Source organism: Amphiura filiformis, chromosome 4 (assembly GCF_039555335.1).
Source record: "Amphiura filiformis chromosome 4, Afil_fr2py, whole genome shotgun sequence".
Taxonomy (NCBI): domain Eukaryota; kingdom Metazoa; phylum Echinodermata; class Ophiuroidea; order Amphilepidida; family Amphiuridae; genus Amphiura; species Amphiura filiformis.
The window spans coordinates 46,960,488-47,022,029 of record NC_092631.1 but is presented as its reverse complement, the minus strand read 5'-3'; the positions used below and the strand labels follow the sequence as shown (position 1 = coordinate 47,022,029).

Here is a 61,542-nt window from a genome sequence, read left to right as displayed (position 1 = left end):
ACAAAGGGTCGTACCACAACATGACCGAAGGAGTAGTGCGTATTGGCGACATATCGTTGGTAGTAAATTCCAATTTTCTTTGCTTTGCCGTAGTTGTTCGGCTCAAAAATAAAAGGGATATATCTGACAGTAAAACCTAACATTTTATGGCAAAGAAATGCTAATCTATTTTGTATGAAAATGTTATAATATGGCTTTAAGAAAAGAACACATTTCCTTTGAAGTTAACAAAGGAAAATTAGAGCAAATGTACAAGAACAAGCAGCAGAATTGAAAGAGTTGTTGAATTATGCAATAAATTTGGCAGATACTACATTCCAGTTGAAATCCACACTCCCCCTGTGGAAGATTTTGAAATATCTTCCACAGGGGGAGTATGTTTTTCAAATGTAATTGGTTACAGTTAATCATTTTGAAACCCATACTCCCCCTGTATTATGGCTTTACCTATATCTTCCACAACTGGAGTGAGTATTTCAAATGGAAGTTACCCAATTGTCTCTTCTATTCAAAACTTATTCTCCCTCTGTGGAAGACTTTAGCTAAATCTTCCACAGGGGTGGTGTGAATTTTAAATGGAATAGCCCAATATACCAAGGCAGATACTCACTCATAATATGATAATGTGACCAAGCTGCTTTTCTGAATCAAAATAAACCAACGTTTTTGCCAGTGATACTGCCCAAACAGGTTTTTCTGTCCACTTTTCTTCACTGCAAATCCATCCTTTAGCACCACTTCTGTCATTGTGACATCTGTAAAATTAATGGAGCAATTGAGACCTGTTCTCACAAAATGAGCGGCAAATCGCTAGGAAAAAAAGGGAGATACGGTTCATAGAACATGCCAGAAAACAATACAAGTATACAATCCAACTCCAACCTCTCTTATCCGGCCATAATGGGACCAAACATTGGCCCAATAAGTGAAAAATCTGGATAAGTGAATTATATGTTATTCTGCATTGAATGTCTGGAGTGCTAACATTGAGACAGCAAAAGGTTACTCAAAATGGGGTAATTTGATGGTATTTGAGTGCTTTATGCCACATAGTTATGGTCTTCAAAATGCTTCAGTGCATGAAAATATGACTCAAGGCATTAAAAACATTCTTTGCTAGGGAGATCACATGTCCGGATCCGTATAAAAGAGGTCTGGATAAGGAAGGTTGAACTGTTAAATGGAAGAATTTTTTTGACTGAAATATTGACTTTTGCCCACCAAACAAGGGAGCAATCCTGGCAATATAATCATTTTAGAGTTTATGATTCACAAATTACAAATCTGGCCATAACTCAAATATCAAGATTTGCAACTTTCCTCTAATTTTGTGGCGGTAATTGCTTTATTCATTGAATGGATCTGTATAGAATCCATGTACTCACAGAGTAATGGGTAAAAGGTGTATAAAACATATGGGCATCGCTAGTGCACTTTGAATGAGGGTGCAGTGTTCCATGTCGATTAATACAAAAAAATTCATGTACATAAAGTGTTGGTACATCTGTTGCTTGAAAAATCTTCAAATTAGCTCACCGATTGCTTCGCATTCGTGGCTAGAGTCCCAAGCTATCAACATCCAGTAGAAATCACTGAAGCATTATGTGTAAAGCAATGGAGGTTTGAAAACAAAATAAAGCTGATCATGACGAGTAATCGCATCAGAAATGTTGCTCAAATTGCATTTGAACTAAATTTTAGACAGTTCAAATATTTGTGACCATCCACCAGTCCACCACAACTGAGCCCGGATGTCGCCAGTGCCACTATTGAGATATGCTCCATTGAACTTAACAATAAACAATAGGAACAAAGGATTTATTGACTGTTTTATTGATTTTTCACTACTTAAATGTCAAGTACTATAGACATGATATACATCATTTTAAAGCTAATTTCAAACAGAATATTTTGGTTGAATATCTCAAAAATGATGATTGGCGACTTCAGGGCTCAGTTGTGCTGGATGGTCACATTTGTCCAAATTAGGTAATCGATGCACAAGCTCAACAATGCTGGGTCCAAGGGCTCACCTGGTGAGGTCCATGAATCTCAGTATCCTGATTTACAGTTACAAGAACTAAGGGTATGTAGGACAAATACAGCCCTTCATTGAACCTACCGGTATATGGAATGGATATACCCTTCTTTGCCATTTAGCTTGAAATGGCATACACTCGATGCTGATCGAGAAATCTATCTACTATCCACGACGACACGGAATCATGTGATAGTTATTGTGTGGATTAATAGAGTGTGGAACTATAACTGCTTCAGTCACTCAATCATTGCCAATTTTCAAACATATTAAACAAGTTCTTTGTGAAGTTTAATGTTACTGAAATTTATTTTGATGACTTATCTGTATCTTCAGAGCAAACTTTGCTAATTTAAAGAGGTTAACCTAGTTCCAATAATTGGAACTCACAGCTCCGACCGTGAGTTCCAAGGAGCTACGTGTATGTGCCGCCACAATTTAGCATGCATTCATCACCATATTCACTTGTATAGTCGTGGAGTAGACTTTTCGCTGCTCATAAAAATCATTTAAAAATCATCTTTTTAAATATTTCTTTGGACAAAAGCTGATGCGTAGAATAAGTTGAGCAATAACAGATGACATACATCAGTGACACAGGTTTCTAAAGTGAGTATTTTACAAGATATACTAATGCAAACTTACCAAAATAAAACCCTGGAGGCACCCTATGGGAGTATCTACAACTTGAGAGAACAAGTACTCAAACGTTCGAAATTTGTAGTTACTACAAATAGAGGTTAACCATGCTATTAAACAATTCGCTGATGTTTCACTTGATCAGTGATCAGCATTGTTTACTTCTGAATTTCCATTGCTTTACATGGTGTCATGCTTCACTGATTCTGATGCATTTTGAGATAGCTCCACGTTTTATCCACATATCCATCGTCGGTTTAACAGTTGCTCGAGAAGTCTAGCCAAGAATTTGCTCACCGAAAGCTTCACATTCTAGGCTAGAGACCATTGCATTCATAATATAGTCAGATTCACTGATGCATGACACTGGAAGTTCAGAAGAAAACACAGCCGATCACGACAGGCGATTGCATCAAAAATGTTGCTAAAATTTATACACTTCAGCAAAACTTTAGACTGTCCAAAATGATAGGCAAATCTTGCTCAAAAGATACAGTTGACTCATCGAAACAACTTTCATCGAAATTTCAACATTAACAGAATAAAAAATGATAGTAACGCACTCTAGCATCGAATGTGTAACTATCGTGTGCAAATTCGAAACTAGACTTCTCAAGTAAGTTATTAGTGGCCTGGATTGAGGATAGACTTTACGATCAAAGTCAAAATAACACTTTAAGTTTTAGAACTACTACAAGATAGAAAGAAAAACAGGCTTTTGTTGATTATTATTTCATGCATGTCTACTTGTACACAGCTTATTCATAAATGCAGTATGTGTGGCTCACGCATGGTGATGAAGTATTGCAGATTTACAGCATGTTTTGGAAGTTTCTGTCAGCGATGCCTAGCTCGAGATACTCTAGCTAAAATACAGGTTTACATTTAAGACGAAGAAGAAACCCGCCTCGAAGCCCGCCCTACTCATTATTTCATTGTACTTATTGCAATTTGCCTCCACATATTACGTAATCAACACAAAGCTTTTGTGAGGATTAGTGAGTGGATAAGAAATTGACAGCGGAGGATACGAAGGACATGCCGATTGTTAGTTGTCAATCATGAATTGCCGCAATGTTTTAGTATTTTACTGCATGGCATTCCGCAAGCACCAAGACAAATTATGCCGTATTTTTCCAAAGATCATCTCATATGAAGTAAGCTGAATGCGATCTGTACTTTTGTTACTTTCCGATCGCTTTTGATCACCTATTATCGGCGAATTTGCATGAAAACACGTGAGTTCATGTTGTGTAAACATAATTAGCATAGACACAAATGAAATTACGATGCAATACAATGCAATTTGAATGCGCAACAGATCTATAGAAATAACGTGGCCCAGTTTTTTGCAGAATTAGACCCTGTCTGGCGATGCCCGGCCTCTGTCGTCTGCAATCTCGTCCAAGCAGGTCCATGAACATAAAGTGTCTCGATTTGAGCCTGGTCCCCGCCCTGGTCCTAGTAAAATGCAAGACCAAGAGTCTTAAAACCTTACATAAAATAAACTAATGCTAACGCTTTCTGTGATCTCTGTCATGTCAGTGCAACTGCCAAATTCGGAAGGCTAAACTTATAAGCTTCCTCATATTATCATGAAACCGATACAATTCATGTACTGAAATAAAAAATAAAATACAAAAAAGACAACAAACCTCCGTTAAAGCCTTTGTGACACAAGACCACTATTTATTTTATGTTTTCTGCCTTTTCTCACAAATATAAAACCGGGGTATAAAACAACCGGCAACCGGACACGGTATAAGTGAAACCGGAAATGGGAAATTCCCCTTTTACAGGAAGGAGGGCGCTCACACTTTTATTTAAGGGTAGGCCTACATGCCATAGACTTTACGTGCAAAATAGGGGTCACGTTTTAGGCTATAAGTCGAGTTACGTCTAAGTTACGTCTTACTTTGAAATAATATATATTTGATATTGATCAGAACAAAATTCTGCATAACATATCTGAAAATGACACCATATTTTAGGTCTACTTTTTGAGAAAAATAGCGCTATATAAAAGGCCCAATTTTCCCGTGTTTACGTCCGACTGCTAAGGCCGTATAAAATTAATGTTTTGGTTCTCGTCCCCTCCCTCCTCAATTTCTGGGATTTGTCAGATTTTTTTAAATAGATTTTTCAATTATTTTAGACTTTGGAATGATTCATGAATTTTTCATACATATAAATAAGTTTATTAGAGAACAAGGACCACTTCCAAGTCTGTCTGTGGTACTCTAGGTGGTTTATCCCTCAGAATCTCACATTTGAAAAAAAAATCACTGTTGGAAAAGACCGAAAACTACAGACAATGCTGATTTTACACTGAAAAAAAAACACCTCCCTCCCTCATCAATTCATGACAATCCTCTGGACGAGAACCAAAATATTAATTTTATACGGCCTAACCGCGTTTTGACCTCGTGTGTTCATGCGCTCATCATCGTAAACATCACTCAAATCTTTTGCGTTTTCTGTTCAAATTAGTAGAGATCACATTCACAAGTCTAGCAAAACACGATTTGGAACACTAAAAGTGTTAATATTTTACCGATTTTGCACAATTTTTATGCAAAGTTGGGACTATAGGCGTGATAAACTTTTGCCGGAAAACGCTTCACAGGCGGATTTAGTGGTATATGAACCCTAAAGCGATATATTTTATAGAGTCATGTTAGTATTGTTACTGGTGTGCTATCTTCTGAAGCTCAAATTAAAATTTCAAATGTTGCTACATTTTGTTTTGGTTTATAATTTTAATTGCATGTGGTTTTTTTTTTTTACTTTCTGAATACTAGTAGGCCCTATAATAGCTGAAATAAAATGCAGGCCTATGTTTTCATTGTGCCCTGCGCGAGATACCGTATATATTTCGAATCGAACTAAGGCCTACTTGTGCTATATCTACTGAGAATCAAATTAAAATGTCAAATGTTGCGACATTTTGTTTTGGTATAATTTGGGACTATAGGCGTTAATTTGGGACTGTAGGCTATGTGATTCTAAATGCTAGGCCTATCTTCAGTAGATATAGCAAAAAAAATCCTAAAATGCGCACGGTTACTCTGTGCGAATAAAAAAACAAATCGGCATTCGGCCTATATGCCGCGCTATTAAAAAAAAAGGGGGGGCAAGAGGTAAAAATAGAGAAACAGGCAGATGCGGAAAGTGATGAGTCTGTAATATCGCTTTAAACTTTCTGATGTATTAGAAAGAAAAAACTCGCCGCTACATGATGAAGTAAAAATTTAGAGAAAATAATGGTAAAACATTACTTCTAGAGTAGAAAGATGACTAGGGATGAGATTCTAAATGCTATCTTCAGTAGATATAGCCTATAGCCAAAAAATCCTAAAACGCGCACGGTTACTCTGCCCGAATTAAAAAATCGGCATTCGGCCTATAGGCCTATGCCGCGCTATTAAAAAAAAAAAAAGGGGGGGGGGGAAGAGGTAAAAATAGAGAAACAGGCAGATATAATCTCCGCTTTATAAGTGCCGTTTTTAATTTTGGTCAGCTTCGTCATTTTACATTTCTTTATAGCTCTGCAGTCGGCCCAATGCCGAATTTTCTCTGAGCGCGCAACCCCGTTCAATGCAGTTTTGCCATTTCGCGCCGTACTGAATCATTATTTACAATGCGTGCTAGGTAATAGGTTTTTTTTCTTTTTTCGTTTTTTTTAATATTATTATTTTTTTATTGCTTGCTATCTTCTGAAGATAGCAATTTTGGTCAGCTTCGTCATGTTAACATTTCTTTATAGCTTTGCATTCGGCCTAGTGCCGATTTTTATACTAAAAGAAAATGTGGCGAGACATGCCGTAATTTGCTCGATTCTGGTGCCGGTGTCTATAGAGCTCCTGCATTGATTTACATGGGTAATATTAAAATTAAAATATCTCAAGAACCGAATACCGTATGACGCTGAAACAAACTTTGAAATAAAGCTTTTACATTTCTCTATCTGTTTAATGCCATTTTGGTGTTTGTCGGATTCGTGTGATTTTGCTATCAACTGCAGATAGCTCAAATTTAAATGCCCGCTGGTTGTCGTATTTGTCTGTGAACGAGATAAAGGGTACATACCACAAAAAAGCATTCCAGATACTTATCGTGCTAAATAGTGGTCGATCGCGTTTTGGCCAAAAGTCGAGTATATTTGATATCATCTTAATCAGAACAAAATTCTGTATAACATAAATGACACCAAATTTTAGGTCTACTTTTTGAGAAAAATAGCGCTATATAAAAAGACCCGATTTTCCCGTGTTTACGTCCGACTGCTCAGTAACCGCGTTTTGACCTCGTGTGTTCATGCGCTCATCATCGTAAACATCACTCAAATCTTTTGCGTTTTCTGTTCAAATTAGTACAGATCACATTCACAAGTTCTAGCAAAACACGATTTGCAACACTAAAATTGTTAATATTTAGTACCGATTTTGCACAATTTTTATGCAAAGTTGGGACTATAGGCGTGATAAACTTTTGCCGGAAAACGCTTCACAGGCGGATTTAGTGGTATATGAACCCTAAAGCGATATATTTTATAGAATCATGTTACTGGTGTGCTATTTTCTGAAGCTCAAATTAAAATTTCAAATGTTGCTACATTTTGTTTTGGTTTATAATTTTAATTGCATGTGTTGTTTTGTTCTACCTACTGAATACTAGTATATAGCTGAAATAAAATGCAGGCCTATGTTTTCATTGTGCCCTGCGCGAGATACCGTATATATTTTCGAATCGAACTAAGGCCTACTTGTGCTATATCTACTGAGAATCAAATTAAAATGTCAAATGTTGCGACATTTTGTTTTGGTATAATTTGGGACTATAGGCGTTAATTTGGGACTGTATGTGATTCTAAATGCTAGGCCTATCTTCAGTAGATATAGCAAAAAAAATTCTAAAACGCGCACGGTTACTCTGTGCGAATAAAAAAACAAATCGGCATTCGGCCTATATGCCGCGCTATTAAAAAAAAAAAAAGGGGGGCAAGAGGTAAAAATAGAGAAACAGGCAGATGCGGAAAGTGATAAGTCTGTAATATCGCTTTAAACTTTCTGATCGGGACTGATGTATTAGAAAGAAAAAACTCGCCGCTACATGATGAAGTAACAATTTAGAGAAAATAATGTAAAACATTACTTCTAGAGTAGAAAGATGCAATGACTAGGGATGAGATTCTAAATGCTATCTTCAGTAGATATAGCCTATAGCCAAAAAAATCCTAAAACGCGCACGGTTACTCTGCCCGAATGAAAAAATCTGCGTTCGGCCTATATGCCGCGCTATTAAAAAAAAAGGGGGGGGGGGAAGAGGTAAAAATAGAGAAACAGACAAATGATAATCTCTGCTTTATAAGTGCCGTTTTTAATTTTGGTCAGCTTCGTCATTTTTACATTTCTTTATAGCTCTGCAGTCGGCCCAATGCCGAATTTTCTCTGAGCGCGCAACCCCGTTCAATGCAGTTTTGCCATTTCGCGCCGTACTGAATCATTATTTACAATGCGTGCTAGGTAATAGGTTTTTTTTCTTTTTTCGTTTTTTTTAATATTATTATTTTTTATTTTTTTGCTTGCTATCTTCTGAAGATAGCAATTTTGAGTCAACTTCGTCATTTTAACATTTCTTTATAGCTTTGCATTCGGCCTAGTGCCGATTTTTATACTAAAAGAAAATGTGGCGAGACATGCCGTAATTTGCTCGATTCTGGTGCCGGTGTCTATAGAGCTCCTGCATTGATTTACATGGGTAATATTAAAATTAAAATATCTCAAGAACCGAATACCGTATGACGCTGAAACAAACTTTGAAATCAAGCTTTTACATTTCTCTATCTGTTTTATGCCATTTTGGTGTTTGTCGGATTCGTGTGATTTTGCTATCAACTGCAGATAGCTCAAATTTAAATGCCCGTTGGTTGTCGTTTTTGTCTGTGAACGAGATAAAGGGTACATACCACAAAAAAGCTTTCCAGATACTTATCGTGCTAAATAGTGGTCGATCGCGTTTTGGCCATAAGTCGAGTTACGTCCAACTTTGAAATATATATTTGATATCATCTTAATCAGAACAAAATTCTGCATAACATATCTGAAAATGACACCAAATTTTAGGTCTACTTTTTGAGAAAAATAGCGCTATATAAAAAGGCCCGATTTTCTCGTGTTTACGTCCGACTGCTAAACGCGTTTTGACCTCGTGTGTTCATGCGCTCATCATCGTAAACATCACTCAAATTTTGCGTTTTCTGTTCAAATTAGTAGAGATCACATTCACAAGTTCTAGCAAAACACGATTTGCAACACTAAAATTGTTAATATTGTACCGATTTTGCACAATTTTTATGCAAAATGGGGACTATAGGCGTGATAAACTTTGAAATAAAGCTTTTACATTTCTCTATCTGTTTTATGTCATTTTGGTGTTTGTCGGATTCGTGTGATTTTGCTATCAACTGCAGATAGCTCAAATTTAAATGCCCGTTGGTTGTCGTTTTTGTCTGCTGAACGAGATAAAGGGTAGCCTACATACCACAAAAAAGCTTTCCAGAGACTTAACGTGCTAAATAGGGGTCGATCGCGTTTTGGCCATAAGTCGAGTTACGTACTAATATAAAGCTGTCCCCTCGCGAAGCAAACCACGCAGACGACGCGGCCGCATCGCTGTTAAACAACGGTGAAACATGATTGAATCCCTAATTGACTATCTACCGAAGATAGCAATCACGGCGGGTTTATATGAGCGTATTGAATCATCATTGTTTTTTGTTTTGTTTTGTTTTGTTTGTTTTTGTTTTGTTTTTGTTTTGCTTTTTTGATTTGTTTCTTATTTTCTTTCCTTCATGTTGCCTAATGCCGATTTTTTTTCTCGGCGCGCGGCAAATTATAGCCGTTTTACCGGCCCCGGGATTTTGCATACTGAATCCTCGCATTTTGCACACTGAATTATCATCATCTAGAACATGTGTTAGGCAATGTTTTTTGGAACATTATTATTTTGCACGTTTTTTGCTTTGCTTGCTATCTTCTGTAGATAGCATTTAGGGCCTTCCATTTTTTTTTATGATTATCATTTTGACTCTCTACCAAAAATAGCAATCACGGCGGGTTTATATGAGCGTACTGAATCATCCTTGTTTTTTGTTTTGTTTTCTTTTTGTTTTCTTTTTGTTTTGCTTTTTTGATTTGTTTCTTATTTCCTTTCCTTCATTATCAGCTTCTTCATTTTAACATTTCTTTATAGCTTTGCATTCGGCCTAATGCCGATTTTGTTTTCTGGCGAGCGGCAAATTATAGGTGTTTTATCGGCCCCAGGATTTTGCGCACTGAATCCTCACATTTTGCGTACTGAATCATCATCATCTAGAACGCGTGTTAGGCAATGTTTTTGCAACATTATTATTTTGCATGTTTTTGCTTTGCTTGCTATCTTCTGTAGATAGCATTTAGGGCCTTCAATTTTTTTCCTTTATGTTTAATGATTTTTTTTAATGATTATCATTTTGACTGTCTACCGAAGATAGCAATCACGGCGGGTTTTTATGAGACAAAAAGTAATATTTTGCATACTGAATCATCATTGTTTTTTGTTTTGTTTTGTTTTGTTTTTGTTTTGTTTTTGTTTTGCTTTTTTTTTTTGTTTCTTATTTTCTTTCCTTCATGTTCCCAATAATCTCGGCTATATAAGTGCCGTTTTAAATTTTGGTCAGCTTCTTCATTTCAACATATCTTTATAGCTTTCCATTCGGCCTAATGCCGATTTTTTTTTCTAGGCGCGCGGCAAATATAGCCGTTTTACCGGCCCCGGGATTTTGCATACTGAATCCTCACATTTTGCGCACTGAATTATCATAATCTAGAACGCGTGTTAGGCAATGTTTTTTGGAACATTATTATTTTGCATGGTTTTTGCTTTGCTTGCTATCTTCTGTAGATAGCATTTAGGGCCTTCCATTTTTGTTTGTTTATTCTTAATGATTTTTTTATGATTATCATTTTGACTCTCTACCGAAAATAGCAATCACGGCGGGTTTATATGAGCGTACTGAATCATCATTGCTTTTTGTTTTGTTTTGCTTATGTTTTCTTTTTGTTTTGCTTTTTTGATTTGTTTCTTATTTCCTTTTCTTCATGTTGCCAATAATCTCGGCTATTTTAGTGCCGTTTTAAATTTTGGTCAGCTTCTTCATTTTAACATTTCTTTATAGCTTTGCATTCGGCCTAGGCTTTCCAATTTTTTTACTTTATGTTTAATGATTTTTTTTAATGATTATCATTTTGACTGTATACCGAAGATAGCAATCACGGCGGGTTTTTATGAGACAGAAAGTAATTTTTTGCATACGGAATCATCATTGTTTTTTGTTTTGTTTTGTTTGTTTTTGTTTTGTTTTTGTTTTGCTTTTTTGTTTTGTTTCTTTTTTTCCTTTCCTTCATGTTGCCAATAATATCGGCTATATAAGTGCCGTTTTAAATTTTGGTCAGCTTCTTCATTTTAACATTTCTTTATAGCTTTGCATTCGGCCTAATGCCGATTTTGTTTTCTGGCGCGCGGCAAATTATAGGTGTTTTACCGGCCCCGGGATTTTCCGCACTGAATCCTCACATTTTGCGTACTGAATCATCATCATCTAGAGCGCGTGTTAGGCAATGTTTTTGCAACATTATTATTTTGCATGTTTTTTGCTTTGCTTGCTATCTTCTGTAGATAGCATTTAGGGCCTTCAATTTTTTTTACTTTATGTTTAATGATTTTTTTAATGATTATCATTTTGACTGTCTACCGAAGATAGCAATCACTGCGGGTTTTTATGAGACAAAAAGTAATTTTTTGCGTACTGAATCATCATAATTTTTTGTTTTGTTTTGTTTGCTTTTTGTTTTGCTTTTTTTTATTTGTTTCTTATTTTCTTTCCTTCATGTTGCCAATAATCTCGGCTATATAAGTGCCGTTTTAAATTTTGGTCAGCTTCTTCATTTTAACATTTCTTTATAGCTTTGAATTCGGCCTAATGCCGATTTTGTTTTCTGGCGCGCGGCAAATTATAAGTGTTTTAATGGCCCCGGGATTTTGCGCACTGAATCCTCACATTTTGCGTACTGAATCATCATCATCTAGAGCGCGTGTTAGGCAATGTTTTTGCAACATTATTATTTTGCATGTTTTTTGCTTTGCTTGCTATCTTTTGTAGATAGCATTTAGGGCCTTCAATTTTTTTACTTTATGTTTTATGATTTTTTGATGATTATCATTTTGACTGTCTACCGAAGATAGCAATCACGGCGGGTTTATATGAGCGTACTGAATCATCATAGTTTTTTGTTTTGTTTTGTTTTTGTTTTGTTTTTTTTTGTTTTGTTTTGTTTTTGTTTTGTTTTTGTTTTGCTTTTTTGATTTGTTTCTTATTTCCTTTCCTTCATGTTGCCAATAATCTCGGCTATATAAGTGCAATTTTAAATTTTGGTCAGCTTCTTCATTTTAACATTTCTTTATAGCTTTGCATTCGGCCTAATGCCGATTTTGTTTTCTGGCGCGCGGCAAATTATAGGTGTTTTACCGGCCCCGGGATTTTACGCACTGAATCCTCACATTTTGCGTACTGAATTATCATCATCTAGAGCGCGTGTTAGGCAATGTTTTTGCAACATTATTATTTTGCATGTTTTTTGGTTTGCTTGCTATCTTCTGTAGATAGCATTTAGGGCCTTCAATTTTTTTACTTTATGTTTAATGATTTTTTGATGATTATCATTTTGACTGTCTACCGAAGATAGCAATCACGGCGGGTTTATATGAGCGTACTGAATCATCATAGTTTTTTGTTTTATTTTGTTTTTGTTTTGTTTTTGTTTTGCTTTTTTGATTTGTTTCTTATTTCCTTTCCTTCATGTTGCCAATAATCTCGGCTATATAAGTGCCATTTTAAATTTTGGTCAGCTTCTTCATTTTAACATTTCTTTATAGCTTTGCATTCGGCCTAATGCCGATTTAGTTTTCTGGCGCGCGGCAAATTATAGGTGTTTTACAGGCCCCGGGATTTTACGCACTGAATCCTCACATTTTGCGTACTGAATTATCATCATCTAGAGCGCGTGTTAGGCAATGTTTTTTGGAATGTTTTTTTAATGATTATCATTTTGACTCTCTACCGAAGATAGCAATCACGGCGGGTTTATATATTAGCGTATTGAATCATCATTGTTTTTTGTTTTGTTTTTGTTTTGTTTGTTTTGTTTTGTTTTGTTTTGTTTTGTTTTGTTTTGTTTTGTTTTGTTTTGTTTTTTTTTGTTTTTGTTTTGTTTTTGTTTTTCTTTTTTGTTTTGTTTCTTTTTTTCCTTTCCTTCATGTTGCCAATAATCTCGGCTATATAAGTGCCGTTTTAAATTTTGGTCAGCTTCTTCATTTTAACATTTCTTTATAGCTTTGCATTCGGCCTAATGCCGATTTTGTTTTCTGGCGCGCGACAAATTATAGGTGTTTTACCGGCCCCGGGATTTTGCGCACTGAATCCTCACATTTATTTATTTATTTATTTATTTATTAACCATATTTAAACAGGGTAACCTACTCAACAAATATTACAATGTTGATTTTCAGTAGGGCCCTGAGACAAACATATAAAAGCATTAAATACACGTAGATTATACATTATTAAAAACCATACAAAATTGAGCTTACATAAATATTACACAACATTAAAATACCTTATATAAATATTATACAGCATGAAAACCAAGTTTTTGTAATTAAAAATAATTCAAAGAGCTACACGAAGTATTTAAAAAACATATGACATGTATGAGCTGCAGAATTAGTTGTGCTACAATTTCAGGTCTTCTTTTAGTTTCTTTTTGAATTGCATTAGTGAGTTGACTTGACGAATATCTTTCGAAATAACATTCCATAATACGCTACCTTTGTATTGGAAAGAGCTTTTACCATAATTTGTATTGCACTTTGGAACATATAGATCGCCATTTACACTACCTCTAGTGTTAACAGAATGAATGATATTAACTGGACGAAACAGATCATTGAGGTAGGAGGGTGCAATTTCATTTTTAACTTTAAACATCATACATCCAGTTAAGAAAATAATACGGTCTCTTATATTCATGAAGCCTAAAGTACGTAACATGTCGTTTATATGAGTTCTGTATGGTACACTTAGTATAATTCGCATTGCCGTGTTTTGGAGTTTTTGAAGCTTATTTAAGTTTATTTCACTGCAGCTACTCCAAATAGTAATTGCATAATCAAAATGTGGTAAAACCATAGTGTTGTATATAGTAATCAGTGAACTTCTCGGGACAAACGGCTTAACTCTTCTCATGACTGCAAGACTTGTACACACTTTACGACAAATATTGTTGATCTGCTCTTTCCATTTCAAGTTAACATCAATTTGAACACCAAGATATTTAAAACATTTGACATTTTCAATCTCAACATTATTCATATACACTTTAACATGATTAATTTTACTAGTTTTAACAGATGTACCAAGTAACATAACTTTTGTTTTCTTCACATTTGCTTTCATAAGATTATTATCAAACCATTTACAGAGTGTATTAAGATCTTCATTTAGGTTATTCTCTATTTCCTTAACATCTTTACTACAAACATAAATCAAGGTATCGTCGGCATACATGTCAACAACTGAATGTTTTAGATCATTTGGCATGTCGTTAATAAATAAAAGAAATAAAAGTGGCCCAAGTATAGAGCCTTGTGGAACTCCTGATGATATAACATGGGGCACAGAAATGGAATTATTAATAGAGACATATTGGGTACGTTTGGTGAGATATGTTTCAAACCATTTTCTTTCATTATCTTTAACACCCAATGCGTGCATCTTTTGAATAAGCAGTTTATGATTTACCATGTCAAAGGCTTTACTTAAATCTACAAAGACTGCTCCAACATAATTACCATTATCTATATCTGTACTCCATTTATCAATCGTTTTAAGGAGAGCTGTACAGGTAGAGTGTTGTTTACGAAAACCAGATTGACCTTTGTACAAAATATTGTTATCGGTGACATAATTATATAACTGACTATGTACAATCTTTTCCAGTAGCTTAGAGCACACGGGTAAGATAGAAATGGGCCTGTAGTTGGAAAACTCATCTTGATTACTACCTTTATAAATGGGAATGACACGAGCTATCTTTAGATCATCTGGGAAGCAACCTTGTTTTCTTTCCTTCATGCTGCCAATAATCTCGGCTATATAAGTGCCGTTTTAAATTTTGGTTAGCTTCTTCATTTTAACATTTCTTTATAGCTTTGCATTCGGCCTAATGCCGATTTTTTTTTAGGCGCGCAGCAAATTAAAGCCGTTTTACCGGCCCCGGGATTTTGCATACTGAATCCTCACATTGTGCGCACTGAATTAACATCATCTAGAACGCGTGTTAGGCAAAGTTTTTTGGAACATTATATTTTGTATGTCTTTGCTAAGCTTGCTATCTTTTTTAGATTGCATTTAGGGCCTTCAAAGAAAATAATTTATACCTCTATTTTTTTTCTTTATGTTTAATGATTTTTTTAATGATTATCATTTTGACTGTCTACCGAAGATAGCAATCACGGCGGGTTTATATGAGACAAGAAGTAATTTTTTGCGTAGCCCTCTCAGGGCAAGTGATCTACGAGGCTACTTAGAAAAGAAATTTAGATAGAAATGGGATCTACTAGGTGAAATGTGAGAAGAAAAGGGGATCAACGAGGTAAATGTGAGAAGAAAAGTAATCTACGAGGCTAATTAGAAAAGAAAGGTGATTGCCGAGGCTTAATGTGAGAAGAAAAGGTGATCTACGAGGCTAATTGGAGACGAAAGATGATCAACAAGGCTAGAAAGGGGATCTACGAGGTTAATTTGAGAAGAAAATGTGATCTACGAGGCTGAATAATGGGAAGAAATGGGATCTACGAGGGCAATTTGAGAAGAAAGGTAATCAACGAGGCTTAATGTGAGAAGAAAAGGACGGTGATCTACGAGGCTTATTAGAGAGGAAAGGTGATCAACGAGGCTAATTAGAAGAAAGGTGACCAACAAGGCTAGAAAGGGGATCTACGAGGTTAATTTGAGAAGAAAAGGTGATCTACGAGGCTTAATAATGAGAAGAAATGGGATCTACGAGGCCAATTTGAGAAGAAAGATGATCAACGAGGCTTAATGTGAGAAGAAAAGGACGGTGATCTACGAGGCTTATTAGATAAGAAAGGTGATCTACGAGGTTGATTTGAGAAGAAAAGGTGATCTACGAGGCTTAATAATGAGAAGAAATGGGACCTACGAGGCCAATTTGATAAGAAAGGTAATCAACGAGGCTTAAGGCTTAATGTGAGAAGAAAAGTTGATCTATATATGAAGCTAATTAGAGAGACAGGTGATCAACAAGGCTGATTAGAGAAGACTAATGAAAATATAACATCTTAACCGGGCTGACATTCCTCGTAAGACTTGGGTCAATATTAATATTTGGGTCCTCTTCATATCTCAAAATGACAAGATGCTATGACCCCCGAGTAGTGTCAAATGGAAGAGAACAAAGTAAAGAATAACAAAAAGATAATGCCCCCACAGGGGGTATAACACTCCTCATAAGACCTGGGTCAATATTCATATTTTGGGTCCTTTTCCATCTCAAAATGCCAAGAAGGTATGAAGCGCCCGAGTGGTGTTAAATGAAAGAAAAAAAAGTAAAGAATGTATTAACGATTATTTCCCCACCGGGGGTGACACTCCTCGTAAGATTCGAGTCATTATTCCTATTTTGGGTGTTTTTCATAATCACTCGAATTTCCAAGAAAAATATGACACAGTGGTATATCTAATGAAAGAGAAAAAAGTAGAGAATTATAATAAATAAATAAAAAATATTTTGACATTCCTCGTAAGACCTGGGTCAATATTCATATTATGGGTCAACAAATGTTTAAAAAACCTTAACATTTTTTATTTACAGTTGCTTAAAAGAGTATTCTGTGATTCCAGCGTCTCTCTTTTTATGTCCACGAAAAGAGCTTATTCCCCAAATTTCAGTGGATTCCGATTTTGCGTTTGCGAGTTATGCATGATTACGGTCAGGCCCGTACGCAGGATTTCATTTGGGGGGGTGCTGATTTTGAAAAAGTGGACCTTTTTTTCCAAATTTTGTGAAAAGTGGACTTTCTTCCTAAAATGTGGACCTTTTTTGTCCAAAAAAAGCATAAAAACCCTGATTTTTTTTGGCTCGCTGCGCTCGCAAATTCTGAAATTTTTGGGCTTTTTGTATACTTTTCCAAATTTGGGGGTGCGTCGCACCCCCGCACCCCCCTGCGTACGGGCCTGATTACGGTATGTGTATTACACTGCTCCATAGACAATGTGTTGTATAATTTCGTTCTGTTGACCAGAACGTAAATAAATTTTGACTATATTTTTGTCAAACGAATTAATCTGCAAGAGATATTTTGTACATAAACATGTAAACATTTCCAGTGGTATAAAAATCCCAACTTTTTTGATAAAAGTGGGGGGTGAGGCTGTGGATCACGAAATGCGGCCTCTTTAAAATCTAGATGAAAAATGGGCCAAAATTAAGATCATGTGACCCTATAAACTCGGGTCAAAGGAAGATGGACGTACAACTTTTGGTCAAATCCCTGATCATGTCGGATGCTTATGCCTCTGCCCATAGGCCAATACCCCATAACTGCATGTATTACCCGACTGCATTGTCATTTTGCGTGGAGTACCGGGATACGGTAAATCGACATTACATCACTGTATTGCAGCAACATGCACATAGCCGTGCCGAACAATTTCAATGACGGGAACTTATAACCAACGAGGTTGAATGGGTCAAACCATTAAATCTCTTTAAGCCTAAGAGCGAATGAAAGTTAAAGATAAAGAGGGTGTGTGTGTGGGGGGGTGGGATGGGATGTGTGTAGAGGGGGTGTTTGTAGATATTTAACAAAGATTAAAATTGTGAGTTTAATGACATGCACCAGTTTTGTTACACAATGATGCAAACACCTTCATTGTGGCACACGGAAAGCAATTTATTTTTTTAAGGTTATCAACTATTTAAAACTGTTGCGCCTTGGTAGTTCACAGCATCTTGCGAATGGTACCTGGCAAAAATTGCATTGATCATTTCATAGCGAGTGTACTACAAGAACTTAAACATCACTATACTTTTGTATGTCATGTGGTTTTTGAGTTATGTTGTAAAGGGGGCTAAAACAACAACACTTTTGTAAGACGTTCATAACTCATTAACAGCAATAAACCAAGCAAGAGTTTAAAGTAAATGATTTGTAGAATGAACTTTTGCAAAACTTTGAAGAGTTATTTTTCAATAATATATTGATTTAGATAATGAAAATTGATTTTTTTTACTGCTTTGACCAATATACCTCATCTACCCTTAACAGCAGCCTATTCCTTTGATCACAAAATGTCCAGATACAATTTTATACATACACTAAGCTACACTAAGCCCCCTTTTGTGTTTAAGTGACAAAATACCCGTAATTAACAATAAAATAAAACATCGTGTAACAAGTATTTGCATTTATTTGCAGCACGTGCCCTGCATAATAAACATTGGCGTCAAACAGCGGTGAGATAGGCATATCATATTAATGCTAATACTATAAAAGTTGCGGGCGGATCAACTATTTTACTGCATTTATAATATTTATATTGTAATACTAGTATATGCATGAGATGAAACGGTGATGAATTTATTAATTATTACACGCATGGGCGAGTGTTAAAGAGTGGTCGTTCATCCATATCCTCTATCTGCGTTGTTATCAAAAGTTGGCTTATCGTTTATTTATGGCGTATGTTGGCGCATGTCATTCGCGTGTCTTAACACTAAAACTTAAGATAATTGGTGAAAATTATTTTAATCAGCGAAAGTGATTATCAATCTGACTGGTGGTCCACATCTTATGGTCAGCGTTCATTCCATCCAGAGTCATTAAGTTAGTCGCGAGTCAGTACTGCTGCATGCTGTTTTCGCAAACTTGTTACACTGAGGAGAAACTTCTTATTTTGAAAAACGTTCACCGGTCGATTTCTGCTTGATTGACTGAATTTTTATACAATGGATGTTGTGAATGCGGAAAGTAAGGCATTTCAAGAAAACTTTACCTGTCTGTCTCAAGGTGGAAGTGATGCATTCCTTACCAGATCCTCATCGGCAGATGATTGTGACGATTCGTTGAGTCCTCATATCGAGTCTTCCTTTGACAACATATACACCAGTAATTACCCACTAAATGGACTAGTATCTTCGCCTTTAGAAGCAAATGAAAACATGACTGAAAAAGGAATGGATTTCAGTTATTGTGAGACTACATCAGATGGAGAAGAGGAAGGTTCCACGCGACGAAAATACAGTCATCGTCGTGCCACGACAGAAAGACGAAATCGAATTAACGAACGGGAAAGGGATCGTATGCATCAACTTTGTGACGGTTTTGAAAAACTGAGAACAGTTCTCCCGTATAAGCGTTCTAAACGCGGTCCGAATCGCCAAAAGATGTCAAAGATCGCTACGCTACTTCTTGCCCAAAATTATATAAGAACACTTGAAGATATGCTAAGAAGACCCACCGATTATACGAATTCGAGTGTGTCGAATGCTTCAGCAGTTGCAGCAGTTCATATGGTGTCAAAAGCCTTCGCAGCCGCTGGAATGCCGACGGAGAGTAATCACTACAGCAGTTGCGCGGTAGCGGCCGGTGGCAGCGGTGGGATGTTCGAGTCATCATCGTACGGTGTTCATGGGATGGCCCAAGAAATGGAACCACAGTATTACACTAATAGTTATCGTGATAATGTAAACGGTAGGATGATTCAAGCTGAATATGCATATCCATATTTATGATCAAACATGATCAACTATGAACATTAAGATTAACCAAGAATACCTCAGACTTGAAACATTTAGGGAGATGGGATAAACATGACACCTTATATCTGTCACTGAGCACACATTTTTTAAATGGAAACTTTATTTCTTCGCAAGTTCATGGTATCAATTGATGAACAATTCTTCTGGTAATTAACTCTTAAAAGAAATGTTGAATGCTGGAGAGTAGAAGTATGATATGTCTACAAAATCGTTTCTTTCAACTGTAGGGCCTAATACGTACACTGTGAATTTGTGTATCGGTAGAATTTTGGTAATACTATATGAAGCGTCTTGAAAATAGACAGGCCATTTGTCATTAATGGCCATGTGTAATTGCTATCGCCATATCGGTGCCCTGAGGTGGGCTAATAACTCTTTCTATACATGCTATCGTAACCTAGACATTTGCATAGGGCTTTCACTTTTTATTTAAATGAATATCGATAACACTATATGCAAATGCTTAATAATTAAAATTGTTTGATACAGTTTATTACATCACCAGGGTGCCTATATAGGAATAGTCATCGGTACCTAATTGGGCACCGATAGTGCTATAGGACCAAATTAGACATGGTACCTAAACTTTAAAAAATAGGAACAGTCTAAACAATCAAGCATGCAAACTGCAGTTCACAACAAGCACTACATGTCAGTGGTGTAGCTATTATGGGGCAAGGGGCATGTGTTCTGGCGCCGTCTTAGGGGCGCCGAATAACCGTCTTACGCCCGGTTTTCGCCCTTGGGTCAACAATTCAAAATTTTGTGTGTACTGATATAATAATATGTTGCCAAAATTTGCGATTTGCTTCTTCCTTTTTGTCTGTTTGCATGAAAATGAACCAAATTTCCATAATTGAAGCCCGGGAATTGAAGGGTTTTTGCTACAAATTGTCGAGCTCCCTGATGGGTAAAAAATATTGGGGTCAATAATTAACAAAGCATGCAATATATATTTGAAAATATATATATGAATATGACTCTTTTTTTTTAAATTTGCGCTCAGATTTGCAGACATCAATAAAGAATTCAACACTTAATCTTTCGACCGTATCTCAAAATCGTTTTTAATAACAACAGATTAGGATTCATGCGACATGCTTGATATTTGCAGACAATGAATTAAATTCGATGTCACTTTTATAAATTTCACAATAAACTTATATAAGAGAAAAACAATGTGTAATAAAAACATGTGCAATCACAGAGATGATGTACTATATTCATGATACTATTATATTGTTGATAACATCTGATCAAGGTTGGTTACTTTATCACCTATTTATTTGCTATTTTATAGTGAAACGTAATTAAAATGTAGATATGATTGTATGATTTAAATGAAATTGTCTTATTTGTGTAGTCCCAATCCTGTGTGTCTGAATTTTCAGTATCAATATTTGTGTATATTACAGTGGCAGGTTTTTGAAATCGGAGCATGTTTCATTTTTGACCCATTATGTGGCAAAAAATGACCACCCCTGCTTTGATCTTCGAGAGGAATTATGCTTTAGAGTGGTTAACCAAATTTGAGCAAGTTTGAAATTTGCTTGACCCTTACTTGACCGTTACGCGGCTTCGAACCACTTTTTAATTTTTGGCACCTGTCAATCTGGTAATAGAGCTTAATAGACCCCTCTCCCAGCAAACACGTAACGGTTTAAAGAAAAAGTTTAAATAATCAGGTTATAATATAAAGGGTATAAAACGCTTCATAGGCCCTATTCATGAAATATTTTTGAAAACGTGATGCAAAACATTCTAACAGAATGTTATTTCATGTCAACTGTTGACAAAATATTTTGCAAAATGTTTTTAAAACGTATTCATGATCTTTACATAACTCGACATTTTTAAATTTTATTCAAAATAACATTTAAAAACGTTATTTTGAATAAATGTTTTAAGAACACTTTTATGTTTGCCGGGACCTTAGCCCTTCAAAATAAATAGGCATCATTAAGGTGGTACTACACCCCTTGATAAATTTGTGACTATTTTTTCATTTTTCTCAAAAAATACTAACACACTGGTAACAAAAGTTATGTATATTATATAGGGGCAAGGGATCCAGTTACTACACTGGAATTTCAGTAACTCAAGACAAGCGGTATACGTTATTTATGATAAGAAAAGAGATACCGCTAGAACGTTACACCTCATTTCTTAACATACCGTAGAAACCCGTCTACAAGGAATAGCAGCGACTGTGATGATAGCATATTTCACGCTAGCGCCCTCCACAATATTATATCATTATGGAATTTGAGCAAATCATTTACCGACACAAGCATGTATACAATGTATTATTTTATCTTTATTTCGCATCTCACGAGCATAGCTCACTTGGCAAGGCATAAGACTTTGGTTCTTTAGATCGGAAGATGGTGAGTTCGAGCCTCATCACGGTCACCACACAAACTTTTATAAACAAAATATTGTTCAAACTTTTCATTTATATTTTCTTGCATTTTCTAAAGACTCCTTTCGTGATCATTTTTTTTTTCATATTTAGTTTAATTTATTCTATTGTTTTTCTTTTATTGTTTCTTTTCTTTGTCTTTTTTTCTTGTTTAATTTTATTTTTCTTTATTTTTCTTTGATTCATATAATATTGGCAGGATAAGGAGAGGAGGGAACTAAAGACCCATTCAGTGATTTGCTCATCCGGACGATCGTAAAAATCATCAAAATTCACCTTTGTCATTGTCATAGATGTGGTAACATAGCCTGCTAGTGGTTCAGCAGAAAACCGTGTGACACATAATATACATTTGGCTACATTTTATTATACGATAAATACGAATTTATTAAACATGGTAACAAATATTCTCTAGCAGATCGGTTATACGATTTAACTGGTAGGCATAGGCCTATTATAAATTCGGGATATTAAATATCTTCCTGACGAGACAGATCTGCGCATGTGGTCAAAGACGATTCCTTACTAGCCACAGACCGTCCGCTGGAATTAGTTGAACATGAACCATTCGCTATGGCTGTTGGTCGGACCTCTCATCTCTCCACATCGATTGTGACCTATAATCCCCGACATTGCCCTTATGAACTCACATCCTCCTGTTTTATTTCAATACGCTGGCGAAGTTACGTAATAATCGGATTAACTACCATAGCAATAGGTGAAAACAATTTTTGAATATACCGCGTTATACACTGATACGTTCAGGCGGTACCTCTTCATTGAACCATATCATGCTGCACCTGTAAGATTAGTATCTTTGAAAAGACCAGTATTGTATTCAATCTATGATTGCAGACATACACAGTACAGGTGATGAGTGTAACCTGCTTGTAGCGCATGCGATATGTTCAAAATTGTTTTCACCTATTGCTATGGTAATTAATCCGATTAATTACGTAACTTCACCAGCGTATAATGGCCGAATAAATTCTGACCATCACTTGGCTTGTTGGATTCGTCTATACTACAATTCGCTGTCGAAGTGACGTAATAATCGCAATAACTACCATCAAGCAGATTGCACTAATCACCCGCGTATGTCACCAAACATAGATTGAATACCACTCTTTTCATAAATACTAATCTTACATGGCGAGTGATTAGCATTTCTTTGACAACTATGGTTCAATGCATAGGTGCCACGTGAACGATGAAGTGCAGGGCTATATATTCGAAATTGTATTCATCAATTGCTATGGTAGTTAATCCGATTAATTACGTCACATCGACAGCGAATAGCCTATGAGTATGGGTTCAAGTGGAACAAAAAATAGTGTATGTCCATTGCTAGCTATGGTAATTAATCATGTTAGTGTTTACATCACTACTTCGGTGAAGACAAGAGAAGTGTGCCTTCTCTACCAACGCCTGTGATATAACGTGATATAACAGGTGCAAGCGAAACAAAATTGAATGACCAGAATAGTTTCCTTTGTCGGATGAATTGATTGAAGTTTTTGAAGACACTCTATTCTTGATGGGACAATAGATTCAAATATGGAATAATTATTATTATTGATCAACGAGGCTAATTAGAAGAAAGGTGACCAACAAGGCTAGAAAGGGGATCTACGAGGTTAATTTGAGAAGAAAATGTGATCAACAAGGCTAGAAACGGGATCCACGAGGTTAATTTGAGAAGAAAAGGTGATCTACGAGGCTGAATAATGAGAAGAAATGGGATCTACGAGGCCAATTTGAGAAGAAAGGTAATCAACGAGGCTTAAGGCTTAATGTGAGAAGAAAAGGTGATCTACGAGGCTAATTAGAGAAGAAAGGTGATCAACGAGGCTAGAAATGTGATCTACGAGGTTAATTTGAGAAGAAAATGTGATCTACGAGGCTGAATAATGAGAAGAAATGGGATCTACGAGGCTAATTTGATAAGAAAGGTGATCAACAAGGCTAGAAAGGGATCTACGAGGTTGATTTGAGAAGAAAAGGTGATCTACGAGGCTTAATAATGAGAAGAAATGGGATCTACGAGGCTAATTTGAGAAGACAGGTGATCAACGAGGCTTAATGTGAGAAGAAAAGGTGATCTACGAGGCTAATTAGAGAAGAAAGGTGATCAACGAGGCTAGAAATGTGATCTACGAGGTTAATTTGAGAAGAAAATGTGATCTACGAGGCTGAATAATGAGAAGAAATGGGATCTACGAGGCTAATTTGATAAGAAAGGTGATCAACAAGGCTAGAAAGGGATCTACGAGGTTGATTTGAGAAGAAAAGGTGATCTACGAGGCTTAATAATGAGAAGAAATGGGATCTACGAGACTATTTTGAAAAGAAAGGTGATCAAAGATGCTTAATGTGAGAAGAACATTTGATCTACGAGGCTAATTAGAGAAGAAAGGTGATCAACAAGGCTAGAAAGGTGTTCTACGAGGTTAATTTGAGAAGAAAATGTGATCTACGAGGCTTAATAATGAGAAGAAATGGGGTCTACGACGAGGCTAATTTGAGAAGAAAGGTGATCAACGAGACTTAATGTGAGAAGAAAAGGTGATCTACGAGGCTTATTAGAGAGGAAAGGTGATCAACAAGGGTAATAATGAGAAGAAACGTGATCAACGAGCTAATTAGAAAAGAAATGGGATCTACGAGGTTAATTTGAGAAGAAAGGTGATCAACGAGGCTAGAAAGGGGATCTACGAGGTTGATTTGAGAAGAAAAGGTGATCTACGAGGCTTAATAATGAGAAGAAATAGGATCTACGAGGCTAATTTGAGAAGACAGGTGATCAACGAGGCTTAATGTGAGAAGAAAAGGTGATCTACGAGGCTAATTAGAGAAGAAAGGTGATCAACGAGGCTAGAAATATGATCTACGAGGTTAATTTGAGAAGAAAATGTGATCTACGAGGCTGAATAATGAGAAGAAATGGGATCTACGAGGCTAATTTGATAAGAAAGGTGATCAACAAGGCTAGAAAGGGATCTACGAGGTTGATTTGAGAAGAAAAGGTGATCTACGAGGCTTAATAATGAGAAGAAATGGGATCTACGAGACTATTTTGAAAAGAAAGGTGATCAAAGATTCTTAATGTGAGAAGAAAATTTGATCTACGAGGCTAATTAGAGAAGAAAGGTGATCAACAAGGCTAGAAAGGTGATCTACGAGGTTAATTTGAGAAGAAAATGTGATCTACGAGGCTTAATAATGAGAAGAAATGGGGTCTACGACGAGGCTAATTTGAGAAGAAAGGTGATCAACGAGACTTAATGTGAGAAGAAAAGGTGATCTACGAGGCTTATTAGAGAGGAAAGGTGATCAACAAGGGTAATAATGAGAAGAAACGTGATCAACGAGCTAATTAGAAAAGAAATGGGATCTACGAGGTTAATTTGAGAAGAAAGGTGATCAACGAGGCTAGAAAGGGGATCTACGAGGTTGATTTGAGAAGAAAAGGTGATCTACGAGGCTTAATAATGAGAAGAAATAGGATCTACGAGGCTAATTTGAGAAGACAGGTGATCAACGAGGCTTAATGTGAGAAGAAAAGGTGATCTACGAGGCTAATTAGAGAAGAAAGGTGATCAACGAGGCTAGAAATGTGATCTACGAGGTTAATTTGAGAAGAAAATGTGATCTACGAGGCTGAATAATGAGAAGAAATGGGATCTACGAGGCTAATTTGATAAGAAAGGTGATCAACAAGTCTAGAAAGGGATCTACGAGGTTGATTTGAGAAGAAAAGGTGATCTACGAGGCTTAATAATGAGAAGAAATGGGATCTACGAGGCTAATTTGAGAAGAAAGGTAATCAACGAGGCTTAAGGCTTAATGTGAGAAGAAAAGGTGATCTACGAGGCTAATTAGAGAAGAAAGGTGATCAACGAGGCTAGAAATGTGATCTACGAGGTTATTTTGAGAAGAAAATGTGATCTACGAGGCTGAATAATGAGAAGTAATGGGATCTACGAGGCCAATTTGATAAGAAAAGTAATCAACGAGGCTTAAGGCTTAATGTGAGAAGAAAAGTTGATCTATGAGGCTAATTAGAGAAGAAAGGTGATCAACAAGGATTAATGTGAGAAGAAAAGTGATCAACAAGGCTAATTAGAGAAGACTAATTGAAATCTACATGAAAATATAACATCTTAACCGGGGTGACATTCCTCTTAAGACTTGGGTCAATATTAATATTTGGGTCCTCTTCATATCTCGAGATGACAAGATGCTATATGACCCCCGAGTAGTGTCAAATGGAAGAGAACAAAGTAAAGAATAACAAAAATATAATGCCCCCACAGGGGGTAACACTCCTCATAAGACCTGGGTCAATATTCATATTTTGGGTCCTTTTCCATCTCAAAATGCCTAGAAGGTATGAAGCGCCCGAGTGGTGTTAAATGAAAGAAAAAAAAGTAAAGAATGTATTAACGATTATTTTCCCCACCGGGGGTGTCACTCCTCATAAAATCCGAGTCATTATTCCTATTTTGGGTGTTTTTCATAATCACTCGAAATTCCAAGAAAAATATGACACAGTGGTATATCAAATGAAAGAGAAAAAAGTAGAGAATATAATATAAAAAAAAAAAATATTTTGACATTCCTCGTAAGACCTGGGTCAATATTCATATTATGGGTCAACAAATGTTTAAAAACCCTAAACATTTTTATTTACTGTTGCTTAAAAGAGTATTCTGTGATTCCAGCGTCCCTCTTTTTATATCCATAAAAAGAGCTTATTCCCCAAATTTCAGTGGATTCCGATTTTGCGTTTGCGAGTTATGCATGATTATGTGTATTACACTGCCCCATAACTGCATGCATTACCCGACTGCATTGTCATTTTGCGTGGAGTACCGGGATACGGTAAATCGACATTACATCACTGTATTGCAGCAACATGCACATAGCCGTGCCGAACAATTTCAATGACGGGAACTTATAACCAACGCGATTGACTGGGTCAAACCATTAAATCTCTTTAAGCCTAACAGAGAGCGAATGAAAGTTCAAGATAAAGAGGGGTGGGTGGGGGGGTGTGCGGGGGTGTAGGGGTACGGGTGTGTTTGTAGATATTTAACAAAGATTAAAATTGGGAGTTTAACGATGACATGTACCAGTTTTGTTGCACAATGATGCAAACACCCTCATTATGGCACACGAAAACAATTTATTTTTTTAAGGTTAGCAACTATTTAAAACTGTTGCGCCTTGGTAGTTCACAGCATCTTATGAATGGTAATTGGCAAAAATTGCATTGATTATTTCATAGCGAGTGTCTATAGAAGAATTCAAACATCACAGATATACTTTTGTAGCCCTGTGGTTTTTGAGTTATGTTGTAAAGAGGGCTGAAACAACAACACTTTTGTAAAACGTTCATAACTCATTAACAGCAATAAATCAAGCAAGATTTCAAAGTAAATGATTTGTAGAATGAACTTTTGCAAAACTTTGAAGTGTTATTTTTCAATAATATATTGATTTAGATAATGAAAATCGATTTTTTTTTACTGCTTTGACCAATACCTCATCTACCCTTAACAGCAGCCTATTCCTTTGATCACAAAATGTCCAGATACAATTTTATACATACACTAAGCTACACTAAGCCCCCTTTTGTGTTTAAGTGACAAAATACCCGTAATTAACAATAAAATAAAACATCGTGTAACAAGTATTTGCATTTATTTGCAGCACGTGCCCTGCATAATAAACATTGGCGTCAAACAGCGGTGAGATAGCATATCTTATTAATGCTATTAAATACTATAAAAGTTGCGGGCGGATCAACTATTTTACTGCATTTATAATATTTATATTATAATACTAGTATATGCATGAGATGAAACGGTGATGAATTTATTAATTATTACACGCATGGGCGCGCGTTAAAGATTGGTCGTTCATCCATATCCTCTATCTGCGTTATTATCAAAAGTTGGCTTATCGTTTATTTATGGCGTATGTTGGCGCATGTCATTCGCGTGTCTTAACACTAAAACTTAAGATAATTGGTGAAAAATTATTTTAATCAGCGAAAGTGATTATCAATCTGACTGGTGGTCCACATCTTATGGTCAGCGCTCATTCTATACCCAGAGTCATTAAGTTAGTTGCGAGTCATACTGCTGCATGCTGTTTTCGCAAACTTGTTACACTGAGGAGAAACTTCTTATTTTGAACAACGTTCACCGGTCGATTTCTGCTTGTTTGACTGAATTTTTATACAATGGATGTTATGAATGCGGAAAGTAAGGCATTTCAAGAAAACTTTACCTGTCTGTCTCAAGGTGGAAGGGATGCATTCCTTACCAGATCCTCATCGGCAGATAATTGTGACGATTCGTTGAGTCCTCATATCGAGTCTTCCTTTGACAACATATACACCAGTAATTACCCACTAAATGGACAAGTATCTTCGCCTTTAGAAGCAAATGAAAACGTGACTGAAAAGGGAATGGACTTCAGTTATTGTGAGACTACATCTGAAGGAGAAGAGGAAGGTTACACGCGACGAAAATACAGTCATCGTCGTGCCACGACAGAAAGACGAAATCGAATTAACGAACGGGAAAGGGATCGTATGCATCAACTTTGTGACGCTTTCGAAAAACTGAGAACAGTTCTCCCGTATAAGCGTTCTAAACGCGGTCCGAATCGTCAAAAGATGTCAAAGATCGCTACGCTACTTCTTGCCCAAAATTATATAAGAACACTTGAAGATATGCTAAGAAGACCCACCGATTATACGAATTCGAGTGTGTCGAATGCTTCAGCAGTTGCAGCAGTTCATATGGTGTCAAAAGCCTTCGCAGCCGCTGGAATGCCGACGGAGAGTAATCACTACAGCAGTTGCGCGGTAGCGGCCGGTGGCAGCGGTGGGATGTTCGAGTCATCATCGTACGGTGTTCATGGGATGGCCCAAGAAATGGAACCACAGTATTACACTAATAGTTATCGTGATAATGTAAACGGTAGGATGATTCAAGCTGAATATGCATATCCATATTTATGATCAAACATGATCAACTATGAACATTAAGATTAACCAAGAATACCTCAGACTTGAAACATTTAGGGAGATGGGATGAACATGACACCTTATATCTGTCACTGAGCGCACATTTTTTTTATATGGAAACTTTATTTCTTCGCAAGTTCATGGTATCAATTGATGAACAATTCTTCTGGTAATTAACTCTTAAAAGAAATGTTGAATGCTGGAGAGTAGAAGTATGATATGTCTACAAAATCGTTTCTTTCAACTGTAGGGCCTAATACGTACACTGTGAATTTGTGTATCGGTAGAATTTTGGTAATACTATATGAAGCGTCTTGAAAATAGACAGGCCATTTGTCATTAATGGCCATGTGTAATTGCTATCGCCATATCGGTGCCCTGAGGTGGGCTAATAACTCTTTCTATACATGCTATCGTAACCTAGACATTTGCATAGGGCTTTCACTTTTTATTTAAATGAATATCGATAACACTATATGCAAATGCTTAATAATTAAAATTGTTTGATACAGTTTATTACATCACCAGGGTGCCTATATAGGAATAGTCATCGGTACCTAATTGGGCACCGATAGTGCTATAGGACCAAATTAGACATGGTACCTAAACTTTAAAAAATAGGAACAGTCTAAACAATCAAGCATGCAAACTGCAGTTCACAACAAGCACTACATGTCAGTGGTGTAGCTATTATGGGGCAAGGGGGCATGTGTTCTGGCGCCGTCTTAGGGGGCGCCGAATAACCGTCTTACGCCCGGTTTTCGCCCTTGGGTCAACAATTCAAAATTTTGTGTGTACTGATATAATAATATGTTGCCAAAATTTGCGATTTGCTTCTTCCTTTTTGTCTGTTTGCATGAAAATGAACCAAATTTCCATAATTGAAGCCCGGAATTGAAGGGTTTTTGCTACAAATTGTCGAGCTCCCTGATGGGTAAAAAATATTGGGGTCAATAATTAACAAAGCATGCAATATATATTTGAAAATATATATATGAATATGACTCTTTTTTTTTAAATTTGCGCTCAGATTTGCAGACATCAATAAAGAATTCAACACTTAATCTTTCGACCGTATCTCAAAATCGTTTTTAATAACAACAGATTAGGATTCATGCGACATGCTTGATATTTGCAGACAATGAATTAAATTCGATGTCACTTTTATAAATTTCACAATAAACTTATATAAGAGAAAAACAATGTGTAATAAAAACATGTGCAATCACAGAGATGATGTACTATATTCATGATACTATTATATTGTTGATAACATCTGATCAAGGTTGGTTACTTTATCACCTATTTATTTGCTATTTTATAGTGAAACGTAATTAAAATGTAGATATGATTGTATGATTTAAATGAAATTGTCTTATTTGTGTAGTCCCAATCCTGTGTGTCTGAATTTTCAGTATCAATATTTGTGTATATTACAGTGGCAGGTTTTTGAAATCGGAGCATGTTTCATTTTTGACCCATTATGTGGCAAAAAAATGACCACCCCCTGCTTTGATCTTCGAGAGGAATTATGCTTTAGAGTGGTTAACCAAATTTGAGCAAGTTTGAAATTTGCTTGACCCTTACTTGACCGTTACGCGGCTTCGAACCACTTTTTAATTTTTGGCACCTGTCAATCTGGTAATAGAGCTTAATAGACCCTCTCCCAGCAAACACGTAACGGTTTAAAGAAAAAGTTTAAATAATCAGGTTATAATATAAAGGGTATAAAACGCTTCATAGGCCCTATTCATGAAATATTTTTGAAAACGTGATGCAAAACATTCTAACAGAATGTTATTTCATGTCAACTGTTGACAAAATATTTTGCAAAATGTTTTTAAAACGTATTCATGATCTTTACATAACTCGACATTTTTAAATTTTTATTCAAAATAACATTTAAAAACGTTATTTTGAATAAATGTTTTAAGAACACTTTTATGTTTGCCGGGACCTTAGCCCTTCAAAATAAATAGGCATCATTAAGGTGGTACTACACCCCTTGATAAATTTGTGACTATTTTTTCATTTTTCTCAAAAAATACTAACACACTGGTAACAAAAGTTATGTATATTATATAGGGGCAAGGAATCCAGTTACTACACTGGAATTTCAGTAACTCAAGACAAGCGGTATACGTTATTTATGATAAGAAAAGAGATACCGCTAGAACGTTACACCTCATTTCTTAACATACCGTAGAAACCCGTCTACAAGGAATAGCAGCGACTGTGATGATAGCATATTTCACGCTAGCGCCCTCCACAATATTATATCATTATGGAATTTGAGCAAATCATTTACCGACACAAGCATGTATACAATGTATTATTTTATCTTTATTTCGCATCTCACGAGCATAGCTCACTTGGCAAGGCATAAGACTTTGGTTCTTTAGATCGGAAGATGGTGAGTTCGAGCCTCATCACGGTCACCACACAAACTTTTATAAACAAAATATTGTTCAAACTTTTCATTTATATTTTCTTGCATTTTCTAAAGACTCCTTTCGTGATCATTTTTTTTTCATATTTAGTTTAATTTATTCTATTGTTTTTCTTTTATTGTTTCTTTTCTTTGTCTTTTTTTCTTGTTTAATTTTATTTTTTCTTTATTTTCTTTGATTCATATAATATTGGCAGGATAAGGAGAGGGGGTAACGAAAGACCCATTCAGTGATTGGCTCATACGGACGATCGTAAAAATCATCAAAATTCACCTTTGTCATTGTCATAGATGTGGTAACATAGCCTGCTAGTGGTTCAGCAGAAAACCGTGTGACACATAATATACATTTGGCTACATTTTATTATACGATAAATACGAATTTATTAAACATGGTAACAAATATTCTCTAGCAGATCGGTTATACGATTTAACTGGTAGGCATAGGCCTATTATAAATTCGGGATATTAAATATCTTCCTGACGAGACAGATCTGCGCATGTGGTCAAAGACGATTCCTTACTAGCCACAGACCGTCCGCTGGAATTAGTTGAACATGAACCATTCGCTATGGCTGTTGGTCGGACCTCTCATCTCTCCACATCGATTGTGACCTATAATCCCCGACATTGCCCTTATGAACTCACATCCTCCTGTTTTATTTCAATACGCTGGCGAAGTTACGTAATAATCGGATTAACTACCATAGCAATAGGTGAAAACAATTTTTGAATATACCGCGTTATACACTGATACGTTCAGGCGGTACCTCTTCATTGAACCATATCATGCTGCACCTGTAAGATTAGTATCTTTGAAAAGACCAGTATTGTATTCAATCTATGATTGCAGACATACACAGTACAGGTGATGAGTGTAACCTGCTTGTAGCGCATGCGATATGTTCAAAATTGTTTTCACCTATTGCTATGGTAATTAATCCGATTAATTACGTAACTTCACCAGCGTATAATGGCCGAATAAATTCTGACCATCACTTGGCTTGTTGGATTCGTCTATACTACAATTCGCTGTCGAAGTGACGTAATAATCGCAATAACTACCATCAAGCAGATTGCACTAATCACCCGCGTATGTCACCAAACATAGATTGAATACCACTCTTTTCATAAATACTAATCTTACATGGCGAGTGATTAGCATTTCTTTGACAACTATGGTTCAATGCATAGGTGCCACGTGAACGATGAAGTGCAGGGCTATATATTCGAAATTGTATTCATCAATTGCTATGGTAGTTAATCCGATTAATTACGTCACATCGACAGCGAATAGCCTATGAGTATGGGTTCAAGTGGAACAAAAATAGTGTATGTCCATTGCTAGCTATGGTAATTAATCATGTTAGTGTTTACATCACTACTTCGGTGAAGACAAGAGAAGTGTGCCTTCTCTACCAACGCCTGTGATATAACGTGATATAACAGGTGCAAGCGAAACAAAATTGAATGACCAGAATAGTTTCCTTTGTCGGATGAATTGATTGAAGTTTTTGAAGACACTCTATTCTTGATGGGACAATAGATTCAAATATGGAATAATTATTATTCCTCATCTATTAAAAAAAAAAAAAACTGCAATTGTGGCAACAGAACAATATTTATTTTGATTTCATTTCAAGTAGAAACAAAATCGTGCTTAAGCCAAAAACGCACCTTACCTACCATTCCTCAAGAATTGGGATGGCTCAAAGGTGCAACATAGGTTTTTATTGCAAAGACGAGGACAGACAAGTAGTTACAACACATCTGTTTAACCGTGGGTTTCGCTATTTTTTAGAATAAATGCTTTTACTAGTTTCTATAAAACCACAAAATTACTAAAAAAAACTATAAAAAAACTAAAAAAAACTAAAAAAAAAAAAAAACACCTAAAATTAAAAGTAGAAAGGTAGATTTGAAGAAAGATAAAAAGAACATGTCAAAAAGTTAAAATTAAACGAGAATGAAAAAACGGAACCGGTGCCCGGACCATGCTCTCTTCAGCATGTCTTCAGTTCCAAAGTCTGACGCTCTATCAATTGAGCTATACGATCCTGATATACGAAACAGTCGTTATTATGTCAATACAATTGATTGGTGTTACAACATACTTAGATGGAATGCATAGCAGCCACCCAGTGCCAGTATATATTTGCTCAAACTCCAAATACAAAAAGCAACCAATTTTATTGAGGGCGTTTCTTAGGTATATCCTTGTAGACGGGGTTTTACGGGTATATAATGAACCACTTGTCTTGAATCACTGAAATTTCAGTTAAGTGATTGGATTCCTTGCCCCTATAATATAGGCCTACATAACTTAAACTTTTGAGTTATTTTTTGAGGAAAATGCAAAATTAGTCACAGAATTTATCAGGGCTGTAGTACCACCTTAAATCCCAGAGTAGGTGCAAACTAGATCCTCTTACATCCCCCAACTATACACATGCGTTTATAATCTCTGTTTCCTATCTCTGTATTGTCTACAGTATTTAGAAGTGCGTTAATCAAAGAGATTCCTAGACGTGGAAAAACTACCTTGCTCCAACAATTTATGACTGACATTTCATTGCAACAATTAGACGCGCTATTTAAGAGTGTTGTATTTTTCTTATAGGGTGTGGAAAGGTTACGGTCTGGGACGGGGGGGTGTTTGTGTTGGGTGTATATAGGGGGTATTTGTGTGTGATCGTTCCAGATGCGTCTATGTTGCATTTGAAAGCAAGGAGCGGTGCAGTGCTTCGTTCTCATTTCTCAATATCAAAAGTAATCTTTACTTAGTAAAGATATATATTGCCTCTCGCTGATTTTATGTGGCTTTTTATGGCAAGAACAGTCATACAATCAAACAATTATCCTAGTTTCTAGAGATTTATTCCTTCATTTTCATCTGTTCAACTAGTTGGATTCTTATAAACGCAGAAACGCTTTTGGTATCCGTGTATGATTATATCATATAATTAACATTAGACACCGACACTTTTTAAATCGTATATCCTACATTACAAAATATACAAAATAATATTACATTATAATACATATGAATTGTTAAAAAATAAACCTACAACAACTCTAATTCTTCAGGAGTTGTTATATAGACCGGATTGGTCCATAGATTTTTGAAAAACAGGGAATCTATTCTATTCATGAAAACTGTTAACCTAGAAATTCAAAGGTTTTAGCTTAAGTGCAATCTTACAAACCTTAATTGCGTCAACTTTAATACGTACACTCCCTTTAAGCTATTTGGTTTTTTTTAACCAGTGATTTATTTTTCTGGTACAACAAAACTATGAAATACAGATTTCAATAACTCCTATATCGTGTCCTTTATGGCTAAAGGCATGCAAGCAGAATCAACACTATTATTTTCACTTTTGTGCGCAGATGAAACAGGTTGAATGCACCCGACATTTGTAACTTTTTTTTATTATACATGTACAAATAATGTATGTCACTTTTTGCACCAACAAACATGAGAAGATGAGAACGATAATCTGGCATGATCAAAATGAACAAATATATAATATTTAGCAGGGAAAGTGTGAAGCTAAGTTGCAGCTAAGAGTCTTTGTTGCTTGTGTGCTCGCGTCTCGTACACTGCCTGCTTTAGCGTGTGGTTTCTATAAGAATTCCAATTTCTGTAGACTTGTAGCTTCTCTTGCAGTTCAGCGTTGGATGGATACGGAGTTTCCTGAAACAGAAAATTCAAATTCAAATTTATATATTAGTCGGCTTACTACATTAACCACATTTTGTACCGTCTGGATTCTTCAAATAAGGAAGTATGAGTATCAGCTTTAAGATTCAACAAATATACCATGAAAATGAATAGCTTATAATTGTTAGAATTTCTGTCAATCTTGGCTTTAATAAGGTAACTGTCTAAAGTTTTTCCAATTTATTAAAAATTGCATTCAAATTTATTGCACAAGAGTCTGTGTACTTTGATATATGTCAGAGAGAGCTTTCACTTATATGGCAGAATCTCTGTCAGATCTGTACGGCCGGTTCGATGCTCGTAACATTATCACATCATTCACATAACAAATTCCTGAAAATCTTTTGCCCGAGTTCATTTATAGCATCATACCTGTATAGGCCTATAATTTTCATCATGATCTGATGGACACATTTGCCCAGGCTTGTCAATTAGGGGGCTCAGAGACTATAATTGATATAAAATTGGATCGATTGAGCCCATATTTATTGGTCGAGCTATGAGTTTTAAAATATTGGACGAGACGTAGTCGAGTCCAATATTTTAAAACTCATAGTGAGACCAATAAATATTGGGCGTAAAGCATCCAATTTTATCATTATATGTATTGGATCCAATATTTTCACACACTTGGATTCATCAAAACATAATGTTTAAAATTGGGTTAATCTGGCATGATTTTCCTCGATTTTTAGCTTATTCATATATTTTGGGAAATTTTATCGGGAGTGGTGTGCGCCGCATTTTCTCACGTGGATTGCTGAATTGTTCATACATGATAGCATGTCGTATAAAAATATATAAAATAAAAGACTCAATATTTTAATCAAATAAAGCGCTGTATTTCACTTGCATACCAGCATATTTATCCTGACACCTAGCAAACCATGCGGCTGTCTAAGTTTATACAAATCAAAGCCACGTATATATTCATGAACGAATCGTTAAGTTTTATGTGCGTTAAATAATATATACAATCAAGAATGTCGCATATCCTCAAAATTTAGTTGCGTTTGCCGCAATCTTTCTTTCTTTCTTCTTTTCTGTTCTTCTTCTTTGTCGTCATCTTCTTCGTCTTCTTTTTTCCTCTTACTTTTTTTTTTATCTTCTTCTCCTCAATTGTCTCCTTTTTCTTTTCCTTAGCACCTTATTTTTATTCTTCTTTTTCATTTGTCCTTCTCTTCTTCCTCTTCTCATCATCATTACCATTGGTGTTGTTATTATATTATTATGCGCTTCGTTTGCAGCAAATTACGGTCGATCCTTCATGTATAATTATTTCGTGTAAAGCTAATCCTAACCCTAATCCTAACCCTAATCATAATCATAACCCTAATCCTATAGCCCTAACCCTAATCCTAACCCTAATCCCAACCCTAAACTAACCCTAAACTTAACCCTAACCCTAACCCTAATTTCGTGTAAAATTACATGAAGGAATAACCCAAATTACTCACATTATGCAAAAACAATTTGCATATTTGAATATATCATTACCCGATTGTATTATCTAGTTTGCGTAAAAGAGTAAAAAACTCGCTTTCCAAAACAGTGAGAAGAGTGAAATTACTCCTAAAAGAGTGGAACCCTTCTTTCAAAGTATGATATAAAGGACCTTACTCTTTTTCGTCCCTTATATTATATCATACCTTGAAAGAGTGATTTCTACTCTTTTAGGAGTGATTTCACTCTTTTTGGAGTGACAATAATACTGTATTGAAATTAATCATTTAGATCTTACCTGCCGCCGTAGGAAGCCAAATGTTTGGTCGCTTGCATGTTCTAAATAAAACCGTTTTCTAATCAAGATACACTCGGCACCGTTGCTAACAACGCTGAGGTTTGGTTGGTCGGTGAACACAGATCCGTGTAAACCCTGCAAGAATATAACGTACCGAGGTATAGCAACTTCAGTGACGTAGAGTCATATAGGGGCACGTGGGGTGGGGTGGGGGTGGGGGGTGGGTACGTACCCCTATCGATCTGAAATTTTAGAAAATCCCACAGGAAAATTGCCGAAAAACGGCTTGTGCCCCCAATCAAGCCGGTTCCTCCCCAATCATGGTCGGTGCCCTCCCCAAATATTACCCCCCCTACGCCACTGAGCAACTTAAAAAAGTGACCCATTCTATTCTTATCTGAATCCTTCCTATAGTAGGCCTATGATCTTTTTACTGGAATCTTTTGGTTTTTTCCTAATCATACATGGTCCCTGTCCTAATCTGGCAATCAATCCTAATATACTGCGCCAATAAAGTATCCTTACACTTAGAAAAATAATCACAATTTCAAAACTAGACAATACTGGGGTGAATTTGTTTTTTTAATAGATGCACTATCAAATCCTGCACATTATGACACCACATTGAATCCAATGTGACTTCAAGAAGTAAAGTTACAAGCAATTGAATAGACGAAGGTCCAGTTTTAAAAGTGACAAACTGGCCTATACAAGGCACAAAAAGATTCCAACAAGCTCAACAAAGAGATAACACAGTTTCTTCAATGAAGCGTTATTTAAAGCAGTTTTATTTCAGTTTTTACTTCTCTGTACTTATCATAACTTCCATTTTATTTGTCAGTTCTTTTGTTTAAGTTTTCTTTTGTTCCTTTTGCTTTAAATTAAAGCCAAATGCATAAATTAACCATTCACCACTCTCAAACCAGATGTCTAGTCTGTGGAGTTTTAAATAGGCCAGTTTGTCGCTTTTAAAACGAGACCATCGTTTAATCAAATGCTTGTAACTTTGCTTCTTGAAGTCACATTGGATTCAATGTGGTGTCATAATCTGCAGGATTAGATAGTGCATCTATTAAAAAAACAAATTTACCCCAATATTGTCCAGTTTGGAAATTGTGATTATTTTTCTAAGTGTAAGGATACTTTATATAATCCTACTACTCTCTTTCTCTCTTATGTAGAGTGAACCAAAAGGATGAGTTTAGGTCTACTTATGCTCGCCAAAGGAGTGAATTTCACTCCAAAAGAGTAAAACTAAATTTCACTGTTTCAAGAAGCCATAATAAAGGACCACTCCAAAAAGAGTTGACCCTTATTATGGCTTCTTAAAGAGCATGAAGAATGGACATTTTACTCTTTTGGAGTAATATACATATTTCACTCCAAAAGAGTAATATTTCATTGTTTCAACAAGCCATTATAAAGGACCACTCCAAAAAGGGCTGACCCTTATCATGGCTTCTTAAAGAGCATGAAGAATGGACATTTTACTCTTTTGGAGTAATATACATATTTCACTCCAAAAGAGTAAAATTTCACTGTTTCAAGAAGCCATTATAAAGGACCACTCCAAAAAGGGCTGACCTACGGTATATCATGTATAATTATTATGGCTTCTTAAAGAGCATTATACTCTTTTGGAGTAATATACACTCTTGGAGTAAGGTTTGATCTTCCCCTATAGAAGTCCTTTTCAGAGGGCTGAGCTCTCAAAACTCTAGCGAGTGCCACCTTCAGAACAACTAATTAAACATGACGATGCGCCTTATATGCAATAGGGGAACTTTTTGGACTTCTCTAGGGAAAGATCAGCCCTCTGAAATGGACTTCTCTAGGGAAAGATCAAACCTTACTCATGTTTACCGACCTAGAGTACCAAGTAATTTCAAATCAAAATATACTCTTTTGGAGTGATTTTCACTCTTTTTGGAGTGCAACAAATAAACAAACAAACAAACTTACAAAAACTGCTCCCCTGTTCAGTACTTCAACCACTATGAACACAGGGTCCAAATCTGCATCGGTGGTTTCTGTTGGCTGTATATGAGATAAAGTTGAGATACAAAGAAGCTAATAGATTTATAATAAAAATGTGTTGCCATTATGTAGAACTATGGTGGGATAAAAATTGTCAAATTTAAAACATAACTATCAATTAACATGGACTCTGAATATTCGTGCAACAAGTATTTGTTAGAATATTCGGTCAACAAGTATTCGTTATTCAATCTATTTCAATTTAATTTGTATCTTTCTAACGAATATTTGTTGATGGAAAATCACTTATATCTTATGTCCAATGTCTGGTGGAAATACATTATCGTTTGTATGGCATCAAACATTCGTTAGAAGTTAAACATTACTGGGAATAGAAGACATGTTGCACCGAATATTCAACATCCACTAAAATGGCTGCGGTCCTAATGTAGGGCTAAAGCCTAGGTGTAATCACCACTTTACTGTCTCTTACTTCTCTTTCCTGCTCTCCCCTCTCACCCTATAGCCTACTTCGCTCCCTTTCTTTGCCTGATTTCTCCCCTCTTCTCACATGCACCTCTACAGTATACCATTACTCTTGAAATGTGGGAGGACAATCGACCTGAATTGTCAAAAAGTGGCTGAAAAGAGCAAAACATGGTCACTTGTGACACTCCCCCTCTGCCCCCGGATTGACGCCCATGCTACACACACACACATAGCTGTATTTTATTTCAAAAACAAAACAACAAAAACACTACCATTTTTGGTGCATCCAAGTCGGAGTGAAATGTTCGTTTATTTGCTACAAAATCTTTAGGGATGCCGTGTTCGTCAATATCTTCACTATCTCCTGCAATCAAAATGAAAATGAAACACATTATTTCTGAAACTAAAAATATGAACTCAGTGCTTATGGGCGAATAACGTACTAAGTTTGAGCTAAACTGGGGAAACAAGTATTATTATTATTATTATTAAGTATATACTAGGGCATATAAACAACACATTGGTATATTTATCTAACTGAAACTGTATTTAATTAATTAAAACACCTATTTATGTTCTATTTTACACGCACGATCGCTTTTTTGCATACTTACCGGATGCCTGATCGTACTTGTGAGACGTTTGCGACTGGCTCCGGCTTTGGTCATTTGCGCCATTTGATGACATCACAGCCTAATGATTGAATAAAAAAGTAAATGAGGCGAGAAATTATGTTTTGAAATTACACGTATTCCATTGAAATAACTACGTATCTGATATCATGCAATTATATATACAATAGAAGTCAGTGACATTTATATAGATAACATTGCCTATTTAATTTAAACATAATTTGCTTTGTTAGTTGCCCAATACGTACAGCGTGTATATATAGCTTCATGCAAAAGACTGCCGTAGCCAGGATTTGCAGGGGGCAAATCAAATTTTCGTCACCAGTCATTTTAAGGACAATTTACTCCTTGCCATCCCCATTTTATTTTTATCCCTGACATTTTTAGTGGGACTTACCCCCAGCCCCCAGGCAATGCCCCTGATTACTCCTAAATATAAGTTATATTAATGAGTCATTTCTTTCTGACGAAACAAGTCTGAATACGACTTGAAACTATGGGCGACACAGATTTGGCATTTTGAACACTTGATCGGAGAATGTGCCAAATATCAATCGATGGAGTGCTAATCACCGCGCATCATCAGCGAACGAGGCGTCGATTGTCAAGTTGAGACTCCGTGGAACGGATTGAAAATGATGTAGTTTGTAAAATTCTTTTATTTAAAAAAACCGAGCGGTCAATTGTCAAAATTAAAAAAGTATGTGATAGCTGATATATTCCTCAACAACATCGTTTATTTGGTTTATGCGTTAAAATACCAAAAAAAATACAGTTCTTTCAGGGACATCCTGTAATTTGCTATATGCGTTTGGAAGAGGCAGGCTTTTTAAAAAATACGAAAAAAACGGACGGGAACAATAACTTTGTGACAGCCTGTATGGAACCTAAGCACAAAGTTATACCTGTCACGTTGAATCAATTGCACAGTTGATAAAATAATACGAATTATTGTTCAGCTGCATCCTTTAAGTGAGTTTTTAATACTATACCGGTAATTGAAGAGCTTTGAACTAATTTGGCATAAAATTACATTTTCCATTTAAAAAAAAAAAATACTGTATAGTATAATTGGCTTGCAACACACTACTATTTCGTAGCTCTCATTTGACGAGGAACGACTTTAATTCATTTGCATTCAAATCTGAACAATTACCTTCTTTTCTGATGTTTCACGTTTTGTAAACGTTACTTTCCTTACAACGTTGGTGCTCGCAGAACTTGTTGATCTTTTTGACGGTCTTAATCGGTTGGTAGTGGGCCACGAGTGTCGTCGTCTTAACATACTTCGTTTCTTGCTCGGTTTTGGTAAGGATAGGCTTGATGGACTGGCGCAAACAAGGCCTCAAATAAGAATATAATTGTAATATGGAATCATTCATGAAAGTTCATCTGTGTTGGTATAAATCATGATTTTGATTTTTAAACTTTTGATCCAAACACAAGGAATTAATTCCTACCTCGGAATTTTCAGATGCTACTCCATCTTTCATCAGCGAGTGAGTGATGAAAGATGGAGTACCATCTGAAAATTCTGAGGTAGGAATTAATTCCTTGTGTTTGATCAAAAGTCTAAATCAAAATCATGCAATATGGGATGTTATATCTTCTGAATACTGCTGTCTACTGTAGATAGCTACCTTTTAAATATCGCTATCTACTGAAGATAACACTTCCCAATATTGTTATTAGCACTGCCAAATATTGCTATCTACTGAAGATAACGCTTCCCAATATTATTATTAGCACTGTCAAATATTGCTATCTACTGAAGATAACACTTCCCAATATTGTTATTAGCACTGCCAAATATTGCTATCTACTGAAGATAACACTTCCCAATATTGTTATTAGCACTGCCAAATATTGCTATCTACTGAAGATAACACTTCCCAATATTGTTATTAGCACTGTCAAATATTGCTATCTACTGAAGATAACGCTTCCCAATATTGTTATTAGCACTGTCAAATATTGCTATCTACTGAAGATAACACTTCCCAATATTGTTATTAGCATTGCCAAATATTGCTATCTACTGAAGATAACACTTCTCAATATTGTTATTAGCTCTGCCAAATATTGCTATCTACTGAAGATGACACTTCTCAATATTGTTATTAGTACTGCCAAATATTGTTATCTACTGAAGATAACACTCCCCAATAATGTTATTAGCACTGCCAAATATTGCTATCTACTGAAGATAACACTTCTCAATATTGTTATTAGCTCTGCCAAATATTGCTATCTACTGAAGATAACACTTCTCAATATTGTTATTAGTACTGCCAAATATTGTTATCTACTGAAGATAACACTCCCCAATATTGTTATTAGCACTGCCAAATATTGCTATCTACTGAAGATAACACTTCTCAATATTGTAATTAGCTCTGCCAAATATTGCTATCTACTGAAGATAACACTTCTCAATATTGTTATTAGTACTGCCAAATATTGTTATCTACTGAAGATAACACTCCCCAATATTGTTATTAGCACTGCCAAATATTGCTATCTACTGAAGATAACACTTCTCAATATTGTAATTAGCTCTGCCAAATATTGCTATCTACTGAAGATAACACTTCTAAATATTGTTATTAGTACTGCCAAATATTGTTATCTACTGAAGATAACACTCCCCAATATTGTTATTAGCACTGCCACATATTGCTATCTACTGAAGATAACACTTCTCAATATTGTTATTAGCTCTGCCGAATATTGCTATCTACTGAAGATAGCATTCCATTGCTATTTGAACTATTGCAAATTTGCCACAAGATATTGTTAATCTAATTATAATTACACTATCATGACTACATATCATTCCCATCTACTGAAGATAGCACAATCAATAATTGCTATCTAATGAAGAAAGCACCACGAACTATCTCATCTATTGAAGTACTGCTATATTTTATGTATTGACGATTACATACACTAACAGTAATTTCTAAAAAGTTTACTTTTGAATTTGCCATCTTCAGACAATAACACTGGCTATAAATGCTAGCAATAATGTGTAGCCTACTGAATAGAATTACCACCAGTAACTCTTCTAAATATAATCAGTTTTTATAACACCTTAGTCATTACACACACAATAATTATATATTACTACAAGTGAAAGACTACAATCATGCATCACATTATAAGTTTACTGTCTGTAATGAGTGCGATCTTTCCTGAACGAGAAATAGGATTTCTTGTTAACTATTATCATGATTATCGTCAAATAAACGGCATTTATGTATAACGTTGGAGTGAGCCTTACCGAGTTGGTTTCCTTTGTTCCAGATCATTGCAGGTGTCTGTCTCCTTAATTTAGATGGAATTTTTGGTGGTGTTCGTTTCAACTTCTTCAACACAGAGCAACTCCCCTAAAACAATAGGAATTTGTATGTTACATAACATGACTACTGAATTTATGTGCGTTGTATAGGCTCTCTCTACCCATAACAGTGGTGTACTTAGGGGCAAATGAGGGTACGTGCTCTGGGCGCCGTTTTAGTTTTAGGGCACCGAATCGACCGATTCAGAATCGATTTTGCGCAAGTTCTAAGCGTGAAAGTCAAATTTTTCATTTTTCGCACGCTTTGTGCTAATTTCAACATAAACAGTCATTAGAAAACCCTTTTAAATTAAAACCGAAATTCAACTTGTGCTCTGGGCGTAATTGTTTTAAGAATGGAGGGGGGATTCTGTACCTCTGTCCCCGGGCGCTATCTATCTATCCCCCTCTCTTGTTCCTCTCTCCCCCCCCCCCCTCTCTCCCTCTCTCTCTTTGCTCTCTTTCTGTAAAGGGTGGTTTATGTAAGAGTGCCACTGGTGGGTGCGTGTACTAGAAATAAACACTATCATGTATGAAGTCCAGATTTCAGTTCGATTTCTATAGCTTGCACATGTAATGGTGTAAAATAAGAAAATTTGTGAGCGTGTACTATGTGTTATGAAGTTGATCACAAATGATTACAATTTATTGTTTGCATTATAACAAGCCCGGATGTTTATTTGATTACCGATTTGACTATGTATATCCAGTCTGAATACTGACTATCTTTTACCAAAACGTCACCAAATCTGAAAGAGAAGATGGATATATAATGATGACACAAAATCAATATTATAGATCAAATAAATATATTAGTTGTAGTTTACTTATGCATGTGATTTAAGGTGGTGCTACACGTACACCCCCTGATAAATTTTGTGACTAATTTTGCATTTTTCTCAAAAAATAACTACACACTGGTAACAAAGGTTATGTATATTATAGGGGCATGGAATCCAATTACTTCACTGAAATTTCAGTGATTCAAGACAAGTGGGTCATTATATATGTTATGAAATGAGGTACATTCTAGCGGTACCTTTTTTCTTATTATAAAAAACGTACCGCTTGTCTTGAGTCACTGAAATTCCAGTGTAGTAACTAGATTCCTTGCCCCTACAACATACATAACCTTTGTTACCAATTTGTTATTATTATTTTTTAGAAAATTGCAAAAATAGTCACAAATTTATCAAGGGTGTAGTGCCTTAATATAGCGGAGCGCATGTATACTGAACTGCATTATTCAATTAAAATCATATGTTCTCACCAAGTATTTTAAAATGACAGCAAATAAATCATAAAGCAAAATTAATGAAAAAAAAATAATAGCGCACAAACAAAGTTTATACAAATTTGTTGTCGGCACTTCATACTCAGCCGAAATACATGGATATGGCTGGGTGCTATTTTTAGAAAATAGGTCTACACAAAGCTTTCCTGACAATTAAGTTTCTCAATAGAGATTATTGTACGTAATGATAATAACAATTAATTGGAATTATAAGGCATTGTATGATGCATGTAACCTCAGATTGGTTATTATGATTATTTAATTATTACAAGAATAATGCCTTATTATACCAGCAATGATATGAATGTGAGTTAACGCTTCGTTGGTAAAGTATCGCATCTTTCCGGTAACAATGGCACACTCCCAGCTGATACCAAAATATATATTGTATTGAAACAAATAAGCTACTTATTGTCAAAGAAGAAAAACAAAAGTTATCATTTTTAAGTCACTTTTCGTTAAAGAAGAGAGTTGCTCATAACATTTAGCTTTAGTGTTATTTATATGCCCTATATTAGCATTTATATGCTGACAATTAAATTTCTATTATGTGTGACATGTATATAAATGTTAGTAGGGGGAAGGTGGGGCATAACGGAACACTTAACTTTGAGGATGCTCTGTGACATCCCCATAAGTAATATGACTGTAAAAATTATATGTTCAGTTGAAGTTTGTATTTACCTTTAATATACCATTAACCAATATAACTTGAATCTTACAATTTTTTATAAAAATGAAGAAATATTTTCAACAAAAAAAACTCGTTTTGCCCCACTATCGGGGCAAAACGGAACCCCCCTATGGGGCAAAACGGCACCCTGGGTGTAAACTTATATCAGTTGTTCCATCAGTAGGCCCTAGGCCTAGTTATATGTAGGCCTATATTCAGTTACAATATTAAGTGGGCCTACCATCTCTGTGGAGTGAGTGGTTAACTTCTTATAGGCCTAGTAGGCCTATAATATGTATGACCAATATTTGATCAGAAAGAAATATTCAGTAGGCCTACCATCTCTGTGGAGTAAGTGGTTAACTTTTAATCATTAATTCTATCTGTAGGTCTAGTTATATGTCTATGTTTCAGCGAAGTGTTTACCATGTTCGATAACGCCTACATTTCCTTGAGTGAAGACAAGTTATGTCCAATTGGGGCAAAACGGAACCATCTGTGGGACAAAACGCCCGGGGCAAAACGGAACCCTGTTCCGTTATGCCCCACACCTAGGGTTCCGTTTTGCCCCATAGGTTGCATGCATAATACATCGTAGCATATAGGCCATGCACTTAATACAGCTCATGGCTAGTACCTTCGTGTTTACAATGTACACAATTATTTGGGAATCCGATATTAATGAAGTAAAATTTCAGCGCATTAAACATCTACATATCTTACACCAGACGGGTAGTAATTTTTTTACTCGATCTTGCTCGAATGTCAGTGGATTGTTTCAGATAAAATTTTTGTTGTAAATCCTCGTAGCCATACTTGTGTTCCTCAATATAATTTGCATAGACGGCGGTATTGCGAAGGCCTATTTTTCCAGGTGGTTCCGTTTTGCCCCGGGGGTCCGTTATGCCCCACCTTCCTACGATTAAAAATGTTAAAAACCAATTTCAGCGACAAGTTACTTATTTTGTCTTCTTTCACTGTAATTAGCGGATAGTAATTAATGGATTATGACAGGAAGAAGGTGTTTTTATTTTCTTTAAGAAGAATCTCCATCCGGAATTTTATATTGAAATTACTAATACCTTAAATTAAGGTCAAGAAACCGAATTATTCGTTTTCATATTTATATCATATATGAGCGGGGTGCTCGGGTGGGTGGGGGTGGGTGCGTTTGTAAATGCCGTCAAACGAGGACCTACATATGGATACACACCGTAAAACGAGGACACACCTCCAAACGAGGACGTCCTCGTTTTGAAACTATGACCAGGATGACGTAAATGATGCAAATATGCATATAAGATAGCATATAAGATAGGTCCCCCATAGCGGGTATAGGACGGATCTCAGTTGGATAGTAAGTTGCCTGGTGTGTTTGCGTGAGGTCCACGGTGTGTCGATTAAAAACGGGTGTGTAAGTCCTCGGTTAGATCCTTCTAAAGTCGAGGTCCTCGTTTGAACGTATTTACAAACAGGGGTGGGTGGGGGTGTGTGTGGGGGGGGTACAAACGTATGACGTTTTATGGAGTTGCAGGTGGGGTGCGTAGGGTTTAAGGGGTGTGCGTGTGACTTATATAGCACTTATCATCTAGCTCAAAATCTTTCAAAAATGATCCCGACAGCAATATACTCTCCTTGCAAAATTAATACCGAAATCAATACACATATTAAACTGCTGCTGAGTAATACTCTTACTTGAAGAAATGAAATAGGCAATCTTGCGGGTGATCTGCCAGTTGTTCTATGGGCCAATGTTGAAACATGTTGAGATTTCTAATAAAGGTATTCCTTGTAGGGTCGCTGACACTCTTCATTCCACCAGCTAACATAAAGATGTCTTCAAAGTCCTTTAGAAAAACATAAATGAAAAGATTAACACCATCAAAAAGGACAAAAAGGACGATGCCAACATCTAGAAATATCACTTTTGGCAGAGAAATTATAGCTGCAATATATAGGCTATATAGGCTAAGGTCTAATTATCGTCCTGCTTATCCATTCATTAAACTATGCTATATGATATTTTTAATTTGCATCAAAATTCCAGTTTTATTCAATGGTATCATTAACAAGAACTACAATGCTCGTAAACCCGTCAAAATACTGATAGTAGCCTATATACAATGTTACACATCTATGAACATGATTAATGGATAATTAAATACGCACCTCAACAGATATACACAGTAATTGCACAGTATCCTTTGTAATGACCGTTGATGCTCGCCGGGTATTGTTCAAAATGGCCAATTCCTAGAATTATGATAATAATTTTTTTTTTGTTAGGCATGGTCATTAAAAGTACATTTATTTTTCCTAATATTTGAAACTGTAGCGTGTAAAATCGCCATTTCATTAATTATGATATAAATAATAAACTTTGTAAGAATTGATAATTATTAGCGTACTGTTAATTACGTATAATATTTGAACTGTAGCGTTAAGGTGGTACTACACCCCTGGCCAATTTTGTGCCTATGTTTGTATTTTTCTCAAAAATTATAGCGCATTGGTGACAAGTAAGATATGTATATTATAGGGGCAAGGACTACAAGTACTGCACTGAAAATTTTATTTCAACACAGACAATAGTTGTGGAGTTACAGTCAAAAATGAGGAAAACCAATATTTGATCAATAAATCAATAACTACTTGTCTTGAGTCACTGAAATTCCAGTGTAGTAACTGGATTCCTTGCCCCTATAATATACATAACCTTTGTTACCAGTGTTTTATTAGTTTTTAAGAAAACTGCAAAAACAGTCACACATTTATCAAGGGGTGTAGTACCACCTTAAAGTCGCCATTTCGTTAAATTATGATAGGCCTAATAATAAACTTTATTATAAGATTTGGTAATTAGTGTACTATGTAATTTTAATATTTGATTTGCGGTGATGGTCTTTTGTTTATATGTAGCAATTAATAGTCAATCATGCACAGTAAAGGTCAAAATGTAATGTCTAATATCCGTAAACATAATAATTACTCTTTAATTATTTTAATCGGAAAGAGCAATATTCTAATCTTACCCCAAAACTATCTCCTCGTTTTAGGAAAGCAACAGTTTGTGCCATGGGTTTGCCTTTTGATAGATCCAGCACAGTGACGACCACTATATCAATTATAAAGGAGATATGATTATTTTACAATATTATAAATAACTAGATTTCGCGGTTCTCGGGTAGCGCGGACAGAGGACGGACACGCCATAATTAGTATTAAGATATTTCAGCGGTAGGGTTGCACTTCTGTATAAAGTAACGAAGTTTGTGAAGAAAAAAGTAAAAGAAGCTACCCTCAGCAAACGTTTTGAAATTATTTTTTTTTAATTTTTGTTTTTTGGGTTTGGTCAAAAATGTTCAATAATATTAAAAATGTCGGGTTATATAAAGGTCATAAAAACGTTTTGAAGGAAGCACAATAACAACATTATTTTTGAAAATGGTGTTAAAATAATATTTAAGAATATCGCATGCAAACATTTGTGTAAAATATTTTGTCAACAAAATAGTGCATATTCTCAGCCATCCACCAGTCGTTATAATTACAAATTTTATACTGGAATTGCTACGTTGCGTTTGCCATCAGACTTCATCATGACCATAGCTCAGCGGGTCAGTTGCCTGATGAAGTTGTAATAAAAGTAATAAAAGTTCCAGTAAAAGATTTAATTCAAAACTTTGTATTTTGTCAACAGTTAAATAACATTACGTTTGAATGTTTTGTAAGAAATTTGCAAAAACATTTTATACCCTTTATTTAACCAGACATTTAAAAGTTTTCTGGCAACCATTTGGGAATGTTTTCGAAAACGTTTGCTGCTTGCTGCTTGCTGCCAGCAAACACAAAACGTGTAAAACATTTTAAACAGGTTACATTTGGGGTTTTGGGTTTGATAAAAACGTTTTAACAACAGTAAATGTCGGGTTTTATGAAGGTCATGAAAACGTTTTATGAGAAAACGCACAACAGCAACATTTTTAAATATTGTCAAAATGTTATTATTATAAATTTGTTTGCAAACATTTTTTGTAAACTATTTCGTCAATACTTAAATAACATATTATAATAATAGTTTGCAGTAGGTTAAGGGCTGGGGTATCATGAACGTTTGGACAGTATTTATTTTGGGACATTAGAGCACATCAGACATATCGAATGGTATTCTGAATACGAAGAATGTCATTCTGATATCAAATAATTTTGGTTTTTGAAATTCGCAATTTAATACACATTTTATGGCAAATCATTAAAATTGATATTTTTGATATTTAACAGTACTCGAAGTAAACTTTATAAATCTGATGATTTATACTTAACGTGTATGTAGGTGGGATGAAATGCCGACGATCAATTGAAAATGTTGACCTTTCGTATTGAAGATATGGATTTTTTTCCCAAAACACCAAAAAAAAATAAGTCTTTTTGGGAAAAAATCTATATCTTCAATATGAAAGGTCAAAATTTTCAATTGACCGTCGGCTTTTCCTCCCTGCTACATACACTTTAAGAATATATCATTAGATTTATATAATTTACTTCGAGGACTGTTATATATCAAAAATTGAAAAATATCAAATTTTATAATTTGTCATAAAATTTGTATTATATTGTGATTTTCAAAAAATGAAAATTATTTGATATCAGAAAGACATGCTTCGTATTCAGAATGCAATTCGATAGTTCTGAGGTGCTCTCATGTCCCACAAAAAATACTGTCGAAACGCAATAAACGCTCATTTTAGATCCCTTAAGGGAAGGGGTATGAACGTTTGGACAGTATTTATTGTGGGACATTAGAGCACATCAGACATATCGAATTGCATTCTGAATACGAAGAATGTCCTTCTGATATCAAATAATTTAGATTTTTGAAATTCGCAATGTAATACACATTTTATGGCAAATCATTAAAATTGATATTTTGATATTTAACAGTACTTGAAGTAAACTTTATAATCTGATGATTTATACTTAAAGTGTATGTAGGTGGGATGAAAAGCCGACGATCAATTGAAAATTTTGACCTTTCGTATTGAAGATATGGATTTTTTTTCCAAAACACCAAAAAAGGTCTTTTTGGGAAAAAATCGATATCTTCAATATGAAAGGTCAAAATTTTCAATTGATCGTCGGCTTTTCCTCCCAGCTACACACACTTTAAGAATATATCATTAGATTTATAAAATTTATTTCGAGGACTGTTATATATCAAAAATTGAAAAATATCAAATTTTAATAATTTGTCATAAAATTTGTATTATATCGTGAATTTCAAAAAATGAAAATTATTTGATATCCGAAAGACATGCTTTGTATTCAGAATGCAATTCGATACGTCTGAGGTGCTCTCATGTCCCACAAAAAATGCTGTCGAAACGCCATAAACGCTCATTCTAGATCCCTTAAGTTTTGAAAAAATATTTTTGAATGTTATGAAAACGTTTCATACCCTTCATACTCTTTATGTAACCCAACATCTAAACGTTTTCTTGCAACTTTTTTGTAGATAATGTTGCAAACGTTTTGTGTTTGCTGGGGAGTGATGCTTCAACAAGTATACAAAATAAAATGCAACATTGTCTTATGAAACAATAAACGTGATAATTTATGTTGACACTAAAACATTATGATGGTAGGCCTGTGTAATTATTATTCGACGAAATTGAGTAATTTGTAAACTTAATTTAATTTACGTCCGGCCCGGTTATATACTGGTTACTGTGGTTACCTACATGTTCCAGTGATGATGAAGTAGAAAGCATCCGGTAGATGGCCCTGTCTCAATATGGCGCGCTTTGGTCCATACCTGCACAAATGATCAACCGAGGTTGAGTCAACATGATCAAAGTACTTTGGTTCGTTTTCAATGTCACACACACCACCCCCACCCACACACCCCCCCCCCCTTCACCAACTACACACAAGCACCCTCCACTCCCTCAAACATGTACACTCTCGCTGTTCATATTCACCAAGTTCACCGTCGTTGTAGGCCTATGACAAAAAAAATATTACGTGTTATTCCCGGATCTGGAAAGTTGACATTGATACAGTTTATTACATTATATTTGCTGTACGAAACAAGCTCACTGATAACGCACACACGAAGGCTATATTCAATACCAATGCTCTCCACGCATACACAATATCATATAGGCCTACAGTCAGAGCCGGATTTACCTTTTTGGGGCCCTGGGCCAGGCTAAAATTCGGAGGCCCCAAATTCTCCGTGAGGAAGGCATGTGCACTCAAGTGGCCAAGTTTTGGTTTACAAATAGGAGACCTACTATAAGATCAATTTTACAATGACATTTTCGCGGGCAGCGCACGAAAATTTGTTTGAAAATAGACAGTTTTTGCATACTAAATGAAGGCGAATTTTGCTACGCAACATAATCTTAGCATATTTTTGGTCCAAAACATCGTGTTTTCGGTCTAAGAAGAAACATGCACATGATTTTGGGGGCCCTGGGCCCATCTGGCCCAAAGGTAAATCCGGCCCTGTGTAATACAGTGGCGCAGCTGGACTTTATCGGGTGGGGGAAAAGGGGGTAAGGGGTGAGGCATCTTTCAGGGGAAATTTCAAAACAGACTAAAAAGCACAAAAACGTCCTAATTGAATGCTAAACATTAGGGCGGCCAAGGGGAAAGAGGGCGGGATTCTCACATGGGAATGCTTCCGCCTTGCCCCTGGTCACACCACTATAAATATGTATTTTTTCAAAATGAAACAAATGAGCATTTTCTACATACTCTTCAAGCCACCCAACTCTGCTTAGTTTGTATTGCATCTCAAGCGGATATTCAGCAAATGCTCGTATGTTGCGTAGAGCGATCTGCACCTGTGAAATAACAATTTTTAAAAACATACGAACAATATTTTAATAACATTAACTTATGACAGTCATGTGGATCATGGAAATAAGTATGTTAGGCGACGAACCTTTCTACGGGTGGATGGACCTTTCAAGTAGGGTCGGTCGGTTGGTCGGGCTTTCTTTTCTTTTCTTTTTTTTAATGACCCCAAAAATCGCCAAAATCTGTAAATATTTGCAATTTGGGAAAATAAAAAATAAAAATTTATTCCTGAAATTGTCGAAATTTGGGTCGGTATTCATTTGTACAGGAATTTTGTTCCCAATTTGTTCAAAATCTGGGTCGGTCGGGCAAGGTAGAACAGAGTTTTCTTTTTTCGTCGCCTGTGTGGCGAGCAAATGAAAAATTGTCAAGAGAAATGTATGGCTGGGTAATCTATAACCTTCATAGCATTACTGTATCAGAAAGCATTGAAAAATCACGAAACAACTCCGACCAATGCATAAAAACAAAAGATGATAGTTACTTTAAAATAAAAATAAAAAGATTATGAATTTGGAATTGGCTGCGAGATCTTGGTCATCCGTTACTTCTGCCGCACAATTCAAATGAAATAATGAAGAGAGCGGAAATGTTAATGAATATTTCCTCCACTGAGAATCGAACCCAAGACATCTTGCACTAGAATGAAACAAGACCGGTCGACCTTAACCATTGCGCCAAGACCCGGGGCACGATCTCTTTCTTCATGATATGAGTCGTGAAAGAACTATCGCAACGAGTTATTCAAAAGGAGTAAAACAAGTGAGTTTATTTCTTTATTTGCACGGTTTTCTCTGACAAAACATGATAGCTATTAACTGATGAACTCAAAAGTATGCAATGCTACAAATTAATTTATTATAATGTATTGAAGTTCTTACATAACGAATCTGTTCTTTGGTGCGTTTCCACGAAGCAAGCGTTAATATCCGTTTAGTGTCTTCCGTTAATCGTAACTGTAAGACAATAGAGAGGGAATGATTTATTAATGCATGGTTCAGGAAAGTTTTGTTCAGTAAAGGCCATATCAAAATGTACGATTTTCATAAAATGTTAATTTTGTTATTCTTTAATCAAAATGCTGAAATAATATTAGTAATAACTGGCATCAATTTGATGTCGAAATGACAAATGACAAAGTAAAGTGAAAGAAACCCAACTGTCTATTTTGGCTGTTACGCGTTCTATGGGGGGTATAAAATTGCTCTGTTGACCCGACAAACACAACGAATTTAGCTGATATCATTTAGGTGTAAGTTGGGACATGTGTAAGCATAACAAATATGCAAAAAAAAATTCAGGTTTGAAAAATCATTAACCAATATCATAAGATCGTACATTATGCCCGGACATTATGGCTTATAAATTAGAGGTAAAACTATAGAGTGTATATACATGGTATAGCACTTCATAAATGATACGCTTTTCTCTTAAACATTGCAGCTGGTAGGTGTAAATAATGATCGCCTGTCAAATCATTAATGTGTACAAAAGAGATAATTGATATCAATTGAATTGAAACGTTTTGCTGATTATGATACAAGCATTTGATATTACTTATCACAAGTTATATATCAGGCTGATTGTCAATTAATTATTGGACTATTCCTGATAAAACATGTTGAAATCCGGGGTTAAAATTCCAGACTTTATTAGTTTTTGCCATGGTTCGCAGGTTTTTGCCGCAAGTGGAAAAACCCGAGGTTTTAACCATGGTTTTAACCGCTTGGCAAAAACAGTTTTTGCCAGTTTTTTGCCGGCAAAAATGGCAAAAACTAAAATGTGATTTATAGTTCAGTTTTTTCATCTCAAAACAAATTATTAAGTTACAAAAGTAATTTCCTGGATGTAACAAGGCCAGCTTTTGTAATTATAAGTAACATATTTAGAAATTAAAGGCATGCGTTTTTATTGCTCAAGTGCATTTAACCAAAATGTGTCATATATCAAATTCAAAAATTTTTCCTTTTAAGGACTTGATGAGACAAAAAATATGTTGAATGATGCGTTAAAAGTTTTGTGTTACTGTTTATGAGCTTTTTGTGTTACTTTTTAATATTTGAGTGACTGTGAGTTTTTGCCAGTTTTTGCCATTTTTGCCGGTTTAAATCAGGCAAAAACAGGTTTTTGCCAGTTTTTGCCACCCTTACCGGTTTTGCCGGCAAAAACCGAACCCTGGTTTTTGCGAACAGGAATTCAAATATTGATTTCAGTACAGATTTTCCACTTCCGGGAAATCCTTCATATTTTTCTCACAATTACCAGGGTTCTCAACAATTTTTTCGATTTCACGGTTTTTTTTACAATTTTTGACTGGATTTCAGTTGAAAACTTTTGGCATTGATTTGATGAGCAGGAGTGAGGTCCCATGATATCATGATATATTCTCTTTGCCTGAACAGCATATCTCATCTTTGGGACATTGCCCATGTAAATAAATGCATTAGGATGCGATCACATAGAAGTATACTATTCGGGTATACGGTGCACGTTTTGCAGGTGCACGCGTATAGCTTAAATCGAGCAAGGCAATTTCATAGTACCGGGTCACATAAGAGGGCACTATTCGCTATACGAAATACGCTCATTCGATCAGGCTGAGTTTGCATAGTATACTCCTATGTGAACTCAGCCTGATCGAATGAGCGTATCGTATAGCGAATACCGTATACCGTATACAGTATACTTCTATGTGATCGCAGCCTCATGGAGCAGGTCAGTTCCCAACGAAATCAGCAATTCAACTCAAATGCAGGATTAATTCTCATTTGAAATTTTCCAGTATTCAATTAACCCTATAACAAACAAAAGAAAAACAAGCAAAAAACAAACGAAATCCATCCATTTATGTTTTACCTGTCTGTTCGCTTTGAAATACGATGGGTTGAAGAAAAGTTTCTCAATATTGTGTTCTTCTGAGTCGACTTGAGCAAACCCAAGAAACGATTCCTTCTTTTCTTCGGCTCTTAAGGAAAAAATACAAGTATATTAAAATACATAACGACATGCATATGCTTCGCCGAGCCACAAATAAACACCCTTTTTTGTTCCATCATGCTGCAGTTTATATAATTATACAGTTTCATATTATTTTTTTACCTGTCGATGATTTTAGATTTTTTTGTTCAAAATAGCAAAATAGCAGAGCTATCTACATTTTAGATATAGAGGTGCATGGATTTATTTGTGGAATATGTTTTTTTTTGGCAAAGAAACATACCCAAAATTCCACTCTTAAGATATTACATTTCAATAAAATAAACATACACATGTACACATGAAGCTACATGACAACGTTACTTGCTAAATTAAATGAATAGAAACCTAATCCCACAATTAATTTTAATCTTTATTGTACAAACTTGTGTATATCTTTTACTTCTTTTTTTCTTTTTTAATAATTTGGTACCTAATACAATAAACCTACTAACCTACACGTCCCTCATAAATACATGACCGCATTATTTTCTTCTACCAAGAGATCGCTCCTTTGCATGGGGTATAAAGCAAAACATTAACACCTTCTCACCTGTTATAGCAGTTGTTGTGTTTTTATATGAATGCATCCCGTTGTCATGGTTATACGACGTCATCCATGTTTAGAATATGATGTGGTAAACATGGGTAAGCACTTATGGATGATAGTTTATTAAATTATGTGTTAAAACAATTTTTTTTGTCTCCTCTTTTTTAGTTTCAGGTTACAATAATTAAAAGCAATGATTACCTGGTGTAACTCCAATTGCAGAGTGACACACAAACTTTAACCACCCGGAAAAACCACGCCAACCTTTCCCTGGCTTCCTGTTATAATAGAAAACAAAAACCTAATTGTGAACAAAATTATATTTGTAAGTTATATTTTACATAGTCCTATGTGTACAAGATGTCCCTGGAAGGAGGGGAGCAGCGTGACAGGGTTCAACTCCCCGCAGGACCAAAAACCTCGTTACAGTCGGTTCCGATCAGGCAATAAGCCCGATGTTGATATAAAATTGGATCGATTGAGCCCATATTTATTGGTCGAGCTATGAGTTTTAAAATATTGGACGAGACGTAGTCGAGTCAATATTTTAAAACTCATAAATATTGGGCGTAAAGCATCCAATTTTATCATTATTATGTGTTGGATCCAATATTTTCACACACTTGGATTCATCAAAACATAATAATGGCTACACTTGTACTTGCCTTCCTGTAAAAATGTCACGACATCCAGCTATCTACGGCGACCCCTTCACCAGGTCACTTGTGCCTGGCCGAAGTGTTGTCAGCATTATAGATTTCAACTGTTAAAGCTACCGTACAATTTCCGTCAAATTTTGATTTTGTTATTCTTTGTGGGATAGGCTTTTACGACGGGAATTCATAACAATTAGTGGGTTTTTAGCGGGTTCGCAGTCGGACAAGTTTAGAATTGTCAAGCTTTCGTCAGGAGTAGCTCTGACTTCATCAGGACAAAGTACCTAAGAATGAGACATGTAGACCACCCCTTGTCTACTGATGGCTCTGAAAAGAGCCGTTCACTGAAGACTGCCCAAGGTCAACAGAGAACAAGCAGATCTCGCCTATCTGCTCAATTTAAAGGTTTGGTGGCTCTGAAAAGAGCCGTTCACTGAAGCCACTTGTCAACAGAAAACAAGCAGACCTCGTCTATCTGCTAAATTTAAAGGTTTGGTGGCTCTGAAAAGAGCCGTCCATTGAAGACTGCCCCTTGTCAATAGAAAAGTGAGGCCGATTTGGCGCCCCCCTAATTAAAAATAAAAATTGTCGAAAATGTTTTTTGACCATTACCATGGAAAGAATTGAATATGAGATTTTTTGATTGAATTCTTATACTTCAAGAACGAAAGTTTAAAAATCAAAAAAGTATATGAAAGCTATTGTATATGCACGAAGTGTTCGTCATGTGTGAGTCGTGCATCAAAATACCCAAAATAAAGTTCCTGATAGGGCATATAGTTCTTTCACTCCTGTAGTAAGTTTTATATCAAGATGAAACCATGACACGTGATCGTTAACGTCTGTCGACTTCCAACTTTAATTTTGGATATGTTCGAAATTTGAATTTAGAGATATCTACGGAGCCGCCAAGGTGAGATGCAAGAAAAAACAAATCAACTATTCATTTATTCCTTAAAACGAATTCGTTAACGAATGGACGATTCGTTTCATAAACGAATTAACAATTTCTTTCATAAACTAATTAACAATTCGTGTAAACAATTTGTTTCGTTTCGAATTAATCACATTGGTCTTGATAGCGAAATTACCATTTAATGACCTTTTACCCCAATTCTGTGTACACCCTATAGGCACTGGCTAATAGACAATTCATGTGCAATCATCAAAATCCTATGTAATCTGCAGGTGTATGTTAGCCAAACATAACGGTTTTTAGCTCAAATTAGGGGCTCCGTATAGAACTGTGTCAGTTGAAAGTTCAATTCATTTCAGGCAAATGGTGAGCTAAAAATCTGCACAAAATTGTAGCTTCGTGCAAAAACAAAATGTAACGATTGTTACCATGCAGTGTTGTAGTCGAGTCCTCGTCATCCGAGTCCGAGTCCGAGTCCGAGTCCTTGGTGTCCGAGTCCAAGTCCGAGTCCGAGTCCTTGCCAATTTCTGATGTCCGAGTCCGAGTCCGAGTCCGAGTCCTCAATGTTCGAGTCCGAGTCCGAGTCCGAGTCCTTATGTATCAAATTCAAGCCCTGGGGTTTTGACCAATACTTTATCAACGTAGGCCTATATTTAACCAGAATTTTAGTTCTATATTATTTTCTTGTAAATACATACTTTGTTAGTCCCACCTTGCATGCCTAGTATAGTTTTGGGGCTGTGCAATAATTATGCGGAGCCCGGGGAGGTGTGAAATTGCAAGAGATGCTTTTAAGGGTTTTTGGCGGCCATTTTGAAAAACGCCCTCTAGCGAGAGTTCCCCACATTTTTCGATGGGTCAGACCCCTCTCATTTTATTCAGCGTCCTCAAATCTATAAAAAAAACACCTTCAAAACTTCTTGTACTCAAACCGACAACGGTACTTCCATTCTGGACCCTACTATATCCCCTCTTGGCCTGCCAAAAATCGCTTGCCCCCAACTCCCGGCCTGCCAAAAAAAATTTGCACCCCCTTTGCACATGCTATTTTTGAGGATCCCAATTTACAAACCGTGGATATATGTTGATAGTGCAGCGAGCAGGCAAATTTGCATAATATATACGCGTTTCCGTACTGTTTTCTAAGCAATTTTAGAGCGTTTTATTTGAAAGGTGCCCCTCAGCTAAATCTGCTTGCCAAAATTGCTTCCACCCTCCCTTTCAATCGGCCAAAAAATCTTGCCCCTAATTTTACCTTCCCCAAATGCTCATAACAGAGTATAATCACAGACTCCCCCACCCCAACTTATTAGGCTTGTGTTTTAAAGAGGCAAAAAATGCAATATGACAATCAAAATATGACGTCACTACCAAACTTCAGGTGCCAAACGAAAGGGTGTTGGATCTGGCTGTAGGCCTATGCAGTATTATTCCGGGAGTGGGGGGGTCACTTACATGTAAAGGTGGTACGGGTAGGCTATGTGCGGCTTTCAAGGGTCCCTTTTTCATGCTCTCTGGCAGTTTCTTGAGACTCACATTTTGCATCATGCTCCAGTTCATTGAGTCCAACACTCTGAAAATTGTAGCTCTTTAGCTCAAATTTGGATACATTTTGAATTTGTTAGCTTTAAAGCCTATAATATGGCCCAATTTTAGTTCACAGACCTCCACAAAAATGTTGAAATTTCAGTTCATCAAGCCCCTATTTTGCCCACAAATTATTATTCATGTAGGCATATATTCTAGACTTTTGCGCCTAACCAAGCAGTCATGCTGTATTGCTGTTACAATGTCCGATTGGGCTTTCCGTAGATTGGACTTTCCGTACAAAACAAATGATTATGATTAAAATCCATTTAACCAATTAAAGATATAACTGAAAGCAATCTTGATTTTTGGTTGTACTTTTATTTATAAACTGAATTTATTTGCATGTAAAATTACTTAAAATGTGATCATTGATCAAGAATAATAAAAAGTTTACAATGAAAGAAAAAAAAAAACCTAAAAAGACCATATTTTGCCGGACTCGAAGAGGACTCGAAGCCGAGTCCCCGAGTCCTTGGGGTCCGAGTCCGAGTCCGAGTCCAAGTCCTTAGCTTCCGAGTCCAAGTCCGAGTCCGAGTCCTTGAAAAAGGACTCGAGTCCGACTCGAGTCCGAGTCCGAGTCCCGAGTCCTCCAACACTGTTACCATGGTTACAGGACATCAAAAAAGGTATCAAAGAAATGGTGGATGACAAACTGGGGTCCTAAAAGAGATGGAGTATGCTGAAATTAGAACCTTAAAAACACTGGGACAAAACTGACCAAAAGTATAATTGTAATGTGCATATCTTCCTTTGACCCGGTTTACATACACTAATTGATATAATTTTGACCCATTTTAGAACTAAAATTGCACATTTTTTGTATGAATTTATCCCGGGAAGTCATTTTAGTAAAGCGGGGTGATTTGGAAATTTTACCCCATTATGGCCTATCAATTTCCCCCTCACGACCCCCTCCTCACGGACGCGAAACGAACAAGTGCACGGAAAGAAGTTGAAAATAAACATTAACTTACTGGATTCGATTTTGGCATCATAAGCTCAATATCACGCGCGAGTGACTCTGGCGCACGGGACCGTCTCCTCCTATTCAAATTTGCCGCCAATGGCGTGCCATAATCCGATGCAGACTCTGCTGATAGGATTGTTTCTCCTGCTGAACTCTTCCGTCTTCGACCCAAATGAGATGGAATTTGGAGAGACTGTCTCTTCATGTCAGATATATTTATTTCATCAATAGTCAAAATATCGACATCTTCACCAGTATGAGCAATTTGCCGGTACCGAGATGAGATTTGCTGCGCAACGAGAAGCGACCCTCTTCTCATATTCTTCCTTTCCAAGTAAGATATATTTCCACTTTTATCCAGTTTCGGTACTGCGCTCCTTCTTCGCTCATATAGTTGAACACCTTGTGAAGTATTACGTTGGCTTGATGTTGTTGTAACTTGATGATTGGAGTGTAATGTAGTATTTGTCAACAGGTTCTTGGAGGACATTGTTTTTCTTGCAACATGTCTCCTGGTTAGAATAGCTGATGGTGATACAATGGATCGTGAGCGTCTTTCTCTGTTGGCGCTCCCATTAAAAGAAAAAACAGGTCTATTAGTGGTATCACGATGCAAATTGTCAATTTGATAAAATATCTTATTGTTTGCTGTCCTGGGAAAAGAGGCAACATCTTGCAATCTTTTTCTTAATATTGTTGGAGATGACTCTGATGACGAGGCATCAGAACCTAAATCTTCTACTGTAATGGGTTTCATCATTGCTGTAGACATCCTGTAGTGATACATGTATGTGCAAAGAATTCCTCTACTTGGCTGAACTTAATTACGACAGCAGAATTCGACTCGGAGCTTCACACACACCAACAAACTTACATTTTTCTTTACCGTGACTTGTTCAACTTTCAAGAATAATAGTCATTTGGCTTTATTCTGTAGCGGCGTCTTTAGAACATTTCCATGGTAATAATAAGCATGTTTCTTTATCTGGTGCATGATATCTGATGACTGTCACTGTCAGAGTTTATAATATAGATCTACTCGTGTGCGTTCTTCCCAAGTTTAGACACTGCGTAAAAAGGAGTCTAGCGTCACATATATATCAAGACGTCTGACGTCAAGTGGTTGCCAGGTGAAATTCCAACATAGCAAAACGTTTCTCTGTTTGGTGCTCAAAACATGATTGGCACGATTGGTGAAGATTCGTAAATTCCTGTTATTGCTTCATTCACATTCAGAAATCAGAAACGGCCACGAACTTGGTTGCAAGTTTAGTTGTAACAAATATGAAAACCGTATATATTTAACATAGCGTTGTTATATACGTTCTTAAGTTTTACGTCCCATTTGGTTGCTTTCTTTAAATAATGGCTTATTATTAAGGACAAATCAGTGCACAATACCAGACCTTTGTTTACGTTGTGAAATGCAAATAGAGAGAAATCGGTTTTCTAAAGCTCCTAAGTAAATAGCAGGAGCGTTTGAGACCATTACGAGACTGAATGTTTTAATAACACACACGTTTAAAACTTCCCCACCTTCTATACTCTGCCCGAAATGAAGTTTAAAACGTCATCACCTTCTATACTCTGTCCGGATTGAAGTTCAAAACTTCTCACCTT

At 36.0% G+C, this 61,542-nt stretch overlaps 2 protein-coding genes across 3 annotated transcripts in view; both read right to left on the bottom strand.

The window, feature by feature from the left end:
* LOC140150963 (uncharacterized) overlaps positions 1 to 4,472 on the bottom strand; it is a 20,191-nt gene extending 15,719 nt beyond the window's left edge. Inside the window, exons 1-2 of one of the 2 annotated variants that reach the window (XM_072173125.1) lie at positions 4,333 to 4,472; positions 611 to 810 (exon numbers count right to left, since the gene is read on the bottom strand). In XM_072173125.1, coding sequence (XP_072029226.1) covers positions 611 to 747 — 137 coding nt within the window. In that variant the 5' untranslated portion in view covers positions 748 to 810; positions 4,333 to 4,472. The remainder of the gene's footprint in view (positions 1 to 610; positions 811 to 4,332) is intronic. The other variant, XM_072173124.1, reaches the window with a different exon arrangement.
* Positions 4,473 to 35,012: 30,540 nt separating this feature from the next.
* Positions 35,013 to 60,980, bottom strand: LOC140150960 (uncharacterized). The gene is made up of 17 exons (XM_072173122.1): positions 59,930 to 60,980; positions 55,995 to 56,071; positions 55,124 to 55,232; positions 53,149 to 53,223; positions 52,163 to 52,251; positions 51,142 to 51,215; positions 48,436 to 48,518; positions 47,573 to 47,656; positions 47,099 to 47,250; positions 44,125 to 44,185; positions 43,380 to 43,485; positions 41,253 to 41,440; positions 40,079 to 40,157; positions 39,737 to 39,828; positions 38,961 to 39,035; positions 36,999 to 37,133; positions 35,013 to 35,230 (listed from the first exon to the last, which is right to left on the bottom strand). The coding sequence occupies exons 1-17, from the start codon at positions 60,707 to 60,709 to the stop codon at positions 35,087 to 35,089; spliced, it is 2,403 nt and encodes an 800-aa protein (XP_072029223.1). The 5' UTR covers positions 60,710 to 60,980; the 3' UTR covers positions 35,013 to 35,086.
* Positions 60,981 to 61,542: the final 562 nt, after the last annotated feature.

Coding starts and splice junctions, on each gene's coding strand:
- LOC140150960 (XM_072173122.1), bottom strand. CDS start 60,709: ATGTATCACTACAGGATGTCTACAGCAATGATGAAACCCATTACAGTA. Junction 55,233..55,994: donor TGCAATTGGAGTTACACCAG/GTAATCATTGCT, acceptor TTTTTCCTTAAG/AGCCGAAGAAAAGAAGGAAT. Junction 48,519..51,141: donor CTTCATCATCACTGGAACAT/GTAGGTAACCAC, acceptor TAATTGATATAG/TGGTCGTCACTGTGCTGGAT.